The sequence below is a fragment of the Juglans regia genome, chromosome 16 (genome assembly GCF_001411555.2).
Source record: "Juglans regia cultivar Chandler chromosome 16, Walnut 2.0, whole genome shotgun sequence".
Lineage (NCBI taxonomy): Eukaryota > Viridiplantae > Streptophyta > Magnoliopsida > Fagales > Juglandaceae > Juglans > Juglans regia.
The window spans coordinates 8,091,927-8,164,015 of NC_049916.1; the positions used below are offsets into that span (position 1 = coordinate 8,091,927).

Genomic DNA, 72,089 nt, shown 5'->3' on the forward strand with positions numbered 1-72,089 from the left:
TATAGGGTTATGATGCTTTAGGTTAGTGGCAGCCTGCAGGCACATATCTTGGTCAGACCAGTGTGTTGACTTTAGCTTCTCTATTCTAACAGGAATTAAAGGTTTCAGATATGATGCTAGGCTTCCAGTTGATCTGTTTTCTTTGTGCACCTGTTTTGTAGTAACTACGTTAAAATAGAAGACCTACATCTCCTTTTGTAACCTTGTAACATTATGACTTGTAAACTTTTTTGTGAGTTTGATATAATTCCAAAAAAGTATTTTAGGAACAATTTTTAGCTCTGTGTATTGTGGAAAATGAAACATCTGCGGTTGGTTCTAAGGATTGTACATGCTGCATCACCTAATCAAAGTTGTATTATCTTTTGCTTGCTTATTGATAAAGAGTTTTTTTGTACTTAGACGATCCACAGAGATATCTCTGGTTATTCGCCAGACCATGGAAGCTTGCATAATGACACATTTGATGCCTCGGTCTCAGGTTATATTACAACATCGTAAAACCTTTACTACATAAGTGTGGGTTGCTTAGTTCTTTTTCTGAAGCCATGTTTACTTATCTTGCAGATAGATATTTTTGTCCAAGTTCTCCAAGCTGATGGAGGTAGGTTGAGACTCAATTGAATCAATGCACAATTATTACTCTTGGATGGGCATCAATTCGTTTAAAATAATTTCATGGGTTGATGCTCCCTTCTCCCACAATGTTTGTGTGATAGTAGATTGGGGATTTTGTACGAGTGGCTGATTATTATTATTATTATTATTTTAGGCAACAGAGGGTCATAGGATTATTATGTATGCATGCAGAATTTGGCTCACATTTTTGTTGTAAGATGTGTGCTTATATGTTTTTCATGTTGTTGTTCTTAACCAATGTTTGGTTAGGGGTGAATCAGTGATGCTGCCATTCAGTTGGAACCATGTAGACACTTAATGTACATAAAAAGGAAATAATATAAGGACTTGCATTAAGTATTTGACAGTTGTAGAACCTGTGAATGGAAAATACTAGTTGAATACATAATCAAATCAAACTAGCATGTTATATTGAGTTCTGTTCTTGAATTGGGAATTCATTTTCTGCAGGGACTAGATCTGCATGTATCAATGCTGCAACTTTGGCCCTTGCAGATGCTGGGATTCCTTTGCGGGATCTTGTTACTTCATGTAGTGCTGGGTACCTTAACAGCACTCCTCTGCTTGGTAAATTTACATCCCTTTTAATTTATTTTTCTGGTTTGTTGTCACATCTTCATTTTAGCTTGTCCAAATGAATTCATGTTTAGAAAATTGTTATGTGAACAGATTTGAACTACGTAGAAGATAGTGCTGGAGGTCCTGATGTCACTGTAGGGTTTCTACCTAAGTTGGACAAAGTGACTCTTCTTCAGGTTATATTTGAACATCTGTTCTTGTTTATTATTCTCTATATCTCTTATAGGTTTAGAATAGACTCACTTATAAAGAAATCAACTCTCTCCCCCCCCCCCCAAAAAAATAAAATAAAATAAACTTCAATTATTTGCCTGCAATATGATTCCTACCCATCATTAGATCAACTGCTTTTGGCCAAGGTTCATGCAAATATATTTTCACATGGCCAGTTGGCCTTACTGGAATTTGTAATATCCTGAGTTGGATAATATTTCTTGATGGATTCTTCTCTGATCCATATAGTCAACCTGAATATTGAGGATTAGGATTAGGCTTTAGGTTTTTCGATTACTTGTATTATTGAATATCTGATACCTTTGATGATTCTGAATGCTTTTACAATTTTCGCATTGTATTAGATTCTAAGGTTCAATTGATATTGTGCATTTTCCATAAATAATTTTTTTATTGATTTTTCAGCATAAAAAACTTATTTGTGGAGCACTCATTTGTTATATTTTCTGAAGCAGATGGATTCTAAGTTATCAATAGACCTTTTTGAAAATGTCATGCAACTTGCAATTGAAGGCTGCAAAGCAGTAGCAAATTACATTCGGGAAGTAAGAACATTTTACTTCTAGCCTAGGATAATGCTGGCCTTTTCATTTTTAGATTTAGTTCTATTTTATCGGGTGGCCTCTGTTTATAAAAGATGCTCAATGACATCTCCACATAAGGCGCTTGCGTCATTTGTTCTACAAGTACAACTGATAAAAAAAAAATGTTCTATAAGTACAATCGTGACGTGTTTGTTGAAATATTCTGTTTGGTTGGCAGATACTGCTAGAGAATACCAAGCAACTAGAGTATCGCCGGGGTTTATAGTTTACAAGCATGGTATGAAACTTAAAATCCTTCCTTTATTAGACATAATACATGATTAGGCCTTGCTGGTCCTAAAAATCAAACTGCAGGCGTCTCTTCTCTGACCTCTCGTTCCTTGGAAGCTGCAGCTTGGCCTGATCAGTGTTGAACTCTTTTTGAACTCTTATAACTGGCACCTGTTTATGGTTGGGATTGTGGTAAAGTATGTTTACCTCAGCTCTTGGAAATACATTTTTGTGGGTTATATCTTAAGCTTGTTCTAATGATGCCTTCTTGCTTGTATTTGAAACCATAAACTGAATTTTGAGTCGGAGAGAATTTTGATCAAGAGAGCCATGGAGTTTTATGTTTCATTCTTTTCCTCGTCTTTTCCCCTAGTCATTCCTTATCACGTTCTTCCACTGAATGGTGGTGGCACCTGAACGTAATCGCCTTCAATCGATAAAGTTACCGGAGTAAACACGAATAGAATAGTACAATGCGAACAAGAACTTGTTAAGAGCTTTGTGATCAATGTAATGCAACATTCTATTTCAGTAAATTATATACCAAGAGTTCTGGATAGAGTTGACATAGAAAATATGGAAACCTAGAGATACGACACTTGGAACATTTCGAACTCTGCCTTTCTCTTTAAGAGCCCCTCTAATTTATTATGAAAAATTCAGGCAACATTTTACATCGATGATAAAAGAAGAAAATATTTGACTCCTTAATCCCCATTTCTACATTTTGAGGCGGCATTATGACCCGAGAAATTTCTATTTGTCTTTTTTATCATTATTCTCTCGACATTCTTTAAGAGAAATGATATTTGTAGTTGTGAGTGTGCAAGTGCCGTGTAGTCATTTTGAAAAAAGTAAATAAATATGAGATCTACATAAAAATAAATTAATTTTTTAATAGTAGATCTCACTCTTTTTTAAAGCGATTACACAACATTTACGTATTCTACGACTGTATGTAACATTATTCTTTTTTAATGTGGTACAAAATGATCTGCAATTAAGTGAAACATAAGAAATGGTTTTTACTTGTTTAATATTAGTCATGAGATGATAAAAAGATATTATTAAAAGGATTAATGCTACTCTAAATATAAATTACATCTGTTTCATCTCTTTTCTTTTAACCCAAACTTCACCTCACCCTTTACTCTTCTCTTTCTCCCAACAGCCGTCTGTTCTTTTCTTTTTCCTTCTCTTTTTTTTTTTCTTTTTTATTTCTTTTTGTGAAAAAAACGTGAAGAAGATTGTTCTCCTCCAAGCCTCTTCCTTTTATTTGTAATTTTGATCTCTTGCCCAAGTTTTTATCTTAAATGCGTGATTGTGTGAGAGAGACTGTTAAATTTTTTCTGTTGGGATATAAAGCAAATTTTCATGTGGATATTGCGTTTTAGTATGTCATGTTTCGATGGAATTGAGCCAATGGTTATATAAATTCATTTTTCTATTTATTCTCATTTTCATTGCAATATATATATAAATTAAGAAAAAAAGTATCGAGTTCCGGAAAGAATGTTTATAGTGAAAATTATATAAATTCATTACTTTAGAAATCTGGTCTCTCTCTTTTTTTTTTCTTTTTTTTTTGTGTTTTATTTGATTGTGCGTGAAAAAAGTGGATAGAATGGTGATCTTTAGAGGTATTAACTTAGCCAAAAGAAGTAATTAAGTTGAAGTTATGGTACTTCTATTACAACGAAGCTAGTTCATCACTAATGATACTTCAACACTTGCCGCTAAATAATTGCTGCTAATGTGAAAACTAAAATCATTCATTGCGACTTAAATTGTAACATTTGTGACGGATTATTTGTGACGAAAATGACTATTTATGACGAAAATAATCTCATTTTGACAGGAAATAGCTAGCACAAATAAAAAAAATTCTTGTTGTGAGCTAGCTCGAGCCCTAAACTACTTCTCCAAACTGATTTACTGTGCGTCTCATTTTGTCCCGATTGACCATGTGTTCTTATTCCCTTCTCATGTATCTATATAAGAGTCTCTTTTCCTCTTAAGAAAGAAAACCCCACGGATCTCCTCTTGAGAACTGGAGACCAAAAACCGCGGATCCACTTCTCTTCTTGATCGAGGACATGAAGGAGAGGAGACCTTCGGGTAGAGGTGGAACCACTCCCAGAATTTTCATCAAAAAATTCTTTATAGTATCTATATGAGAAGAATTTACAATAACTTGTTGAAATTTCCATTTAGTCAATTGCAAGGAAATGTCTACTAATGGGTTGTTTATTGTTTATTTTATGTTTTTGCTTTGTGAAGTTCCTCTAATGTATTTCATATAAATATATATATATATATATATATATATATTCGTGTGTGTGTGTGTATGAATAAATGAGGTTCCTTTTCCTTCTAATCATTATATTTTCTAGCTTTCCACGAAACTGGCAGCAATGGCGTTGATTGTGGCTTCGTTTGGCATTATAGAATGATATTTGTTCTTGATTCTGATTTTTTCTTTGTTAATTTCTTACTGTTGTTCATACCATTTTTTATTTCATTGGAGGTGGTTTCAGGGTTTCTCTATATGTGCATGTGTTTGAATATCTAGTTTTGTGTTTCTGGCTTTTTGAATTTAGGTCATTGTGGGTTTGATATTTTTTTTTATTTATTTGTGTTTATTTAGTAAATTTAGCCATTGCTCATTTACCACTTATTACCTATGTTTGTTTAGTAACTTTTTTTTTTTCTCCTTTAACTAAAGCTTGCTATTTCCTTTTACTTTGTGTTATTGTCAATTTGCTAATATTGCCAAGTCAAAGGAAATCTCTTTTTAAATTTGATTAAAGAGATATGTTTTATCCAAAAGAAAAAATCAAAATAAACTCACAAACTAATATGCATTGAGGTAGTTATTGAGATTGTAAAACTTTTTTTAAGAAAAAATCTTCTCATCAACCGATTCAAATATTCTACACCATACACCTACTAGGCAAACCGGATTCACAAAGGCAAAATAAAAACACTCAAACCGGCCCCAGACATCCTCTCCTCATTTCGTTTGTCCTCTGCTCATGACCTCTCTTGCTCTCTCTAAATCCACGAATAGCAAAACCTCTCTTCAGCCCGGAGAGCTCCACTGTCTCCTCACTCCTCTCTGCTCATGCTTCATTTCCGCGTGCCCGAAGTCCTCATGGTGCTTCTCTCTCACTTCCTCCTATGTTCCTCTCTCTCCCTCTTTACTCTTCTCTCTCGTCTCTTTGTGGTAGCTGAAGCCTACTTGTTCACTGTCGAATTTTGACTACAAAAGCACCAAGGCTTCCAAACTCCTAACTAAACCCACAGTATTTTCACCATGCCGGCGTGAAGATCCATATATTTAAACTCAAACCAAGAACATTGTCAAGACCCTAATAGCTTCAGGATTTTCAAGGGCAAAAGAAGCCAAAAAGAACAAGAGATAGATGCATTATTAGGAACTAGATGGGATAGTCTATTACTACAAGACAATGCCTAAAATCACAAAGTATCGTTTTTTTCACTTTCTCATTCCTAAAAAGTGCTCGCTTAGACTTGAATATCCAAAAGAGTAAAATCTGATAGAATGGTCTCAAAGGAACATGTTGATGCTAGAAAAATTGCACAACAGGCCGGAAGGAAAGAAAAAGTCATTCTCGGCCCACTGGTCAACTTCGGCCTTGATTGGTGTTGTTTGAAACTCTAGACAGTGTTCCGGTGAGGCTGTACGATGGCAATGCATATGTCCATGGTGGTAAATGGAAAACAAGTGTAGAGAAAATAAGAAAAAGGGACACATAAATTTACTTGGTTCGGCATATTGCCTACGTCCACGAGTGTTTGAGGAGGGAAAATCTACTATAATATACTTATTTACAGCCTTTTGTGGCCTCTCATTTCTCACTGTACAAAGGAAGCTAGAGCTCTTCCTTATGGAGAAGATGTCTTCCTCGAGCGATTGAAAAGGAAGAAGATATGATATTTCCCTTGGTCATCTGACCCTTTCCTTTTATCTAAATCTCCATTGTGCGTGCCTGTCTATCAGTGGAGGTGACTGGTCTCTTTGCATGTTTGCCAGTGTAGGTCAGGTCTGACCCTTGGCGTGTCCGAGCATCCCTTCCATTTCCCACTTCCCTCTAACACCCTTATCTGCATCTATGGTCACTCTTGTCTCGTACTCTTTTCCTCTCCATTTTGTCCTCTAGTGTGGCTTAGTGGGTTGGGTCTATCCTTCAGCAGGTTGGATATTTTATCCTCCAAAGAACAAATTTGGCAACACAAAAATCTGCATTTCAGTAAGAAAAAAGAATGAAGGGCTCAGCAGAACGCATGTTTCAACAAAACACACACACACACACACACATTAGGGTGGTGTGTGGTGTAGAATGAACAGTGGTTGATTATTAGTAGGACATTTTTTGAAAGAAAAATGAATAAATCTAATATATTACATCAAGCCACATCAGTTTATCAATTTATTTTTATGAAATCCATTTGTGGATCTAGCATCGATTAATGAATAAATGATATTTGTATGGTGATGGATCAATATTATCCATGACATTCTTCTAATACAAAGGAAACTATTTGCCTTTTTTGTTCGTGAAAATGCATATATATATATATATATATATATATACACACACCAAACGGGGTAGAAGTCGGAGAAACAAATAAGTAGATAAGATAGAGAACAAATGACTGGAGTTGAAGTGGGGATCAGATAACTGGGGTGATAGCGCGTGTAAATTAGCAAAGGGAATGAAAGCAAAACTAGATAACTAGAATTAATAAATATTAAAAGCAGTACCAGATAACTAGAATCAGATGGAGATAATAAGTATAAAGAGAATATGAATGTAAGTAAAAATAGTCGTTTATTCAAACTAAACTTACAAAATGTATCAGGAAGTTGGATAAGGAATATGTGGTATCAAAGAAAGATGGGAGAAAAAGGTGTTCTTCTTCTGAAGCTAGGTTCTCCTTTTATAGATCAAGGAGGCGCCTTTACAATTATTTCAACAGTAGTGAATAGTAAATACAAGTACAATGGAAAGTAGTAAACAGTAAATTTATTTATTTTTTACTATTCATTTGACCATGGGAAAGTTACTAAAAAATAAGAATCCAATCAGAAGGAATCTCTGTTTTTGGAGGAATTATCAGCTAGAATCAAAAGGTCATTATCAGGAGTCTTCAGCAATTTTGTTGGCTTGTACCAACGTCAATAGTTTCATCATTTCTGGATCAATCATTGGATTGGGGTGGTTTTTGGATCATGTCCAAATATGTTATCATAAGGGTCAGTATTATCAACAGAGGCTTCAGATGATGCCTTAAACTCATCATGAGAATTATCATTGTTGTCCTGGAGGGACTTCTTTAATAAATGAATCAAATATTTTTTTCTTTAGTCCTTGGAGAACACTCTTCTTCTTGGACTTAGAAGATTTATTTGATTTATCAAATGTAGTGGAGGAAATAGCAGGTTTAGCAATCTGTTTAGCAGAGGTAGTGGCCTGAGTAATTGGGTATTTAAGCATGGTTAATTATTTAACAGCAAAAAAATTCCTCAATGCTTTTGAGATTAGGAGTAGTTTGAGGAAAATCTCTGGCGACATTATCAATGACGTCTTGTGTGTGGGGATATCTATCTCACTATTTGACGAACCAATAACGGACCAATATATCTCCATTCCATTCATAACTTCATTTTAAGATCCAATAAACCTTGTATTTCTTGCAAAAATGGAGGAAGTAGGGAAATTTCTGATTATAACGATCTATTTTGAAAACAGTGACAAAACACTTAATTGCTTTCTGAAGGTTATTAGGAAAGACTTAAGGAATAGGGCCAAATTGGTGCCACCATCTCAAGAACCAAATAGAGAAATCAGTTTTGAGTTTCTTGTCAAAATTAAGAAACCAATAATGTGTCATCTCTAAGGTCTGGAACAATATAAATTTGAACCAGGTATCGATGTAGTCAAAGTAACAGTAAACAATATCCGAATGGGAGAGATTTTTTGAAGTATAGGGATGAGTTCCCCATTTTTCTTCAGTAACAATATTCAATATGTAGGCACTGTGATAGATTAATTTGGTTTTATCAATCTTATCATAATTGAGTTTCATAATAAGGGATTTTGCTCAGGATAGGATAGCAGAGTAGTATTGCAAGTTTTTTGCAGTATTCTCGAGAATCAAGTGAAAACTTGGGGGAAATAACTAAAAGTAGTTTTAAAAGGATCTGTATATATAGACCTATTCCATTCTACGTAAACTAGATTCTGGACAAAAGGCTTTTTGATATAATCGGTTTATGAAGCAGGAAAATATTGGGTGGAGGTATTGGGCTTAGCATATGGATCAAGGGTGTTCTAAGAGCAATAGAAAGTGAAGCAAGTTTAATAGTAGGGAAAAAACCAAGAGTAGTAAACCTATTAGCAAATCAAAGGGCATAGAAGACTCATTTTTAATAAGCTTTATGTCAGGAATTGGGGGAGGAGTGTCAATCTTCTTCCCCTTGTCTTTTTTCTTGCTCATGATTGCTACAGGAATTTACGAGTAAGAAAATCAAGAATAGAATTTTGAGATCCTTTAATATATTCAATATCAAAATTAAATACACTTAAAATAATTTTCCATCTGGAAAAATATGCTTATAAGTGATGTTTTCAACATCGTTTTAACATATTTAGCAAAAGCACTTTTACAATCAAGGTAGAATTCAATCAAGGCAGAACTCATCCCATAAAAGCACTTTTACAATCAATACGTAATAATAATTTTTTATTTAACAAATCACTTTGAAATTTAGAGATACAAAGTACTATAGATAAAATTTATTTCTTAATAGTACTATAATTAAGATGTGCATTATTCCATATTCCAGAATGGAAACGATTAATTTGTTCGAGTAAATCTGGTGAAATAGTTTATTTCAGAATGCCACCATAACCAATATCCAATGCATCCATTTTAACAATTTTAAAAGAAGCAGAAGTATGAATACCAAGACACGAAAGAGTTTTAACATGTATCTTGATCTATTTAATAAGATTAGTATGAATTTTAGTCCATGGACAAAGGTTGGAATGTGGTCGGTCAAAGAGTGGATAACATTGTTTTCTCATACCCTTATAGGATTCTGCAACATATTTGAGAGAACCAAAAAATCTTTGTAACTAGGTTTTATAAAAAATGAAATCAGGGAATTTGTCAGCAAATTCAATAGCACGGCTAATAGGTCGAATTTTGCTTTCAAAATTATCATAACCAATAAATCTAATTTTGGTTTGGAACAATTTGATTTTCGTAGCAGAGGCAACAATACCATTGTCTAATGATATCTATAAATAAATTGAAATGTTTCTACTATTCATCAATAGACTTTGAGTAAATAAGGACATCATCAATGTAAACAATAGTGAAATGGGTGAATGAATTGAAAATATCATTCATAATATTTTGGAATTCACTATGGACATTTTTTAGTCAAAACAGCATTACATTCTACTCATAATGTCCAAATGGGGTAGTAAAGGTAGTTTTATAACTATCTGACTCACTAATCTGGATTTACCAAAATCCTGATTTCAAATCAACTTGGAGAATACTATTGCTTTATTAAGCCTATGAATCAAATTATTCTTATTGGGATAGGGTACTTAATCCACTCTAAAATTTTGTTCAAAAGTTTGTAATTAATAACTAGGCGAGGTGTCTCTCTCAATTTATGTATTTTTCTGAACATAAAATGCAGTACAAGATCAGGAAGATTTACTATGCCTAATAATATTCTTAGCAAGCAAATCCTATATTTCAGATTTGCATAATTCTAAGGCCTCATCATTCATTTGAATAGGTCGAGTTTTGGTTGGAATATTTTCTCAAAACAATCTTTAATATAAGGTAAAGTGACAACATCTTTCTTCTTATGCTAGAAAGCATTAGAAAGATTAGAACAAACATCATCAATCAGTTTTTTGTTAAAAACACTTATCTTTGACTGTAATAATTTACCAGACAATTGTTTAGCAATCCTTTTATATTTGATTTCTTGTTATAAGAAATTCAAATATTATTTTTAGCAAAGATTAAAGATTTCAATATTTTATCAATATCAATATCAAATTTTGAACTTTACTTTCTGACCCAATACCATCATTTTCTGAAAAAAATGGATATAAAGAAGAAATAAAAGAAATTCCTAATATGACTTTGTCAGTCATACTTGGTCTTCATCTGAGATCCAGTAGCCGAGAATAATCTTTCAATAGATTTTTCATAATATTTACTAGGTATTACTCCTTGGATGTAATTCATATCTGATCCATAATCAATCATAATAAATTCATATTCATGACAAACAATAATAATAACTTTAGAAAACCACTTAGGAGGAATAGTGTGATAGATCAAATAAATTTGATTACTGTTAGAAGGAGAAATTTTTTCATCATTTGACTTAAATCAGAATTATTTATTTGCTCATCATTATCAGAAGGAATATCTTTATCAAATTGTTTATCAATTTTTAAACACAATAGATCTTGTTTAAAAGAATCATTTTCATATTTGAGATTGTTAATCTCAGTTTTAAGTTCAACAATTTCTTTTTAATAAAAACAACTTCACATTATAAATCAATACTAGAAATTTCTTTGGACTTTTTCTTTCCAAATCTTCCCAAAGTTTCTTGAAAACTAATTTTTGATTTAGAAGTTTCAGGTTCTTGGCGAACCATCATCTTCTTGAGCTTATCAAGATATTCCCTTTGAGTTTAGGATTAGTAATTTGACTAATCAAAGTTAATAAAAGATTTTCTTGTTCTTCAGCTTTGATTAAGACATTGATTTTTTTATCCAAACGTTTGCAACAAGAATCATTACAATCAAGCTTAATAATGGGACAATCAGATGATTCAATTTCTGAGCGATACTCAGACTCACTTGAACTGAATTCATTAATGTCGGATGATGCATAAGATTTTGTTTCTAAGAGTCGAAACAATTCATCTTAATCATTATCATTGATGTTTAACTGATTAAGCTTATTTTTAAATTTATTGGACATTTTGGTACATGTCCAAACTTGCCACAATTAAAACATTTTCCTTTTAAAGGATTTTGAAAACTCTTTCTTATTAAAAGGTTTTTTCTTGTAAAAATTATAAGGTTTTTTGTAAAAATCATCACGGTTACTACTTTTTTTCTTGGCATGAGGTTTAGCAAATTTATCAAAGTATTTGTGCTTCTGTCTAGATGGAGTAACAGGAGGAAGGCCAAATTGTTCATAGAAATATTCCATTTCATATTTGACTTTCTTACTATTCTTCATTTATTGATGAAGAAATTTTTTTATCATTACTGATAATATTACCATAAGTGTAATTATTATAATTAAGGAGTCATGAGATATCAGTAAGTTCATCCTTAACTTTATGAGCCAATAAATGAGGTAATTCATCAATATTTTTCTTTCTAGTAAGACTTATGACTATCGTCCCTAAGCATAACTCTAGAGATAAAAACATCTTGATACCATCTATAACCAAACATTTGATGGCATCTCAAATTATTTAAATAATTGCTAATATGATTAGTAATTTTTGAGGGAGTTCCAATAAAATATTTAAGAATAATATAAATCAAAGTATTAACATCATCAAAGATGCCTCTTCTTATGGTTGTGTGAAAAATAGGTAAACCTTTATCATCATGCTTAGCAGCATTTTGAAGGGTTTCCTTTGCTTCATTTGGTAGATGTTTATCCCACCAATGTCGAAGCATACCGGAAAATCCTGTAGTTAATAAATCAATTGTCTCAGTTTGACTAAGACTATTGTTATTAACATAAGTATTTGCAACCATGGACATTTTATTCATGGTATTGAAAATTTCTTATTCAGATAATCCATCAATATTGCATTCATAAAGTTTATTAGAAGAAACAGAAAACTGTGTTTGGAAAAATCTTTCTTCAAACTGTAAATCCAGTGGAATCGATCTAGGATACCAATTTTTTGTTCGACTCATTGGATTGGCCTTTTTGAAGAAAATCTTTTAACTCTAAGTTTCTCCAAATCAATATCTTGAAAATTCTTTTCAAGTAAAATAAGATTTTTATCAGAAAAATTAGTATCAGAAAAATTAGTATCAGATGATTCTTTTATAGAAAACTATAAATAACTTCATTGCCATTTCTATTTAAAGTACTGGTAGATGGTTGTTCTTTCTTTAAATCGGCAATCATTTGATTAATTTTATCAAGAGTGTTGGCATTTTGGTCTTGAGACCTTGCCTATTCTCTAGTAAAATAATCAAATGCTTTCAATTTTGTGAGTCAAAATAGAAACAAGATTTTTGACCTTTTCTTCAATACGGTCCAATTGTTGAACTATGATATGAAGAATTTGATTAACAAAATTGTTTTGTTCAATAATATTTTTTGTTTCAGTGAAAGTGGTAGCGTTGGCGTTGAGATAAGTATTGGGAACTTTAAAGGGAGAAGTATTTATTTATGCTCCCTTAGAGAAATAATAATTGTCTCTAAAGGAGGGTGACTAGATTTAACCATAGTCTTTCCTTCTTCATTGACGAAATTGATTTTAACAACATTTAAACTAAGCTTAGAAACATAATAATTTTCGAGAAAATCAGAGAAAAGTATATAATTCTGTTGGGCATTCATTTTTTCTTTCCATTTCCTTTTAACACGTAATTTTTCAAAATAACAAAAAAAAGTAGCATTATAAGATTTTCTCTTATCAATATTATTAGCAAAACTATATTCATTATATATATAAAGCAATTAAATCAATTTTAAAAGCTCTATTAATCACAGTAAGCTGTCTGTGATGAATAAGAGCAACCATATTTGAAGTTGTTGGGGATAAAGATGAAGCATCTTCTTCTTCTTTATCAGATTCTTCCTTTATGGCTTTACCTTTAGATATGTTAGTATCTTTAGTAGTGCAATAAGCAGAAGTAAATCCTTAGTAGTGCAATAAGCAGAAGTAACTTGAGAGGCGGTAGAAATGCCTTTCAGTTTTAAATCAGATTTAGCACTTTTTATTGAATCTTTCAAAAAATTTCTGAGATTTTGGTCTCTTCTTTCCGGGTTATCAGAAATAGATCCGGCAAAAGAACTTCTGGTTCAAGCAAAAGAATTTCTCCTTTTGTTGTTTGCTAAAGGTTGATCAAAACTAATTTTAGCAATACCGTTCAAATATTGCTGAATATAATCAAAGTTAGGTTCATCAGAAATAACCTTGGTAGGAGGAACTTTATATTCCAAAGTCCATTCATCAGGAAGAGTATTATCTTTCCACTAAATCGTTTTTGGAATTTGAATATTCACATCAGGAGTAGAATTCTGAATTAACAAAGTTTTATTTCCTAAAATTTTTAAAATAGCTTTAGGATTTAAATTAGTTTTTAATGTACGATAATAAATATGGCAGATTATGGCAAGAGGTTTGCTACCTTCTTTCATATCATACACAGATGTCAAAATATTTAAAGTCAAAGTTTTAAGAATGTTAGGATCATCCAAAGCAAGAGTTAAATCAGGAAAACAATCAAAGTGGACAAGACCACTATAAAGAGAAGATTGAATCATACAAAGTATGCTGGTTTCAAAATTCTTGAGCCTAACATCACGCAAACAAAGAAGTACCAAAGCACTAATGTCTTTCCTTGTTAGAGGTTTAACCGCAACTTGAACAGAACCAATAGGCATTACACCATTAATTGGAGTTAGCCTTGATAGAGAACAAATAAAGAAAGAGACTAGATGATTGGAGTTGAAGTAGGGACCAGATAACTAGAGTGAACCAGATAACTGAAGTGATAGTGCATGTAAATTAACAAAGGAAATGAAAGCATGACTAGATAATTGGAATTAATAAAATAATAAAAGCAATATCAGATAACTAGAATCAAATGGAGATAATAAGTATAAAGAGAAGATGAATGTAAGTAGAAATAGTCATTTATTCAAAATATCTTACAAAATGTATCAGGAAGTTGGATAAGGAATAAATCGTATCAAAGAGAGATGGGAGAAAAAGAAGGTGTTCTTCTTCTGAAACTAGGTTCTCCTTTTATAGATAAAGAATGTGTCTTTACAATTATTTCAACATTAGTGAATAGTAAATACAGTACAATGGACAGTAGTTAACAGTAAATTTGGCTTTTTTTAACTATTCATTTGACCATGGGAAAGTTACTAGAAATTAAGAATCCACTAAGAAGGAATCTTTGCTTTTGCAGGAATTTTCAACTGGAATCAAGGGGTCATTATCAGGAGTCTTCAACAATTTTGTTGGCTTGTACCAATGTCAATAATTTTATCATTTCTGGATCAATCATTGGATAGCCTTGGGGTGGTTTTCGGATTATGTCCAAATATGTTATCATAAGGGTTAGTATTATCAACAGAGGCTTCAAATGATGCCTTAGACTCATCATCAGAATTTTCACTGTCGTCTTGAAGGGACTTCTTCAATAAATAAATCAAACATTTTTTATTGAGTCCCTGGAGAACATACTTCTTCTTGGACTTAGAAGATTTATTTGATTTATCAGATGTAGTGGAGGAAGTAGCATGCTTAGAAATCTGTTTAGCAGAGGTAGTAGCCTGAGTAATTGGGTATTCAGTCAAGGTTAATTGTTTAACAGCAGGAAATTTCTCAATACTTTTAAGATCAGGAATAGTTTGAGAAAAACTCTGGCGACATTATCAATGACATCCTATGTGTGGGGATATCTGTCCCACCAATAATGGATCAATATATCTCTATTCCATTCATAACTCCATTTTTAATTTTTTAGATTCGAGGAACCTTGTATTTCTTGCAAAAATGGAGGTAGTAGGGGAATTTTTTATTATAACGATCTATTTTGAAAGCAGTAGCAAAACACTTAATGGTCTTTTGAAGGTTATTAGGAAAGACTTCAAGAATATATGACTTTTTGGTTGATAATTGTTTTAGATTGGAATTCATACTGTCTTCTTCTGGTTCATATTATAACTAATTTGGTTGCAATTGTTTCAAAAAAATTCTTAAATTTATCTTCCAACTCATACATGATTTTGTTGCGACTGCTAATCTGCTACATAACTTGATCAATCCAAGGTTGCTTGGTGCTTCGTTGGGATATTCTGCATGTTATGATTTTTCAATTAATTTGTCTACTTTTGGATCCAAGTGTAGTTAACTATAATTACTTTGTAAGCTTGCTAGTTAAAATTAAAAAATGCCCCTCAGCACAAAGGCTGTTTTGTGACATAATTTGAGAGTCCATGTATATATATTCTTGATTTTCTCACAGTTACGGCAAATCAAAGTGCTCCGTTGTTAAACTAAGAAGATAATGATTGATCTTGTTGAGGAATGACAAATTCCTTATCTTGGTTTTTGTCCATTTGCAAAATGTCACCTTTATTTTTTCAACACGTAATAAATAATATATTGGCATATTGTTATTCTAATGTCACCTTTATTCATAATCCAAGGTTGCTTGGCAATTAATTTGTCCAATCAAGTTGGAAAAAGCCCTATTCTGACAATTTTTAGACTATTTGCTTTTAGGCTATTTGCAGTGCAAAAAATAGCCATGTATGTTGCACTGACAAAAGCTTTATCTAAAATTATTATCTTAGTAGTGCGAAACAGCCACTTATAGGAGATGTTGAAACCAGAATGAATTTATTTCACACTTTATTTTGTAAAGGAAAATACTCTAACTATAAAAAAATTACATAAAAATAATCTCTCAAACTGATATGACTTGACGTGATTCGCCGAATTATAAAATTATTTTTATTGTAAAGTAAATCTAACAGATCACATGAAACTACGTCCATTTGTGAGATTGTATTTATGTAATTTTTTTGTTGTAGATATAGCAGTACTATTTTGCAAATGATCTTTTGATCTTCAATTTCATTTGCAGCTACCACCAACCATAAAATTGCAAATCCTTGAGATCCCTTGCTACAGAGAGAGGTCACTTGCTAATTCTCTCAGGTTTGTTACATCTTTCAGGTTGAAGGAGGATTGTAGAAGGTTGGAGGGAGAGAATTGTTGCTAGAGCAAAAATTCGGACAACTTTCGACTTTTTTTTATGTCAAACCCTCTCCAAGACAGAACCCTTCGGATCCACACCTATAGAATAAACCCCGGTCCTTTTTATCATTCAAACCTTCTGCTCATATCTCTCTAGCCTCCACACAGCTTTGTTAAATGAGGTTGAGCAAGTCCTGAGATCATTCTAGTGCAAGGGTAGCTCTCTAAACCACATCGAGGTAAGAGGTTACGTGGGTAATAGTTTGTTTGAAACATTGGAACCAAGCAGCTTCGATAAAAGGAATCTTTGTGATGAAGAGGAAACTTTATTTGGTATAACTGGTTTAGAGCTACTTGATTAGGAATAGAAGCATCTGGGAGATTAATTACCTCAAGGATTGTTCTTGGGCATAGAGGAAAGTTCTCAAGCTTAGTACCCATGACAACTTTGTAATGACGAGGAGCACTCTATTTTGAAAGTTGTTAGGTTGTGCAAAGGAGCTTGTTTAACCAGCCTACAAACTTAAACAAGCTTAGGGCTGAGCAATGGGGGCCGTATCCCGGCCTACCCGGCAACATCCACCTTCTCACAAGGGTAAAGGACAATTTTTACCCATTACCCATAGGGGAGCTGCGAGCAGAGAGCAAGTTCAGGGTATGGAGATTTCTTTAATAGAATTTCTAAAGCAAAATAAACAGATTACATTATTTTTCCACTCTGTAGAGGAATATAGTTCGATGGGGGAAATTAAATTTGTGTGCAGCTTTGTCTTCATGGGAAGACCAGACTAAATTTATAAGGCATACAGATGTATACGTGCAATGATTTCCCCAAGAACTATTTAATACATTTCAAAAGTAAACTACCTAGTTCGTGTCTTGACAAACTTGCCCCTAGACATCTTCTTCTCCATCTTTTCTCTCTTCTTGCGAGACTTTTCATCCTCCGCATCTCCCTATTTCACAAACAAGCATATAGCAAATGGTATTGGGCACATAGATGCTATCCATAGCTTTAAAATAAGGAAACAAAGTCTGGGAAAGACAGGATACCTCTGAACCTTGCGGCAAAAATCCCCTAATGAAACCAAAGGACTTATATGCTCCAAATGCCGGTATCTGGAAAGCAACAAAAAACAAATTGTTACAACACCAACCAACTTTTTGTGTCCTAAACAAGATATTCAGAAGATAGTTGTATTACATATAAAGCATTTTCTACTTCTAAAGAAATAAAAATTAAAAAAAAATTCTCCAGTCTGTAAAAAATCTTCTACATGTATTGAAGTCTTACAAATATCCAGAACATAGTTACTTCCCTTTAGCCAGAAGAGCCTCAATACTGTCAAGAGTCTATATTTGATCAAAATACCATATCAAACATGAAAGCCAGGCAGAACAATTCAAATATTAAGTCTTGAACCTAGGAATTTGCACTGCACGTTTCATTAGATCATCTAAACCATTGGGGAAAACCTCTCAAAATGGGGAAGAAAATGTGGATCAGTAAAAGCCCAAGCCACCTCATGTCTAGTAACAACCACTGCATCGACTTTATCAAATTATTGGAACTATCAATTCTAGGATTAGATGCTTAAGGTCGTATCTTCTACAAACAGGGTGAACATAGATTGTTCGTCAGAGACATCCATACAGATGTATAAATGTAACATACAGATCCTAAATTAGAACATAAAATAATTTTTGGTTTATTTATTTATTTTAAATATTATAATAAACCGCTGCGCAATGCCTTAAACTTCCATCATTCTCTCTCCCCTCTTGGGTGACCCTTCAGCAGCTTAGCGTTACAACAGTCAGTAACCGACTCCAATTGAGCACGTTGAACACCCTTTCTCCATTTTTAAATCTCCTCTCCCTCTCAATTTCTCTAAAACCGTGGCATTCTATCCTCACAGCAAGCCACCGTTGTTCACCATCCCAGTAGCCACCTCCACTTCCCTCACACCCAGACCACCACAAACCACTCTAGTACCTCCCAAGTAAGCCAGCAAAAACCGAGACACCCACTGCCTTCAATCACCTTATTCAACCCCAAAATTTACCAGATCAGCCACCATCGCACCGCCAAGGTAAGCTTTTCTCACCAGATTTCCCTTTCTCCTCCGTTGCTTTCTCTCTATATAGCAAGTTTGTGCCCACCGACAACAGCCACAGGGAGAGTCGGAAAACCACCAGGACAGCCAGAAACAGCCAGCTGAACACCTCCCATCATCCTGGTTGTTTCTGGCTGTCCTATTCATCCACCAGAGACTCCTTTTGTGTTTCTGGCTGAATAGCTGCTCCGTCGCATCCTTCCTCTCTCATTGAGTCTCTGTCACACGGTTCCTTCTCTCTGAGGTGAACTCCTGCTTCTTTCACAAGTTTTTAGCCCTTTTCCGTAAAGCACGTACAGACCTAAAAGTTTATCACAAAAATGCCATTTAACCACCCTACCATAAAGCATAATACACGTACAGCTACTCAAGGTGTTAATTACAGTAATGCCAACAAAGTCATGTCAATATGCACCTTGGGCTTGTTTTTACCTTCGGTTTGTCTTATTTTGGGCCTGTTTATGTGGATGACACTTAGTTTCAGTAACTTATATTTTCTTATGGAGTATAAATTATATTATTAGACTACAGTAATAAATCACAAGAATTTGATTTTTAAATATGATCAACTCTCACTATTGAACCAAATCTCCACTGCTTATTTTTGACAGACTTGGATAAAATCTAATTATTCTACTGAAGTATAATTTAAAAATGAAGGCATGTTATGAGTATTTATATAATATTAGTATTTATTAGTTTTGTATAAAACTGAATAATTATTAAATTATTTTCTATAGTGTATTTAATTAAATAAAATATCATGACACGCTATAGGCAATATTTAGAAAATTTAGTGACGTACAGTACTTCATATAGGCGTCGGCTACAAGGTGAGATTTCGAATTCTACGCTACGGTAAGGAGCTTGATCATAAAAAATAGGATTAGCACAAATTAATTAGTTTAGATAGATTAATTATTAAAGTCAGTTCTTTGGATGCTAATTTTCATGTACCACGCATGACATGAAATATGTAAGTATGCCATTCATCATAAAACATTCACGTTCACTTCCAGTTTTGTTATTATAGCCGGTTATGTTATTATGTATATCATACATCTCATGTTGCAGAAGACATGTAAGCTTTCATATGATAAAGTGTAAGATAAAGATTAAGATTAATAAGATGATCATAGAAATGCATGATACCACTGCAGTCATGGGTGGATGTGCAAGCCACGTACCTAAGCGTGGTCCACCACAAAATGTTATGATATGTTCATTTTTCACTAAACATAATGTTTGTCCAGTCAATATAAGATAAAAGAAGATGACACATTTGAGTCATACATGTCATAAGCATAATGTTTGAATAATCAAGATTTTCATTCTCTCAAGCAAGCAAAATTTTATGAAGAACCTTGTCTACTTTATGAGGGGTTTCTTACTAAGGCTTTGACTCATTTTAGTTTTCTTTAATGTTTTTAACCACCCAGGTGAGGAAGACAATGAGGATGAGCAAGTGGGCTAGGTTTGGATGGAATAGTCTAATGAAATTTAGTCCCAGACATCTTAGTTTAGTTTTACATTATGACAACAACTTTTCCAATCTAATTTGTTTGAAAAGTTTGATTATGTTTTTATGAAAGGCATGGTTTTCTTAATAATTACTTTCATGAAATAAATAATTATTTTATTAATTGTGTAATCTCTTACCTGACTTTATTTACGTAAGTACATGACATTCTTAACACTCCCTTCCCTTAGGCTAGAAATATCACGTACTTACGTAAATAAAGTCAAGCAAGAGATGCATAATTAATAAAACCATTGTTAATCTCATAAAAGAGTTACTAAAATAAATCGTGTCTTAAATAAAAACATAATCGAAGTTTTCCCACCAACTAAATTGGGAAAATGATTTTCATAATGTAAAATCAACTAAAACGCCTGGAACTAAATTAATCAGACTGCTCCATCAAAGCCTAACCAACCTACTCGTCCTAATTTTCGTCCTCACCAAGGTAGTTAGAAACATAAAACAAAACTAAAATGAGTCGAAAAAGCAGTAAAAAAAACCCACCATAAAGTAGACATAGTAAACATTGGGTTTTTCATAAAAAAATTCCATGCTTAAGAGAATTAAAATCCTGAATATTTATACATATGCTTATGGCATGCATGACTTTAGACTATCTTCTTCTTCTTTTATCTTGACTTATTTGACTGACCAATACACCTTAACCATGTGTGCAAGGTTGTATACCGGTTCCACATCCTGTGGCCACAAGGAAACCCGCCAATCGTATCATAACATACTTTGGTGGACACCCCATTCTTAGGCTTGTGGCTTGCACATCCACCCATAATTGCATTGGTACCATGCATTTCTATGGCCATCTTATTAATCTTGATCTTTATCATTTTATCATATGAAAGTTTACGTGTCTTCTGCGACATGAGATGTATGATATACATAATACCATAACTAGCTATAATAACAAAAATGGAATTAAACATCATCTTGTTTTATTCTATTTAATTAAATACATACCATGGAAAATAATTTCATAATTATTCCATTTTATACAAAATTAATAAAAATTAATATTATTTAAATCTCAACATATCTTCATTTTCAAATTATAACTTAGTAGAATAATAAAGTGTTCAAAATAAAAAAATATAAACTCTTATGATTTACTACTATAATCTAGTTGTAAAAATTAATACTTAATAATATAGATTAACCCCATAAGTGCTATATATATAAATTCTGAGACTTAAAACAAAGCCCACAACAAAGTAAGCCCAACGTAAAATCAAGCCCAATGTAAAGCAAGTCCAAATTAATACCAATCGAATATAAAAACCAGCACAAAATAAAAGGGAACTTTGGTGCCGTTAGACCAAGAAAGTAAACGGAAAATAAAAGGGGAGAGAAGCGACCGTGGGCTTACCGGAGAGGAGCAAGGTGACGGGAGGTGTTCGATGGCAATTTCTATGGCTGTCCGAGAACTTCCAACTCCCCTTGTGGTGGTCGATGGTAGAACACAACATACCACACCCACAAATTAATTGGTCAAAAGTTACAGGGAGAGAAAACGACGAAAGAGATACATGGGGTTGATGCCCTCATGGAGAAACAGGAAACTTACCGGTCAGTGTCTTCTGGTGTCCTTGATGGTTTCCAGCAAGATGGGTGGTTCCTAGGGGCTGAATGGTGAGTTGGGTGTCTCGGTCTATACTAGCTTGTTTCGCCAGTGGTGATTCGAGTTGACCTGGGTGTGAGCTAAGAATGCTACGGAATTGTGGCTTGCTGTGACAAGAAGGTTGCTGCGGTTTTGAGAAGATTGCAGAAGGAGAGAGAGAATTAAAGATGCTCGGCGTGTTTTAATTCCGTCAATTACGGACTGTGTAACATTCACCAGTTGAGAGGTCATCCAAGAGGAGATCGAGGGCAGCAGAGGCTTAAACACATTTAACTACACTTATAAAATTGATAATAATAATAAAATCTCAAATGTCGCAGTGTTACAATACATGCAATGATGCCCAAGGTCAGGGTCATCAAGCTGTAATCTATTCCATCAATTAAATTGAGTTCAACATTAAACAGAAAGATACAATGGCCCCCATTAACCACACAAACCAGTTGCTAATATATGACAGCTGCCAAATAGTTATCAGCAACAAAGAAACTTGTTTGAAAACAAAGAAATTCCTGTTTCATGCCAAAGATCCAATTATATAAGTGGCCGATAATTTCCTAGTACTAGGCCACTTTTGCATTTGTTTTATGACTCATTTGACTCCTCACCTCTTCTTCCACCCCCGAAAAAGTGATATTACATGGGTTAATTAAGTGCCCGTTTAGATAGTGAGATGATTTGAGATGGTTGGTGAATAGTAGTGAGATTATTAGATGAAATTAGATGAGATGAAATGAAATTCAGCTCTGTATCCAAACAGGCCCTAAGTTTGACCTTGAGGACCCACAAATTATGTCATTCAGAGATACAGAGTGACTGCACCATGATATCATTGCTATTTTGTTATAAAAGAAAATCATAGCTCCTTCACCAAGAAAATTCAGAATCAGACCCAGAATGGAGCTTCTCCATTCCTAAAACATAAGCATGGGCATGTGCGAATGCAAGCTGATTACAAGAAAAGAAATGTGAGACTGCATGCTTAGAGAAAAATTAAATAGACAGATCTTACCACCAAGTAAGTGTACCAAAATTTTTCAGAGATGATAGACATCACTTGTACGAAGCTTGTAATGTAAATTACATCATGTAAATAGCTGCAAGACATGACCAACTATAAGTCAAAATTTCCATTCCTAAATTTCATGTCGAAATTTTCATTCTTAATTGGTATTTAAAAAACATGTATAGGAAGGGGGAGGTAGAAGAAAAAAAATATAGCACGTCTTATTGAGCCTAATTACGAACGATTTATTATGTCAATGTAATAGCATTTGACCACCTAATATGCAAAACATGACTTGAAACTAATTTAAAAAATCAATCCTCTCATATCAAATAACCAGCACGAGCTTCAGGCCAAAGTCTAAGGATGAAGAATAAACCACAAACGGTTCGAAGAAGCTAAGATATAGATAACGGATACATTTAAAACACAACATAACACGGATACACCAACACCAAAGACAATTCTTGAAAAGGTAGGATAGGGAATGGCAGGGATATTTTCACAAACATCAATTCTTCAACTTTGTGTCAATTTTGTTGTTATATAATGTGTATGGATATCTTTCCTCTCTACCGTAAACTTGGAAGGTTTATGGTCTAACACTCAAGGCTGGTCTAATTGTATCAAGGAGAAGTATCATATGAACGTATCTGGTTTGAGAAGTGTCATCTGATCATATCAGCCTCGGATACAAACATATAAAAGTTACACTAATAATATCAATTAATTATCTGAGATGCCAGTCAATGCAGTGTCTCTCCTGCAAAAAGTCATCAACGAGCAGCTAGCATCAAATCTTTGTCTGCTCAGATCTATGTTGTTACCATTGCACATGGCTTCTACCAGATATCTGATATCATAATATCAATGCCATCTTGAGCCACACAGCATGATATAGGTGCCTCAGCAACTAATAATTCTCTCATGTTAGTTTTAATTTTGTAAACAGGGTGACATCTATATTATCTTTGAGGAAAGATAACTTCTTGCAGATTCAATGCAAGCATGCATAGGTATGTAATAAAGAAGAAGAACAAACATAAGGAGGCATACCCACAAACTCCACCAGTATTCATATCAAAACCACCATCGAAAAGCTCCCCATCATCAGCATAAGCGGGCTGAGCCATTCTGGCTAGTTGTTGGTAGGGAAACAGATAAGCCACAGACGTGAGAATCAGACCAATCCAATGCTTCCAGGTGAAACTTGAATGGAAAACCACCATCCTCACCAGCACATAGATAACCTACACATAGATCAGAACAAACCCACGAAAACCAACATAAGCAAATAGCTACTAGGAAAATAAGAAAACAAAGCAGAGCAATTGATCGAGAAAGAAAAATACATTGCAGGCAATGATGATGCGGCGGAGGTTCGCCATGTGGCGAGCGTTCTCTTCCTTGCGTTTCTTCGCACCTTGATTTGCCATTTCACGCTCCCCTGTCTTTGATACTGTAACCCTAGAAATAGCAAAGAGGCCCAGATGGTGATTTCAAGAGGAGGAAGAGCCTCTTGAGAGCTCAAATCTAAACCTTCTTTTTCAAATTAAACTATCCATATATACTAGTTTTGCATATAACACGTGATACCGGGTTACAGAATACACAGAGAGAGAGAGAGAGAGAGAGAGAGAGGAAATCGGTTTACCTTGAAGTCGTGGACTGTGGGTGGGTGGAAGCCTTGAAGCGGAGTAAGCTGCTGCAGAGCTGTGTGCGTCTGGACGCTGGAAGCGCCGGAGTGAGGCAGAGTAGCTGAGGTCTGATCGGCTGTGTAAGAGTGGGCGAGTGGCTACGGGCACCGGCAGCAAAATTTAGGGTTGGGGTGATTGAAGAGCGTAGACGGAGGAGACGAGAGCATAAGGTATTTTTGCAAGGAAGTTCTAGTTTGTTTTCGCAATTTCAGCTCATTTTATTTAATTATTATAATTTTTTAAATTTTTATATAAAATAAAATAAAAATAATTCTACATATAATCGTAAAGTACATAAATAATATTAAAAAATAATAAATCTACTATTAAAAAATTAAATTTTTACATATAAATCTTATATTTTATTTATTTTTTTAAGCGATTGCACGGCGGTACGGTTACAATATTTTTTCTCATATATTAAACAATTTAATTTTTTCAAATCTTAAAATAAAAATAATATTAAAAAAATATATTTTAATAATATTTTATTTAATTTTTAAGTTAAATTTAAAATTATTTCATCTCATCTACAAAAATAAACGAAGTTGAGTCTGAGTGGGCGAGGGGCTAAGGGCATCGACAGCAAAATTTAGGATTAGGGTGATTGAAGAGCAGAGGAGACGAAAGTATAAGATACTTTTGCAAGTAAAATTAGCAAAGACCGAGACCTAGTATGGTACTCAACGAAGTTATATATTTGTCAAAGTTTAATTAAATTGTATAAAAATTTATTGTAGTATACTCAACAAAACTATAGTATTTTTAATTTTAATTATTTTCACTGGCAAAATTTGTTGTGTCCAAATTACTCGTCAAATATTATTTTGGCATAAAAAAATTTATCTCTCAAAAGCATTATTTTGCTGTAGTGTTTCAAGTTCTAGTTATATAATATTATGATTAATTAATGTCAATTTTGTTTTAAAAATCTAATATCAACGTTAGAAAATTAATTTGTACTTTTATAATAATGAATAAATATTCAAATTACAATTAAAATTAAAATAAATAAAAATGTCAAAATTAATATTTTAAATAATAGTGATAAATTTGGAAAGTCTGTTATTTGGTGTTGTTGAAAAATAGGTAGCTAAATTTATAAAAGTGAATTCTCTAGCCAAATTTTGACCAAACTTTGTTGAATTCACTACTAATATTATGAAATAGAGATGTTCATCTCGAGTAAAATTTTCGAATGCTCAAGTGTTGTGTAATTTTCTTTCGAAAAAAAAAGTAAGGTTGATTACTAAAAAAATTAATTTTTTTATCATATTAGTCTCATATTTATTTACTCAATTTTTTATTATGATATTGACAATCGTAGAATGTGTAAGAGTTGCGTAATCATTTTAAAAATGTGAGTAAATATAATACTCACATGATAAAAAATTAATTTTTTAATAGTAAACCTTATTTTTATTCAAAATGATTGCACGATATTTGTACACTCCACAACTGTATGCAACATTACTCTCTTATCTAATCATTATCTAATCATTATCTAATTATTATAATTTTTTCAAACTTTCAAACAAAACATAAAAATAATTCAACTTTTAAATTCTAAAACAAAAATAATATTAAAAAGCTTATATTTAACAATATTTTAATTTTATAATATTTTATTTAACTTTTTCTATCTCATTTGTCAAAACTCTATCAAACATTTTAATTCAAACTATTTTATCTCATCTTGTCTCATATCAACTCAAATATCTTACCATTATTCATAAATTTTGTCAATTTATCTTATCTCAACTCACTATCTAAACTAAACTCATGAATTTTGCTACAAATATAGGTTATTACACCATTGGACTACATTATAATTTAAAAAAAAAATCAAAATATTAATATATTTTTACATCAATTAGAAAGTTTCTACAACATGGTCTGGGTGTATAAAAGACAAAAATTTTAAATAAATTTTTTCTTCACATTTAATGATACGATACAATTTTTTAAATGATGTACATTTAAGGAATATATATAAGAAATCATTGAAATAATTATTTGAAATCTAATGCATCATTATTTTAATTTAATATAATAACAATATTGAGAATAAAATTTAGCATTACAAGAAGCTATTGGATAGGTCACAGTAGGACTGAGCACCAACCAAGTCCAAGTCAGAGTCAGAGCTGGAGGGCCCAACCTCTGACTCCGAGATATACATCTTTCGCTCCGACTTTGATTTTGACCTGTCGGAGCGAAGTTGGATTTTGGACTTCTTTTTTTTTTCTATCTTTTTTAACTTTATATTTAACCCACTTTTTTTTTATAAAAAAAAAAAATTGTGTGGCCTTTCAAATTTTATTTTTTTCAAAAATTACAATCTAAACTAAATAATTCACTTTTGATTATAACAAAAAATACAACTAAATAAAAACAAGTAAGATACTAACATACTTCCAAAAATTAAAAATAAAGTCATATTGTCCACACCCACCATCCATTATCCACATCCAAAATCATCAACACCCATCATAATAATATTTACTTACCACTTATTACAAAAAATATTTTCTAAGTTCTCATTCAGACAACAAAAGAAATCTAACATTTTTTAAGTACCAACCAAATTAAATGTTCTCAACAACAACAAATTACAAACTTCCATATGCACCAAAATAGATTAAATTATATACTTTCAAATTACAAACTTCTAAATACCCAATAAATTAACCAAAATAAATTAAATGTTACAAATTTCTAAATGTTTCAACTTCTAAGTTGTGCCTAAAAAAAATATAAAAAGATTAATAAGGAAAACAGTCCCAACTTTAATTTATAATTAAAATTTAATCATTCAAAACAATTCCAACCTTTTGTCCGAACACTTCAGGAGTACTTAATTATATATATGTATATAAGGAACTAAATTTTTTATATAAAAGTAAATGTACAAATTAGTGGAAGTGCAGCTATCATCAAATGTTTGAATTATAGTGTACAAATGTGCGCTACACATTTGCCTAGTTGACCAATTTTGTCATGTTTCAAATTTTTAACTATAAACGGATATAATTTTATCTATATTTTTAGAACTTTTTTTCAATTTAGAACACATATACATATGATCTACATAATTTTTATAATTATAATACAACGACTTACAAGAATCAAGTCACAACTGTATACAGATATTTTTAAAATATATATTACAAAAGCGACAAATTTTAAAAGAGATATTTAAAACATTCAATTTGCTGTCTCACGAACGACATTAACAAATAGTTACATTCAATTTGTTTTGATGCAAATTTATAATCATATTATTAAATTTGTTTAATAATAAGGGATTTTCTTTACTAATATATTAATTGATATTTATTAATTGACATGAGGTGTCAAAAATAATTTCTTTATTATTAAATTATATTAAATAACCTTACATCAAACATATTAAGTGATTTTTTTCGATAAATGTCTTCTTTTTCTTCTTTCAATTAAATAGTATATCAATTTCTCTTTGAGGTTTTTCATTTAAATTTTTAAAATTTTTTTTATAGGAAAATTTACATAAGAGTTAATAATTATGATATTTGAAAAATTTAAGTGTTTCACCAAATCTCGTTTTTGATATTGTATGAATTTAACAGTAAAATATAAGAATTAAATAACAATGTATCAAACATACAAATATACATGCATATATACAGGAATATAAACATAGATGATATAGTAAATATTTATATTTAAAGCAAGAAAATGAAAATTTTATTTAAAAAAAAAAAGTCTCTAAACGGGACATTAAATTAACTAATCTAAATATGCCATATGAATAAACAAAATAAATATTACAAAAAAGTAAAATAAAAAATATACTTCAAGTAAAAGCGATAAAAAACACCAGAAAGTATAGGAGAAATAAATGAACAGTAAAAATAATGCAGATGAACAGGTAGTGAAATGTTGTCGACCAAAATTCTCAGTGATGAAATATAATTTTTGAATGATCAAAGAGGTGCTAGAGGTAGCGGCAAAATAACGTAATAGTATATTTTGAACTATGGCCGTAGGTCTCAAAATGTCAAATTTTGAATGGGAACAATCTAAGACTTGGGATGGCTAGGGAAGCGCTTAAAGGTGTTGGTGAAACAAATGGTAGTGGTTGGCCGCGGGTGGTGACGGTTGGAGGCCAAAATATCCAAATTGGAAAATGAGCTAGAGGGTCTTCAACAATGGTGGATTGGAGCTGAGGTTCGCTGGTTTAGGTGGTTGGAGAGCCGATGGTGGTATGATGAAGAGATGGTGGCCAACGGCGACGTTGGAAGTTAAAAGGGTCGCGGCTTGGATTCCCTCATGGCGGTTAACGGCGGCACGATAGGAGCTGAGATTGGAAGGGGAGGGATGCCGAACGGAGGGGAAGAGAATGGGCGGGGTGGTGTTGGCCACGCTGGCGTGCGGCGGTGCACTGGAGGGGACGAAGAAACGGACGGGCTACGACTTGGATTCGCTCGTGGCAGTTAATGGCGGCACGAGAGGGGCTGAAATTGGAAGGGAAGGAATGCCGGCCGAAGGGGAAGAAAATGAGAGGGGCGGTGCCTGCCACGACGGCGTTCAGCGGCGCACTGCTGGAGATGAAGAAACGGGCGGGGGAGAGGGGAGGAGGGGCTCGCGCATGGGAGAAACCAGGGGTAAAATGGGAAGAAGACCAAGGGCAAAATCAAAATTTGGGAATAGAAGCAGGGGTAATATGAGAAAAAAAAGTGTTAGACAAAAAACTGTTCATCCAACATTCGCACTTTATATATAAGTAGATATATATATATGTATATATATATATATATATTGCCCTACCTAGCTAGCTATAGGCTAGACCAAAAGATGAACAAAAACAGATAAATGTAAACGCCGAATCCAACACAAGCATGAGTTGGTACTAGAATCCAACACAAGCAACAGTTGCACATTTGGAACAAGGGACGTGCTACGTCCACTGCTCCCAGTGCTACCATTAGGCAAATTGTGTTTTTTTTTTCTCTTTTTCTTTTTTTACATGTATTTTTTAACACTTTTAAAATATTTTTTTAAAAAATAAAAAAATCATAATATTATTAAAAAACACTTCCTTAATCACTAAGTAAAAAAAAATTAAAATAAAAAATCACAGCAGTAGAATAGAGCTGTGGAAAAGAGTGGTAAGAATAGCATTTTCCTTGGAACAACAATACAAACAGAAAGAGAGAAATACAATAATACAAAAAAACAGTTGCTTATTGGATTCTTTAAGTGACAATCTGACCTACAATGTATGTATAGTGAGATATGTGTGTGTGTGTGTGTGTGTGTGTGTGTGTGTGTGTTGATGTCGTGTTTCGCAGTTCGAACAACTTCGCACGATGGGTCGATCTATTCCTATGAATGTCAGGGAAATGAGGGCTCGAGGTGGTGAGAAACACCTTCAATGCCTAAGACATCTTGGGTTCTCGGTTTGTAATTTAAATGAGCTTCAAATGAAACTATCAAGAGAGTTTTTTGTCCCAGCGAGGGGTATATATATATATATATATATATATATATATATACACACCTTACCAGAGTGATCCTTGGCAAGCTGATCATGGTCATGTTGCTCCAAACTTAGGTCGTGCCACCTTCCCAAGTTCTGCCATGCAACAAGTCGTCCATGCCCGATTGCAGCAACTTGCTGACAATCCAGGGTACACATCGTGGCGTGCTCGCCCCCGACCTTCATTAAATGGGTGTGGTCTCGACATGGCGCACCCACCTTCCAGGTCTATCCAGGCATCGGTGTTCAGGGACCAGGGTTATCCCTGACATTGAAACAGGCATTGAAAAAACCACAGTAGAAACATATTGCAAAGAAGCATCTACAAATTACTTTACAAGCCAAAACGCATCTACATGCAGACACACATGCACACACATAGTGGTTGAGGATGCGATTGAATCAGGGAGTGGGTGTGAGAGTGAGTGAGTGATTGAGGCCGAGAGTGAGAGAGTGGGTGACAACATCTGGACTCTGCACGGCAGGGGAACAGGTCGAGAGGCGAGAGACGGCTAGAGGCTAGGGTTTTTGAGGGAAAATTATGAGGGTGAGGTCGCTCCCTGGAGGGGGGCGGGAATCAGATGACATTTGGTCAAAACGACGCCATTTTCCTTGACAAAATGACGCCGTTTTGGTTGAATTTGGGCTGGGTTTCGCTTTTTGGGTTGGCTTGCTTCCATTTTTTACGCTTTTAAGCTTCTAAACCCAATTGTTTCCTTATGTTTTGGGCTTTTTTTTCCCTAAATCCTAAACTAAACCCTATTTTATAAAACGTTAAATTTAATTATAATTTTAATCTTTGTTTTAGGTTTTTAACCCTAAGTTTTTTTTATTTATAGTTTTTATAATTGTTAGTATTAATTATTATTATTAATTATATGTTATCACTTATCATAGATTGATATAATACTTTTAGCATTTTATCATATTATAGTGTCTAATTATATGTTATCAACTTATCATTCAATTTATGATTTTTATAATTTTTTCCATCACTCAATTTAATTGTTAGTATTGACTAATGAAAATTATTATTTAAACTGACTTGTACTATATTGACTAAAATTTAAGTATAATTATTATACTAGTGTTATTATACATTGGTATTACATGTAGACTATAAGTCTATAATGTTATTAAGATAATATATACTATAAGTCTATAATGTTAATATACATTGTTATAAATACACTTGTACTATAGGTTTTAAATTAAATTGTTAGTATTTACACTTGTACTATAGTATTGATTATTGACAGTTACATATTATTATACTATAGTATTATATGTTATTAACTCATTATACTTCTACTATAACTAGTGTCTAACTTATTCCTATTAATAGCTAAAGTATATAATAACTAGTATTATATATTAGTATAATAGTATTACTTTTTATTATAAATTTATAGATTAGTGTTTATACATTAGTATTAAATGTTATTATACATTAGTATTACAAAAGGATACGTTAAATAGGAAACAAAAAGATTATTTAATTAGTATAATAAAAGATTGTTATTATACATTAGTATTACAATTTGTCTTTATACATTAGTATTAAAAGCTATTACATTAGTTTATTATACATTAGTATATGTTTACATATGTCATGCACTATTATTAGTCAATTGACTCAATTTAGTCTATTTATATTATAGTATAAGTATCTTATTTAGGGACAGTAATTACCTCATATTATTATTGAATTTAACTAACTACATAAGTTATAGTTATATAAAATATAAAGTTATAGTAACATGTAATGATAATGTATAATAGCTAAAATATAATAACTAGTATTATATATTAGTATAATAGTATTACATGTCATTATAAATGTATAGATTAGTGTTTGGACATTAGTATTAAATGTTACTATAAATTAGTTAATATATATTAGTATTACAATTAGTCTTTATACATTAGTATTACAAGTTATTACATTAGTTTATTATACTTTAGTAGATGTTTACATATGTCATACACTATTATTAATCAATTTCATCTACTTATATTATACTATAAGTATATTATTTAGGAACAATAATTAGCTCATACTAGTATTGAATTTAAATAACTATATAAGTTATAGTTCTATAAAATATATATGATGAATGTATAGAAAAATACATATATTTTTTTATAACATATGCACAACATTGGAGGCAGAGCAGGAGGGCAAAATCGGAGTCGTAGTTGGAGTGGAGTCGTAGTCGATCCGACTCCACCTCCAACTTCGACTCTGACTTGTTGGAGTCGGAGCAGAGTCGGGGTCGGAGTTAGATTTTTGAATTTTTGCTCAGTCCTAGGTCACAGCTAAACCGAAAAATCAGCTGAATCGAGATTCTTAAAACATAGCCAAACATATCCAAGTTGAGCCGAAACAAGAAAAAATGGGAATGTTTTGTACATATTATAGTGTTTCAACAACAACTTTTTTTTTTTTCAAATTTCAATACCAACTCTGATAAGGTGGGTGGAATATGTTAATTGTAAAAGAGTTATAAAGGCCTGAATGGCTAGATTGGGTGATAAGGATATGGGGTTTGTGATAGAAAAAATATCAAATTGTAGTGCAAAGTTAGAGGTTTGGAACATGAAGGTCTTTGGATAAATCAGTAAGACCATTCAACAAAGCAGAAGGAAGATCCAACAACTTCAAGCATTTGACTCTAATTGTACTAGAATTGAAGAACATTAGGAAGCTCAGATAAACTTACAAATTTGGGTAGAAAGAGAAGAAATGTGGCGACAACGATCTAAAGCACTATGGCTTCAAGAAGGAGATCAACATATAAAAATTTTCCATAACAAAGCATCCAAGAGGAAGAGGAAAAACCATATTAGAGGAGTGAGAGATAGTGCAGGTGTATGGCAGGAGGAGGAATATGAGAGAGATGAGGTGATACTAAATTTTTTCCAATAGCTTTTTACTGCATCAAATCTAAGGGGGAATTTGGATATGCTCAATGGACTAGTTGAAAGAGTTAATGTAGAAATGAACAAAGACCTAACTCAGGCCTATTCTGAAGAGGAACTATGCAGTGCCCTAAACTAGATGAATTCGACAAAAGCTCTTGGTTCAAATGTTATGGTACCCATCTTCTATAAAAAAAAAATATTAGAACACTGTGGGAAGGATGTTACTGCAGCAGTGTTGGAGGCTTTAAACAGCGGTGAGTTTTCAAGTTCTAATCATACCTTTATAACTTTGATTCCTAAGAAGAAGAAACCGGAGATGGTTGCTTACTATAGACCAATAAGCCTCTGCAATGTGTTTTGCAAATTGATATCAAATATTATTGCGAATAGGCTTATGGTTGTCCTCCCTCATGTAACATTTTGGTCCCAAATTGCTTTCATTCTAGGTAGACTCATCATAGACAATGTCTTAGTTGCTTATGAGATTCTACATTTTCTTAGACAAAAAAGAAGAGGCAAAGATGGCTATATGTCCCTATAACTAGATATGAGTAAAGCATACGACATATTAGAATCGGAATTTCTAGAAGGCATTATGCTTAAGTTGAGTTTTTATGGAAAACGGGTGGATTTGATTATGATTTGTGTTAAAACAGTTTTCTTCTCCATTTTGATCAATGGCAAGCCTAGAGGTCCTATAAAATCATCTAGAGGTTTAAGACAAGAGTAGTGCTACAGCCACAAAAGGACTATACAAAAGTAATCTCATAAATTGACGTGACTTCATGTGATCCGTTAGCTCTGCTTTACAATAAAAGTAAATTTATAATCTGACAAACCATATCAAACCACATCAATTTGTGAGATTACTTTTGTGTAATCACTTTGTGGCTAGAGTATTTCTCTTAAGACAAAGAAACCCCTTGTCTCCTTATCTCTTTCTACCATGTACTGAAAGACTCTGTTACATTAGGTAGAAATTCCAAAATAGATTCAAGGGATTAAAATTTGTAAAGGGGCTCTAAGAATCAATCATCTGCTATTTGCAAATGATTGTCATTTATTCCGCAAAGCTGATATGCAAGAAACTCAGTAGCTACACAAGCTTTTGGAACAGTATGAGAAAGATTCAGGTTAGAAAATCAATAAAAACAAAATTGCTATGGTTTTCAGCAATAATGTATGCCCAGTAAAGCATAAGGAAATAATGGCTTTCTGAGGTGTCCAGAGTCATCAACAGTATGATAAATACTTGGGCCTACCCCTTATGATTGGTCGAGCAAGAAATAAAGTCGTCTCTGATATTAAACACAGTATGGCAAAAATTACAAGGTTGGAAAGAGAGGCTTCTATCGCAAGGAGGTAGGGAGGTTCTTATCAAGGCTGCAGCTTTTTTGATCTCCACTTATTCTATGAGCTGCTTCAAGCTACCTGTAAGTCTTTGCACTGAGTTAGAAAGTTTGATGGCAAGGTTTTGGCAGGGTTAAAGACAAAATGAGAACAAGATCCATTGTGTGAGTTGGGACAATATGTGTGTTGCTAAAGGAGGAGGAGTAGGGCTGTAAATGAACCAGTCTGTTCGATAGCTCCTTCGGTACTCGCTCAGTTAAACTCGAATCGAACTCGACTCGTGAAAAAAAAATCTCGCTCATGAAAGCAGATACCCGCTCGATTTGTAAATGACACATACCCGACAAAACATGACTCGACTCGGCTAAGGCTCGTTAAGGCCCGCTCGTTTATACTCAAGTTGACTTGTTAGCTCAACTGGATTAAAACTCATTCATATATTGATAAATATATATACACCTATGTATATATACATACATATATGTATTAGCAAATAATATAAGCATACCACTTTTATAATTTAATATATAATATGTGATCTAATTACTTATGTCTATATAGTGAATATACTTTATAGGTATACTTTATAATTTGTATATAATTAGTCGATAAAATCTAGTAATTTCATATACTAATATGTGAGAACCATATATGAAATAGAAATATGCTATCATATTAAGTGTATATATTAATAATATATACACGCATATAATATATTTTTATTTTGGATAAATATCAACTAGTTAGATATTAATTATTTATAATTTTTTTAAAATTTTATAATTCAATAGAGGTTCTATTTGTTAGTTGTATAAATTCAATATCAAATTTTTTATTTTATTTATTTATTAATTATTAAATCTTATTCAAAAAATAAAAAAATAAACAATTCAAACTCGAGCTCGAGCTCGAGTTGAGAGTTAAGCTTATCGAGTCGAGCTTGAACACAAAATAAAAAAAAAAATCTCGAGCTCGAGCTCGAGTATTTTGAATCGAGCCGAGTTCGGCAAGCCAAAGCTCAACTTGACTCGGCTCGATTACAGCCCTAAAGAGGAGGGATGTGCTTCAAAGAACTGAGAACTTTTAATGTGACTCTGCTAGCCAAATAAGGGTGGGGAATAATGAATGAAGAGTCATCTTTGCTGCACAACATTTTCCAAGCCAAATATTTTCCACATACCAACTTTATGGACTCCAAACTAGGTGTTTAAACTCCTTATGCATGGAAAAGTATTGGGAGGCAAAGAAAGGCCTTTCTCATGGATGTATATGGATAGTGGGAAATGAAAAATCAATAAATCTATGGAATGACTACTGGATTCCAGGAGAAAGGAATCTAATTCATCATTGGAGAGGGGCATACCATCTAAACCGAGAAAAGAGAGTGGCAAGTCTCATTGATGAGGATACTCGAGGGTGTGATTTTGAAAAACTCAGAAGCTTTCTTCCACCAAGTGTCGTTACTAAAGTCCTAAAAACCATTCTTATACCTAGAGAGAGAAAAGATAAAATGATTTGGGAACCTGACAAGGATGACAAGTTTTCTGAGAAGACTGCCTATAGACTATTATGAAAGATTGGTAAAGGCAATAAGAAAGGTGAAAGCTCAAATGCAGCACAACAAAAATATATTTGGAAAGAGTTATGGAAGATTGGTAAAGAGTTAAAGTGTTTTCTGGACAGCTTGCGAAAATGGTTTACCTACAAAGCATAACTTAAGAAGAAAGAATATTCTTAATGAGGAGTGAGGACTGCTGTGTTTCTTGTGGATAGGAAAATGAGGACCTTGCAGTTCTTGATTGTCCAACTCTGAAGGCGATATGGGATAAACATATTCCTTTCCTCAAACACTTCAACAATCACAATGATTTTGCTTATATGGCAAAGCAAGTTAGAGATAAGGGCAGTAGAGAGGACCTGGAAAATTCTTTTCTGATTTCTTGGGGATTGTGGTACAAAAGAAACCAAATAATTTTTTAGAATAAAACCCTATCAATAGAGCAGGTTGTGGTCTATGATTTATCTTTGATGAAAAATCACAAGGAAGTCATTGGAATAAACAAGCGGAAGAATAAACAACAGTTATGTTGGGTCCATCCTCCACAGGGTATTTGAAAACTCAATGTTGATGGAGCTACTTTTTATGACCATTATAGAGCAGGGGTGGGAGTAATTTCAAGAGACCACAAAGGGGATGTTATCATGGAAGCAAGCAAAAAGAAAAATGAAGCTAATGATCCTACTGAAATTTAATTATTGGCTATGTTTAGATGCTTGCAACTGTGTGTCCACCAAGGTATACAAGTGCTTATTCTGGAAAGTGATTATCTGCTTATGGTAGAGGAACTTAGAGCTGAAGGAGAACCCATGTCCCTATTGGGGAACCTCATTACCGATATAAGGGAGTGGAAGAAGACTTTCAAAAGCTGCAAAATAGAACACATTGGGCGTATAGGGAATGAAACTGCTCATAGGCTTGCTAAATATGTTTGGCATGTAGATGATCTTTGTGTTTGGTGGGAATCCATCCCAGCTAATATTTCACAAGTAATTGGGATTGATAAACATTTGTAAGGTTTTAATTGAATGAAGATGCTTTGCTATAAAAAAAAATACCAACTCTGATCATTCATGTTGATACGGAACGGTGCTAAAATCATTAAGGCTAGGGGTGATATTCGGTCGGTCCGGACCGGAAAAACTGACCGGACCGACCAATTCAGTCCGGACCGGACCGGATTGAGAATGGTACCGGTCGGTCTTGGTCCGAATTTTATAGGACCGACTTTATTCTGTCCGGTCCACAGTCTATGGATTTTTCGGACCGGACCAGACCAAATGAAAATTGAAAAAAAAAATATATTAATTATATAATTCTCATTTAACCTATCACTAACTCACCATTAAATAATTATTAACTAATAGTCTAATACTAATATTTATAATTTTATACTAATACTAATATTTATAATTTTATACTAATATTAATATTTATACTAATAGTCTAGACTTTACTTCTAGTCTTCTATACTCTAATATGGTATATAAAAAAAAAAATACTAATAGTCTAATATAGAGTAAGAGTCTACGACTATAGTTATAGTTATACTAATATTATAATATAGTTATAACTTATACTAATCATGGATTCATGATTCATAATAACTAATCACTATAAGCCTATAGTATTAATGTATTATTATATAATATCTAATATTAGTATCACTATATTTTTATAATATAAATATTATCATATAGTTATAACTTGTACTAATTACTAAATCACTATAACTAATATTAGTATATTACTATTTACTAATAGCCTAATACTAATAATATTATATAGTTATAACTTATACTAATCATGGACTCATGATTCATAATAACTAATCACTATAAGTCTATAGTATTAATGTATTATTTTATAATATATAGTATTAGTATCACTATATCATTATAATATATATTACTATTACTATTAGTAATTTAGTATTGGTATAGTCAATAGTTATTTAGTATAATATAAGTATTATATAATATATTATACTAAGTAGTAAGTACCAACTATATAACTATTATAAGTTATAATAACTTTACTCATATAAGAGTTATAGTATAATAGTATTAATAATTTAATAGCATATTATAAAAGTTATAGTATTATAGCATAATATTTGTATAATAGTATAGTATTAATATCACTATAAGTTATAAGTTATAACTATATATACCTAATTATAATGATATACATAATAGAATGATTTATTAATCACATTACAAATTTACATATACAAAATGTAAAAACTTAAAAGTTTAATAGATGGAAGAATTGATTATTATTATTATTATAATAATATAGCAATTAACATTTAACATCATAAATATAATTATTATTAATTATTTTTTAAAGAGTTAATTAAATAATCCACATTAAGTAGTTTATTGAATTTTAATTTTACTAATTTAAATTAATTTATGTGCTAAAAAGATAAAAGAATCACAAATTTATCAAAATGGCACCCAAGCGGCGCCGTTTGGGTACAAAATGGCACCCAAGCGGTGCCGTTTTAGTCACTATAGGCGAAAACAATAACTGGGTTGCGCAAAACGGCGTCGTTTCGCGCAACCCAGTTATTTTTCTTCAACATAACTTCAACCCAGTTATTTGGATCCCAAACGGCGCCGTTTCAGGGAATATAACCTGACTAATGCCGGCTGCGTGCATTTCGTCTTCCCCAAAAATCATCTCCAATTTCTTTTTCCCCAATTCCCCTCCCACAGCCTAGCTCCCGCAAACCCTAAGCGCCCTCCCGCGGCCCCGCCGTCCCGCCAACCATAAGTGCCGTGAATCGCGATCCACCCTCCATCTCAGCACTGCAGCAGGCCCCGATTGATAGTTGGTACTCTCTCTCTCTCTCTCTCTCTCTCTCTATCTCTCCCAGAACAGGTTTTTATTTCCTTGTGAAATTTGTGATAAAAATGGTTTTGTTTTGCTTTAGCCTCTAGGGAACATCTGCTTGGTTACTTGGTAGAAATAGAATGGTAGTTGATGCTCTAGGGAACATCTGTTACATTGTGAATCTGTGATAAATTTTTTTGCCATCAGTGCATCACATGCATATATGCAATCACTCCTTATAAAAATAAAAATAAATAAATTACTCTTACAAACTTTACAAACTTTAAGATTATAAATTTATACGTGTCCTGTAATTAACAAAAAAAAAAGATAGATTATTACACTAAGAATAGGGAAAAAAATAGGAATTATTTTTTATAGTTTTTTTATCCAAATACTTATTATAATTAGAAGAAGAATATATACAATAAGTCTGTTGGTAGCCTGTACTTAAAAGAACTTGGAAGAGACTGTAATTGTGGCCTCTTTCTGTAATTAAAATATGTGAGGATATGGTATCCGTATCATCGTATCATGCATGCATGTTCACGATTTTATAAGCAGTTATCATGTTGATAATTAATGGTTCAACTATATGGTTTAATAAGTTAGGACAATGAGCTATAACAGTGCAAGTACTAGGCAAGTAAGTTTGTAACATTCATGAGTAATGATTGAAAAATAGGAAAAATGATAGACAAAATATAAAGTTATTTACTTCATTTACTTCAAGATCAACTCAACGGGGTAATTTCTTATATTTAGAAGTGTCATTTTATTGCTTTATAGTTTATATATAGGAATTGTCAAATAATTTTTTGGCATATAGGAATTGCTTTAAAGTGTCATTTTATTGGTTGAAACTTGAAACTGTCCATTGTTTATTGAACCTCCTTAACTATTAATATTTTTTTTCTAATTATTTTGTCATTTTGTCCTTTTTATAGATGGAGTCTTCTACAAATAATGTGCAAGAGTCAACACCAAACATGCATCCACCCCCATGCCCACACCCACCCCCATCCAATGTAAGTGATCAATCAGTTGGTGGGTCACAAAGAGGTAGAGTTAGGTCTTTTGTTTGGGATCACTGTACAAAAATACCAAAAGGTGATCCAAGTAAATCTAGGGCTGCATGTAATTATTGTGGTGCTTCGTATGCATGTGATACGAAGACCAATGGTACGAAAAACATGAAGTATCACATTGAGCATCAATGTAAGAAATGTCCGTTTAAGAAGACGGATAAATCCCAAACCACTCTAGGTTGGAAGGTGGAGGGAGGAAGTGGTAGTGGTAGTGGGGGACTTGTGTCTATTGCATTTAGTGTTGAGGCTTGCCGACAAGCCTTAGTATAGATGATTATTCTTGATGAGTTGCCCTTTAGGCATGCTGAAGGGGAGAGTTTCAGGAAGTTTATGCTTGTGGTTTGCCCTAAGTGGGTAGGGATTCCATCTCGTATGACGGTTGCCAAGGATTGTTTTAATTTGTTTTTGAAGGAAAAACAAAAGTTGAGAGATGCTCTTCGAGGGCAGCGAGTTTCCCTCACTACGGATACATGGACATCCGTGCAAAACCTAAACTATATGTGTCTCACAGCACATTTTATTGATGATGACTGGAAGTTACACAAGAGGATTCTTTCCTTTTGTTTGGTTGAAAATCACAAGGGTGATACTCTTGATAAAGGCATAGAGATGTGCTTGTATGATTGGGGGCGACAAAAAATACTTGCACTCACACTTGATAATGCAAGTTCTAATAATGGTATTGTTTCTTATTTGAAAAAAAAAAACAAAGTATAGGAGAGATACGATCTTGGAACATGAATTCTTGCATGTTCGATGTTGTGCCCACATTTTGAACTTAATCGTTCGTGAGGGGTTAAAAGAGTATGATGAGTCTATTGCGAAAGTGAGAGGTGTTGTGAAGTATGTTAAATCCTCCCCTCAAAAGTGGAGTACATTTAAGAAATGTGTGGAGTTGGAAGATATTCAATCTAAGGACCTAGTTTGCCTAGATGTACCGACTAGGTGGAATTCCACCTATCTTATGTTGGAGAGGGCTTCAAAATTTAAAAGGGCTTTTGATCGGTTGGAAGAGGAAGATCCGTACTTCCTTAGTAGTATTGGAGATGACGATGTCGATGATGAAAATGTGGACCATGTGGTGAATACGAGAAAGTCAAAGAAGTTAGGGTCTCCCAATGCATCCGATTGGGCGAAGGTACAGTTGTTTGTGAGGTTTCTTCAATTATTCCATGATGCAACTTTAAAATTCTCTAGGGGTGAATATGTAACTTGTAATATTTTTTTCCCGGAGTTGGTTATTATTAAAGATGCCATTAACATGGAGTGTGAAGAACGAAACCCCGTGGTGGGATTAATGGCCACAAATATGAAGAGAAAGTTTGACAAGTATTGGGAGAACTTGGAAAATCAGAATATGTTGCTATATGTTGGTGTTATTCTTGATCCTCGTTACAAGATGCGATATCTTGACTTTGGATTGGGAAAAATGTATGCACATGATCATACAAAAAAAATTGATTTCAGTTGGAAGGTGAAAAATGTATTTATCCGCATGTATGAGGCATACAAGGAAAATGAAGAAGGGCATTCTCCTCAGCGCACAAGTTTCCAAAATGAAGATGTAGCTCCTTCAACTGACAAGGCGGTGAGTAGAAAGACAAATTTGATGGCCGAATTTAAGCAACAGTTGCAGTCTGAAGACAGTTTGGAAAGTAAGTCAGAGGTTGATAGATATCTAGCTGAAAAATGTGAGGATGAAGATGATAGTTTTGACCTTCTAATTTGGTAGAAGGTGAATTGCTAGATATCGCGTACTTTCAAAGATTGCACGCGATGTACTTGCAATACTGATATCTACTATGGCCTCTGAATCTACATTTAGCACTGCGGGTTGTGTACTTGACCCTTTTCGAAGTAGTTTAAATCCAATGAGTGTTGAGGGTCTCATATGTGCACAAAACGGGTTTCGTTCTTCTTCTAGTCCAATAAGCCTTAGGACTTTAATGGATGAAGTGGAGGAATTTGAGAAGTAGCTGGATATGGGTATGTAATAAAATTACCTTTGATATCTTTTGTGATTTATTTTGTTTTATCTTCTATGTTATCATTGTTATGTAACTTTATTTGACTTGTTTTGTTTAAAATTTTTATGGATAGAACTTGTTGGGGACTTGAACTTTGCTGATTCTGTGGAGGCGTCAAATTCAATGCCTATTGGCCCTAGTCCTACACCCAATGTTGATTAAAGACTAAAGATGTGAGAAGATTATTGGTAAGCTAGGCTCTTAAATTATTTCCTGATCTTCATGTGGTATTTTATCAGATTTTAGCTACTTTAAATTGTCTACACGGTCAACTATTTACAACTAAATTTATAAAGTCATAACTATCGAAACTTGTTCTATCATGTTCTTCCTTTAGATGGATTCATGGAAGTATGCTTTTGTGGATATCTCAACTTCATTATAATAAGTTATAACCTTATTAATTTTCTTCATTAATGGATATCTCAACTTCATGGCCTCTATCTTTTTAGGATCTACATGACTGGTTAGTTTTTAACATATATTAGTTTCATGGGAAATGATATATATACTTACGATTGTTTTATCGATAAAAAATTAAAAAAATACTTACGATTGTTTTATAATTATTTTATAATTTCATATTAAATGAAGGGTAATTTTATAAAATTAAAATTTATTATAATGAAGTGACATGCAGCTTCCATTTATTGGCTGATTAAGATTGTAACATGCAGCTTCCATATAATCTTAAAGCATCTCTTTTGGCCTTGCACCCTAGTGAGCGGAATACATATGCTGAACTTGAAGCTGCATACAAATGTCTTGAGGAAAGCTATTGTACTATCAGGAATATATTATCCTTTATGGCCTATGGGCAATCTGTTGGCAGTGGGCTAGTGGCCTTGTAAATTACCCATTATATGTTAAGTACTTAAGTTGTTAAGTTTTGGATTATAATTTGTAATTTGTAATAACTTTTGGATTTTTTTTTTTTTTGAGTTTTTTGAGTTTTTTTATATAGATTAGTTTTTTTTATCATTGTATTTTTCAAGATCATGCTTTTTTTAGTAGTTTTAGCTAAAAAAAATGTACAAAATTTGAAATGGGCTGAAAAAAATTGAAATTGGGCAAAAAAAAAAATCAGATTTAGATGGGCAGAATGACCCATTTTAGGCATGTCCAAACCGACTGGACCGACTCTAGACCGGACCGGACCGAAATGGACTAGACCGGACCAATTCTATATGTGACTCGGTCCGGTCTAGGGTGGACAATTCTAGGACCGAATAGGTCCGGTCCTGTCCATAAAATGGCCCAAGACCGGACCGAACTCACCCCTAATTAAGGCCCCGCTAGGATGTTGAGATGACATGAGAAATCTTTCATCTTATCTCAATATCCAAATATCATTCAAATATAAGCACTTTTTAATTTCAAAATCTCATTATTTTTATCTAATCATTACAATTTCACAATCTTCCAAATGAAATACAAAAAATAATTCAACTTTTACAAATATAAAAAAATTATATTCTAACAATATTTTAACTTTATAATATTTCTATTCAATTTTTTATCTCTCTTTTTCTAAAATCTCATAGAATATCTTAACTCAAATTATTTTACTATTATTTATAAATTTTTTATCTCATCGCATCTCAACATCCAAACGAGGTAAGAAGTAGAGCATATTGGAGGAGATAGAACCATAGAAGAAAAGTAAATTTTCTAGGATTAAGGTTGAGAGCTGGAACTCCTCCCTCACGCGCCTCACAAGCTTTCACACAAAACTCTCCTAAAGCTAGGCTTCCCAAGCCCATCCTATGTGCTTGCTAGTCGTTTTTCTCTCTATATTTTTATCCGAAACACCTCGTCCCCGCCCTTTTCGGCTAACTTGTGGTTACACGCATCGCCCCATTTTCCATAACCAAATCCTACATTCTAATTCCCTACTTTTCTTTTCTTTTCTTTTCTTTTTTTTTTTTTTAGGGTAATTCCCTACTTTACTTTATATAAGCAACCAAGCTCAAATTGTTCACGAGTGGCTCTGTTTATTTGCAGCCCTAATGTTTATATAAGCAAGCAGATGAACTCAAGTTGCAAACATTTGAGAGAGAGAGTGAATAATATTGATATGGCTATTTTTAGGGTTTATAAATGTCTCTGTTTAGATTATTAGAAAAAATAAACTATAAAATTCACATAAAAGAGGTTCTAACTCGAGCAAAGACAAGTAAGACGATGCCTAAGAAAAAAAGGACAAATAAAGTGGGATTTAGACTATGCATAACATTATGGGTGATAATATATGATACGACTCATGAATTTGCTACGAATATGACACCAAATAAGCAGCTTTGAGTTTAATATAAATGAGCTGGGTCAAATCAAGTTGACTCGATAAGACATGATTAATATACGGGTTAATTGTGGGTCAATCCGTATAATCTGAATAAATTATATTTTTAAATTTATAAATATTTAGTCATATATGTAGGGCTGTAATCAAGTCGAGCCAAGCCGAGCCAGTATTTGGCTTGCCGAGCTCGGCTCAACTCAAAATACTCGAGATCGAAATTTTTTTTTATTTTTTGTTCGAGCTCGACTCAATAAGCTAAACTTTCAACTCGAGTTCATCCCACAAACGAGTTCGAGTCTAGCTGAGCTCGAGCTCGAATTGTTTATTTTTTAATTTTTTGAATAAGATTTAATAATTAATAAATTAAAAAAATAAAAAATCTAATATTGAATTTATACAACTAGCAAGTTATACATCTATTGAATTATAAAATTTTATAAATTTTATAAATAATTAATTTCAAAGTAGTTGATATTTATCCAAAATAATAATATATTATATGCCTACATATATTATTAATACATACACTTAATATTATAACATATATCTATTTCATATATGGTTCCCACATACTAGTATATGAAATTATTAAATTTTATCGACTAATTGTTATACAAATTATAAAATAGACTAATGAAATATATTCACTATATAGACATAAGTAATTAGATTACATATTATATATTTAATTATAAAAGTGGTATGCTTTTATTGTTAGTTAATACATATGTATATGTATATGTATTTATCAATATATGAACGAGTTTTAATCGAGTCGAGCTAACGAGTCGGCTCGAGTATAAACGAGCGGGCCTTAACGAGCCCTAATCGAGTCGAGTCGAATTTTGTCGGGTATTTGTCATTTACAATTTGAGCGGGTACCTATTTGCTTTCACGAACGAACTTTTTTTTTTTTACGAGTCGAGTTTGATTCGAGTTTAACCGAGTGAGTACCGAGCAGACTATCGAACAGACTTGTTCATTTACAGCCCTACATATATGTATTTTTTGGATGTTGGGAATATGTGATATTAATATTAGTATTTGATACATTATATCTCACATTATTAAACTTTTTTTGTTTATATGTAACTTTAGTTTATGAAAATATTAGTTTTCATATATATTATTGGTTTGGATATTGATAATAAAATTTGTTATCATGAATCTAGTTGTAATTGTGAATTATTTATATAGTTATCCTTGTATTATATATACTTTTTTTTTTTTTGAAGAGAAAAATCTAGTCACATTCCATTATCATAAAGATGAAATACAAGGAGGGGATTCCTCCAACGTTACAATTACATCTGAAATGGAAAAAGCATCTTTTGCCAACAAGTGAGCCATTTTGTTACCATTTCTCCTAACATGAGAAACTTCCCACTTGGCAAAGTTTTTTAGTAGAAATCTTGCCTCATTCACATACATACTTGCACTGTTCCATGGCTCAGAATTTTCCTTAATAGCAGTAATCACTTGCAAGGAGTCTCCCTCAACAATGATCTACCTAAGCCCCAATTCAATCCCAAACTTGATTGCTTGTAAAGCTCCAAAAAGTTGTTTTCTAAGCCTCATGGTTGCCAAAATCTGACCATCACTATCCCTAACACAGATACCAACTCCAATCAAACCTTTGATCTTGTCAATAGCCACATCCCAATTGATTTTAAAACAATCTATTCCAGGTGGAGACCAAAAATCAGCCGATGTACATTCTGACTTGATTCGACTGTATTCCTTCATTGCCTCTTCCTTTAGCATATCTAAGGTATGATTAGCTTCCTTGACCAGGGAGTTTGGGTGAGAGAATTCATTATGAAAGATAAATTTGTTCCTCCTCCACCAAATCTTCTTAGCTACTACTACAAATTCTTGCACAATATTCTCTTCCATTAAGACTGTTAAAGCTTCTACAAATTGCAACATAGATGTATGTGGCATGAAGCATTTTTGTAACCTCTTAGAACACTGACTCCACACATCCCTTACAGACTCACACCTCCATAAAGCATGAATAATAGTTTCCTTTTCCATACTACATATCGGGCATAAAGGATTATCCACCACCCTCTTTTTGAACAAATTGAGTTGAGTAGGAAGAGATTCGAGGCAGGCCCTCCACATAAAAACTTTGTCCCTTGGAGTAACTTTAAATTGCCATATCTTCTGCTAGATCCTCTTGTATTTGTTGATGCACGAAGCTTGTCCATCAGTTGCCAAACTCTTTTGCAGGTGATATGCATTCTTGACAGAGAAGCATCCTGATTTGGAGCCCTTCCAAATTAACTTGTCTATACTATTCAGAGAGCTAATAGGAGTTCTTAGGATGGTTTCAGCTTCCTCTTCCACAAATATTTCTTTAATCAGATCCCTCCTCCACTGCTTTGATATAGGCTCGATCAGATCTGCTACTGTTGCCTTGCTATATAATACCTTGACTGGACTAAAAACTTTCAAATGTTTAGATTGATTTAGCCATTTGTCTGTCCATATCTTGATATCCCTTCCAGTCCCAACTCTCAAAAAGGAACCTTCTGCAATAAGTGGTCTAGCTGCAAGAAAACTCCTCCAAATATATGATGGCTTAGAACCCAGTTTAGCAGCTTGAAATTCTGTAGCACTAAAATACTTGGCATTCAATACCTTAGCTGATAGTGAATCTGGTTGCTGAATAATCCTCCAACATTGTTTTGCAAGCATGGCTTTGTTAAAACATTCAAGGTCCCTAAACCCCATTCCCCCTTCAGATTTGGCTTTACCCATCATATTCCATGAAACCCAGTGGATTTTGTGTTCCTTTTGCTGCTGCCCCCACCAAAAATTTTGTATGACACTATTGATTGCTTTCAGCAAGGAGTGTGGCAGTTTAAAAACACTCATAGTGTAAGTTGGCAGAGCTTGCACAACAGCTTTAATATAAATCTCCTTTCTTGCTTGAGATAAGGTTTTTACTTTGTATGTGCTTAGCCTCAATCTGATTTTGTCTCGAATACCCTTGAAAGCTTGGTGTCTAGCTCTACCTATCACTGAAGGCAAACCAAGGTACCTCTCATAAGTCATTGCAGCCTTGATCCTAGCAATGGAAAGTATGTAATCCTGAGTTACTTTTAAGGTGTTCTTGCTAAAAATAATAGAGGTTTTATCAAGATTAAGGCGCTAGCCAGAAGCCTCCTCATAGATTCTAAGTAAACCAAACGACCTCCCCCATTCCATTGCATTTGCTTTACAAAAAAGAATACTATCATCTGCAAAGAAAAGATGAGAGATCCTAAACTGACCCCTAGCCACAGGCACCCCATGTATCAAACCACTTTCCTCAGCTTTCTCAATCAAATTACTAAGAGCCTCTGCACAAAGAATAAATAGATAGGGCGAAAGGGGATCACCTTGGCGTATGCCTCGAGTTGGTTGAAAAGCCTCTTGAGGTTCTCCATTGATCAAGATTGAATATGAAACTGTTTCAATGCACTTCATCACCATATCAATCTATTGAGAACTGAAACCCAATCTGTTTAACACTGCTCTAAGAAAACCCCACTCCACTCTATCATAAGCCTTGCTTATATCAAGTTTTAGTGCCATATAGCCTTCTTTACCTGTCATCTTACACTTCATAGTATGCATTGCCTCAAAAGCCACAATTACATTATCAGCTATTAGCCTTCTAGGTACAAAAGCTGATTGGGTAGGACTTACAATTGATGACAAAATATTTTTTAAGTCTATTGGCAATAGCTTTAGAGATGATCTTGCACAAAACATTACAAAGTGAGATGGGCCTAAATTCTGACACTTTAGTATGAGAATTTTTCTTTGGAATGAGAGTGATATAAGTATTGTTGATCTCAGCTAGGTTCCCATTAGAATTAAGAACAAAAAGAGCTGCATCACTAACCTGTACTCCTACTGTTTTCCATTGCTTTTGAAAGAAAAAAGCAGGAAACCATATGGACTTGGTGAGCTAAGGCCATTCATATGGAAAAGAGCATCCTCCACTTCGTTAGGTGTGTATGGTTTGGTAAGCATTGTGTTCATTTCATCTGAAACTTGAGGCTCCATTTCAGCAAGGCACTCTTCAGTCATCCTGGGTCCAGAACATGTATAAAGCTCCTTGAAGAATTTTTGAAAAAGGTCCTTGATTCCCTCTTTAGACACCACTTCCTTGCCATGGTCATCCATCAGCACTTTGATTGTGTTAGTCTTCCTCCTTTGAGATGCACACTAGTGAAAGTACTTCGTATTTCTATCCCTCACATTTAACCACCTTTGGTTAGCTCTTTGCTTCCATTTCAGGTGTTCTTCTTCAAGTGAACTATCAATCTCTTTTTGGAGTAGCTTAATACTCTCATTTAAATGGCCTGGATTCATCTCTTGTAAAATGGAAAGTTGTGACAACTTTGCCTTCACCTCTTTTTTAGAATTGCCAATATTGTTTTTGCACCATGTCTTCAACTTTTCTTTGCAACTCTTAAGGCCATTAGTAAGAAAACTTAGCTTATTCTCTGCCAGCCTAGGGAGCCTCCATTCATCTTCCACTATATTGTTGCATTCCTCCCTTTGAGACAACATGCCTCAAATTTGAAAGGTTTGTCTAATCTGCCCAGCTCTGAGAGATTTTTGTCCAGGGTAACAAAAATAGGACAATGATCAGAACTTAGAGCTGGCAAAGTAAAAACTCGAGAGCCAGGAAAGTAATCAGACCAAATAAAGTTACTAAATGCACGGTCAAGCCTCTCCTTTATGTAAGCATCACCATGCCTACCATTTGACCATGTGAACTTATTACCAAAAAACCCCATATCACTAAGACCACAGATCTCCACAGATTCTCGAAAGGATTCCATCTGCATATATGGTCTAAGAGCACCCCCACATTTCTCACCATTATTAAGAATTTCATTAAAGTCCCTACACATAGCCACCCCTTTGACACCTCAGGTTTTAAGATCTTTAGCAGCTGCCAACTGCTCTGTCTCTTTGCAATTTTTGGAGATCCGTAGAACCCTGTTAAAAACCACTCCTCTTCTACTTTTGCCCCCTTAATCACTAATGATATATGATGCTGAGTGTATGAGTGAACCTCAGCTTTATACTCATTAGTCCAGAGGAGAGCTAAGCCTCCACTAAGACCCTTACAATCTATCACAAAACTGTTCTCAAACTTTAGTTTCCTTTTAATGAGTTCCACCTTATTCCTCTTGCATTTTGTTTCCATTAGAAAAACAAAAGATGGGAGCTTATTTTGCACCATAAGATGCAAATCATTAACTGTCTGAGGGTTTCCAAGCCCTCAGCAGTTCCAGCTTAAGCAACTCATTGAGGCTGGTGGGGCTGGAAGTCAGCCACCACCTTCTCAGTTGGGTTTGAGTCCATTATCTCCATATCATTAGTTTTTGATCTTTTTGCCTTAAAAAGTTATGTTTTCTCACTAGGTGAACTGCCACCTCTCTTTTTGTTTGTAATATGCCCTGCACTTCTCCCCGTCTTTTCCATTTGGCCCTTTTCTTTGAATCTTCAAGAATTTGTACCTGTTCTGAGATGAATTGGTCTATAAAGTGGACCTTATCCATCAAAACAGTCTTAGAAACTAGTTCCTTTGCTGGTTCTCGATTTGGCTCTTTTGTCTGGACATGATCTGCTCTATGTGACAATTGGCCCGATCCTCCTACTGAAAAATACTAACTGGAAACTTCTTGTTAGGATTGAAAAACCCACCCTATACAGACTCCCCTTCTTGTGCTCCAGAATCCCCTTCTTTCTGCAAAACTTCCATACCATTGTCTCTTTTCAAATCTACCTCTCCTTCCTTGACTATATTCTGAAAATCCTCCTGACAATCTTCTTTATCTTTTTTAAACTCATCTTTAGACTCATTACCCTTTCTTCATATGTAGTGTTCATCACCATCCTGCTGATTTTGATTTAGGACATATCTCTTCTGATTAAAATTGTCTTCTCTTGCTGCTGTTGCTCTCAACCAGGCTCCATATTGGTTCTGACTTGAGCCATTTGAATCTTGTGGGCAGATTTTACCAACATGCTTAATCACTCCACATCTGAGGCAGAAAATGGGGAGCCTCTCATATTTAAAAGTAACCCATGTCTTTCTTCCATCAATAGTTAAAAACATGCCCCTCATTAAGACTTTTGTTATATCAACTTCAACTCTTATTCTCAAAAACTTACCCCACCCTATACCTCTCGTATCTGTCTGAACTTTTATCACCCTTCCCACATTACCTCCAACCTGGTTACCAACCTTTAGTGTCATACTTGCAAGTGGCATGTTGTGCACTTGGAGCCAAAACTCCTCCCGGTTGAAATGAACTTCATTGATAGACATGTGGCCTTCAAAAGCTTGTAAACACAGTAACCACCTATCAAAGGACCATGGCCTACCTTTCATCACATGTTGCCTGTCTTCATCTTTATTGAACTCAATAAGAAATTTATTGGTTCCTACCTCTGAGTATTGTATCCAACCTTCATTCCTCCATACTTTAGTCATTGTGTTCTTAAAGGCTTCCTTATTGATAGGTTTATTGGTAATAATCATAGCCAAAAGACAGAATTTCCCATGCTTCACCGCATTATCCATTGTATTATGTGAAAGAATCATCTCCTTCCTTTCCTGCTCAGTAAGGGAAAACCCTTTCCATTTCCTTACCAAATCTTCCCCCATGATACTCTATTCAAACCAACCAACACTGGTCCAAGGGAATTTCCTCTCTGCAGAAGAGACAATAACCTCACCCCCTAAGGAGAGGAGGAGCCGCCAAACCCTAATCCCGAGAGAGAATGAATAATCTAAATAATTTCTATGGATTAACAAACTCGACTCGAATCCCAAATTTTAACGGTCCGGATCGTTAAGGCCTTAACAAACTCGACTCGACTCGAATCTAACCCATTCTCTCTCTAAATAATTTCTATGGATTAACCGAGCGGGCCTTAACAAATATATTAAATGGGTTAAAATATAAATATAAGAGTTGGCTTAACTCATTTATATGAAGCAGGTTGGCACGAGTTAAATGGGTTGTGTCCAAGTTAATCCAATAAAAGTAAATCATGAAATGGGTTTAATGGATCGTGTCATCTAATCCGTTAATTAAATGGGTCAGATTCGAATTTTAGGGTCTGACATGTTTAAACAAACGGGTCAGGTTCGGGTTTAATTAAATGGGCCTGGTCGGGATTGGATCTTATATTGTAAATTTTAATATAACATTTGATTATGATATAACATAAATTAATCTTACAATCTTTCATATAACATATAAATTTTAATTTTATAATGTAAAATTAATATAACATAAAATGAGGGATATGTGTCAATCACTTGCTAAAGTTTTGTTGTAGTATGATTTTATTTCACCGTAAAATTGGAAAATTGTACAAGACCGAAATCGAAAAAACTGGAAGTTCTTGTTTCTGGCGGTGAATTGGTTTGGTATCAATTCTTAAATTTTTAAAATTGTTGTATACCGGTTCGGTTCTAAAAATGTCCAAAATCGAACTGAATTGAACTGGTTACACCCCTATACTCACTCACGCCCTTAGGCAAGAGTGCTCGCTCCATGCTCGCTTGCAGTCGAGCACCGTGGGGTGCAGAAGATCTTTTCCGAGCCAAGTGCTTGCCACATAGGCAAGCATCGTGATAAGCAAAACTGCTTGGCCACTTGCAAGCACCCCTAAAACCTAAAAGTCCTTGCACCTAGGCGAGATCCTCGGAGAGCAAAATGCTCAACCTAGGTGGATGCCGCATAGGCCAAAAGTACTATCCACTCAAGCAAGTAATGTGAAGGAACATGAAGCTTGATATGTTTAAATCGTAGGAAGAATCAATAAATAAACTCCAACATCTGATCTACTGAGGATATCTTGTGCACAGGATCCTTTGGGAGTTAGAGATGATGAACAAACCTTGTGCATGCCATCCTGTCCTGCGAGCGGATGACTCCATGTTCAACGCTTTTTTGCAATAACTAGGGGATGGATCTAGCCTATGGGCCCAAGACTGAAGGGCTCACAGTCCAAGAGCCCATATAACCCATGGCCTTAACCGTGTGATATGATAATGCCGATAGATTAGGGTGGTTATCTCGTCCACTTATTAAGGGATAATTGATGCTCATCTATATCCTCATCATCTCTATAAATTACATCTAAAGGTAACATATAAGACACTTCTTTACTTATATACTCTTATTGAGATTACATCTCTCTAACTTGGGCATCGAAGTTACTTGGGCATCAGAGTTCCTCTGGGCATCCAGTGCCACCCTCTCATCTGTTGCAGGCCATCCGAGTAATTGGTGGTGTGAAACACGTCCTTTACATGGAATGGATGTTAAGGTCCCTTGGTAAGGAGCCCACGACTAGGGGACTGATTCAGCCTATGGGCTCATAGCCCAAGAGCCCATGAAATCCATGGCCTTAACCATGTGATATGATAACGTCGATAGATCAGAGTGGTTATCTCGTCGACCTATTAAGGGCTAATTGATGCTCATCTATGTTCTCATCACCAATAAGGGTTATCTCGTCTAGTTGGTGGTGTGAAATACGTCCTTCACAGTGGCGCCGTCTGTGGAATCTTTACTGACTCTAGCATGATTTTCACACGCCAACTACTACGTGATCTCAGGCAACCTACAATCAAGAGATGAATTTGGTGGAGGTTGAAGTAAGGTTGGCAGAAGCTAAGGAGAAGTTGAGAAAGGCTATGACGATAGTTAAGCAGATACAGAAGGAGAATGAAGAGTTAAAGCATCAGAATGCCGCCACACCACCTGTCCAGAATGGGCAAGTGGAAGGAGATGCACACAATACAAGAGGCATGAATAGTGAAGAACAAGAAAAAAAGAGGTAATGTTAGGAACTGCATAGCCTTGTTGAAAAATATGAGGAGATCGCAAGAAGGATGGAGGGTCCTTTTCCATGGAACAACTGCTTACCTGGACTGACCTTCCTTACAACGAGGAAGTACTGGCAGTAGCCCTCCCACCCAAGTTTAAGGTTCCTCAGATCGACATGTATAACGGGTCGTGGGACCCTATAGATCACTTGGAGAACTTCAAAGCGCACATGACTCTTCACGGCTTTCCCAAAGAGGTGGCTTGTCAGGCTTTCCCATTAACGTTGAAAGGAATAGCACGGGGATGGTTCAAGACTTTGCATCCAGGATCCCTTAGCAGTTTCGAGAAATTAGCTAGGTAGTTTCTAACGTAGTTCATGGCAAGTAGGAGACGCTGAAGACCAGTTGCCTATCTGCTCACCATCAAACAAAGAGAAGAAGAGAGCCTAAAAGCATATCTAACTTGCTTTAATAGGGAGAAGTTGACTACCGATGATCAGGACAAAAAGATCACACTAGCCGCCCTCCTGGGGGGCATATGGCCTCGAAGCTCATTCATGGCTGAGCTGGCCGGAGGATCCCCTTCACCTTGGGGGAGTTCATGGATAGAGTAGACAACTTCATTAATGTTGAGGACACGTTGCAAGCTCTTTTGGAGCCCAGAAAATAGGAAGCAAAGTTGGAGACTAGGAACTTAGACGATGCAAAAGACAAAAAGACCAGACAAGGTTATCAAGATGGGAAGCGTGAAAGATACTCCAATCAACGAGAGCAGGGTCACTGTCTTATCAACAACAATCTAAGTGTACAAGAAAATGACCAGGCGTCAAGGAAGGAAGCACGCCCACCTGCGAGAGGGTAACGCTACTGCAAGTACCAGTAGTCAAACATTGATTCAACTGAAGACTGTCCGATGTTGAAAAAAAGGTTGCCAGCCTGGCAAGAAGCGGGAGCTCGAATGAATGTTGGTCGGGTATCTCAAACCTTTCAAAGAAGAAGGTCATGAGAGTGAACCTAGACGAACCAGAAGCTCCAAAAGACAAAGACAGGAGCAAAGACACAACACCCCTCGACAGCCACGTGATCGAGACCAAGCTCCTTTTGGGGAGATCTGCACAATAGCAGAGGGTTCGCCGGCGAGGGTGTAACGACATCCAACAGAAAGGGTCACACCCGCAAAGTAAGGTATCATGAGATATATATGGCAGACAAGCCTCCCAAACACCCCAGGTTAAATACCACCCCCACCATCTTGTTCGGAGATGAAGATTCCCAAGGGGTCCTATAACCCCACGACGACGCCTTGGTCGTCGCCCTCCTAGTAGCCAATTACACGACTAGGCGGGTTCTAGTTGACAACGAGAGCTTAGCCGACATCTTATTCTGGGATGCTTTCATCAAAATGGGCATTAGCCCTGATAGGCTATGCCCTTCGTCATCTCCCCTAAAAGGGTTATCAGGAGAAGCTGTCCAACCCATGGGTGCCATCGCGTTGCTAGTCACAGTCGACCAAGGTGCCCACACTATTACAACAATGACGGATTTTCTGGTGGTCAAAGCTCATTTGTCTCCTCTACCTACCACTTGAAGATGAAATCCCCGACAGAAATTGGCATTGGCGAGGTTCGTTGAGAGCAAATCCTTGCTCAGGAATGTTATGTTTAAGAGCTAAAGGCGGGGGCACCTAGCGTGTGTGTCGCAGATAGACTGGACAGGAGGCCACCTCTCCCGTCCTTGGTAGAACTCGGCTAGGACATAGAATCGAGATATGAGAACAACTTGATGCAGGCCGAAGCATATGAACCACTAGAAATAGTAGCCTTACATCCAAAATGCCTAAACACCACGACAAGGGTCGGGTCGAGGCTCCAGCCAGAATACAGAGAGGCATTGAAACAATTGCTAATTGAACATTGAGATGTGTTCGCCTAGAGCCATGAAGATATGCCAGGGATCGACAACACTGTCATAGAGCACAAGTTGTACATCAACCTGGAGGCCAAAAAGGTGCGCCAAAAGAGAAGGTCTTTCAGCACAGAAGTGCACGGCCGTAGCTGAGGAGGTAGACCGTCTCTTGGCAGCGGGATTTATAAAGGAAATGTACTACCCAGAATGGCTCTCCAATGTAGTACTAGTTAAGAAAGCTAACAGGAAGTAGAGAATGCGTGTAGACTTCACTGACCTTAACAAAGCCTACCCCAAAGATAGTTTTCCACTGCCACAAATCAATATCATTGTAGACGCCATGACAGGACACAAAGTTTTGAGCTTCATGGATGCATATTTGGGGTACAATCAAATTCGAATGAATAAGGCTGATGAGGAAAAAATGGCATTCGTCACCGATAGAGGCCTTTATTGTTACCGAGTGATGCCCTTTGGGTTGGAGAATACTGGGGTGACCTATCAAAGGCTGGTCAATTGGATGTTCAAGCACCAAATTGGGAAGACTATAGAGGTGTACGTTGACAACTTACTAGTGAGGAGCAAGAAACCTGCCCAGCACCTAGTAGACCTTAGAGAATCCATTGCAGTGCTACGCAAATAGAAGATGAAGTTGAACTCGACTAAGTGTGCCTTCGGGGTCAACTTGGGAAAGCTTTTGGGCTTTATTGTCTCAGAGAGAGGTATTGAGGTGAACACCGAAAAGATCGACACCATCTTAAATATGGCACCGCCAAAAAGTATTAACGACGCACAACAACTAGCAGGGAGGGTAGTCGCCTTGAATAGATTCGTATCAAGGTCTACAAACAAGTGTCTTTCTTTTTTTTGGGTCTTGAGAAAGGCACACCCATGGAATGAGGAATGCGACAGAGCCTTCCAAGAGCTAAAACAATATCTGACCAACCCGCCTATATTGAAACAGCCCAATTAAGGGAGCATTTTATATGTGTACCTGGTGATTTCCCCCCATCCCGTCTCAGGGTCTTAATCAAAGAAGAAGAAGCAACACATGCACTCGTATATTACACGATTTATTCGCTAAAAGGCGTCGAGAGCAGGTACCTGCGCATGGAAATGTTGGCATTTGCACTGGTGACATCCGCCAGGAGGTTATGACCATAATTTCAGGCCCACCCAATAAAAATACTGATAGAGCACACCCTCGGTAGAATACTATAGAAGCCAGATATTTCAAGAAGATTGGTCGCATGGTCGATGGAGCTAAGCGAGTTTGATATCGACTATATGCCCAGAAGTGTAGTGGAGGGGCAAGCCTTAGCAGACTTTGTTACCGAATTCACCAATTTTCCAGCAGATATCGAGATGGCGCATACCAGCCGACCCTGGGTAGTGTTTGTTGAAGGATCCACTTGCCATAAGGGAAGAGGTTTAGGGATCTACATCGTTGGCAAGTCAGGACGAGAGTACTATTATATGGCCACACTTACTTTCAAGACTACCAATAATGAAGTCGAGTATGAGGCCTTAATAGCAAGACTTGCAATTGCGAACACTTTAGGCACCAACGAGATTGAAGCCAAAGTTGACTCTCAAATAGTGGTAAATCAAGTAATTGAGGCTTATGCCATGAAAAGGGAAAGACTGAAAAAGTACCTAAATCGGGTGCTAGAAATATGCAACCAACTCACTTATTTTAGTCTTGAGCAAGTACCAAGGGCAGAAAACACAATAGCGGATAGGCTAGCCAAATTCCCCTCTACAAGAGATGACACAAACCTGCCTTGGGAAGCAGAAAGGAGGGTGATAGAGATTCCAGTAATTGGAGCACAAGTGAGCCACAGTGCACCATCGGGGCCAGAGTGGGCCAAAGAAATATCGTAATACCTAGGTATCAGCAAACTTCTGGAGGGGAAAGAGGCAGAAAGGAAAGTTATAAGGAATGCGGCATTGTTTGTTAAAGTTGATGGAATCCTGTACAAGAAGGGTTTCATCGCACCCTTGCTAAGGTGAATCTCGCTCAAGGAAGCACATTGTGTCTTAGCATAAATATATGAGGGCGTCTACGGCAACCATTTTGGCGGAAAGGCTTTTGCAAGGAAAGCCTCCAGGGCGGGCTACTATTGGCCCAACTCTTTAACGGACACCAAACAGTTTGTAAAAAAGTGCACTCGGTGCCAGGTTTACGCTCCCATTCCACACTGTCCACCTGGGAAACTGCTCTTCATTACTCCCCCATGGCCAATTGCCTAATGGGGGTTGATTTGGTCTGTCCCTTTCCTCCAAGAAAGGCGGGGTAAAACACATAGTCGTCGCAGTAAACTACTTCACTAAATGGGTGGACACAGAGCCCTTCGCAACCATAATTGCAAAGACCATCACCAGATTTTTGTGGAAGAGCATCGTGTGTAGGTTTGGCATTCCCAACAGTATAGTCTCCAACAATAGGAAGCAGTTCGACTCGGAGCATTAAAAAGAATGGTGCCGAGAGTTGGGCATCCAAGTAAATTATTTGTCACCAAGACACCCACAAGCCAACAGACAAGCAAAGTCAACAAACAAGTCCCTCCTTGGGATCTTAAAGAAGAAGCTTGATGTCAGGAAGGGAGAATGGGCGGAGGAGCTCCTAGGAGTCCTATGGGCTATAGGAAAATTGTGAAGACCCCAACAGGCGAGACGCCATTCACCCTAGCCTTTGGGAGCGAAGCAGTCGCTCCCGTAGAAGTCAGCCTACCCACATACAGGACTTGTAACACCCGGGTCTAGCCCGAGTCTGCTTTTTAAATATTTTTGGGCTTATGCGTATGAAAAATTCAATTGAGTGTTCTAGTATTTTTTGGAATAGACTACCGACCTAAAATATTTGTTTTGGTGGATTATGATTTTTCTTTAGGTTTGATAATTAGGTTAAAAATCTTTTTTATAGGCCGAGAAAACTTTTGGAGACCATAATTCAGGGAAAAAGCCTATTTTTATTAATTTTATATACTACCCAAAATATGGACCCAAATATTTGAAATGGGCTCTACCGATCACCCAAGGGCCATGCCCTTTTGTTGTAAACTAGGAGACCCAATGGTAGTTTGTTTTTAAAAACTCCCCACCTTTGCACGTCTCATTCCGTTAGTCATAACATGCATGTCTCTACCTGTATTTATCCACTTCCATTCACATGCACGTCTTCCCTATCTAGGGTTTTCTTTTGGTTCTCAATCACCTATTTATATAGATATGCTCATCCCCTACATGAAAAGAAAACTCCAAGCCACAAAGCTTCAGTGAAGCACCTCTTCCATAAACTGCAACCACCCACACACACGGCAACACCACCACAAGTCTCTGTCGTGGAAGTTGCATGTTCTCTTCATCCACGCCGCAATGAACCAGCACCTCCCTCCCCTACGGGTATCCAGCAACAAAGAGAGTAATCACTCGGTGTAACCCCTATTTTCCAAACCCAAAAATAGAGCACTGGCTCTCCAATCTTGAACCACTGACGAGCCACCTAGCTGCGCCCAAGCCCACTTTAACTCAGTCGGAAACCGACAAGTGGAGCCACCGTTGCTCATCATGGAAGCTTTGTTTCTACACACCGAAACAGGGGAAGTATTCCCCACTGTGAGACACATCGCCAGCCCCACCCCGACACCTGTATAAAAAGCGCCACCAGGTCTGCTCCGGCCAACCCTCCACAGCTCGTTCATGCTCCTCCCCTCATTCCCTCTCAGTAAGCCCACGTTGAACTCCCGCCACTGTCTCTCTATGTCTCCATGCTCTCTCTCTCTCTCTCACTCATCACTCTCTCACTCCCATAGTGCGTTGCCACATCTCTCAGCTATGCTGGCATCGATAGTCACCCAGCCCGCCGCCACACGTAACCCTCTCGGTAAGGATTTTTCGTACTCTACCTCCCTGCCTAGTGAGTTTGTTTCAAAAGGGGAAGCATGAATTTAATTCTCCAGTAAAGCATATTAGTATTTACGTAGGGTGGTATTTCATTGGTACCCTTAATTTTTAAAGTGAGCTTGGAATCACAATGGTCTTTTCTGGGTATTGGGCCATGCATATCGAAATGGGCCATGGCTTGTAGATAGGTTTTATGGGTTATGCTCCATTATGGGCTGCACAGGTTTATGGGCCACGACTCGATACCATGAGTTTATAGTGTATACTCGGGGTCGAGATCACGTGTTTGCGTGGACAATATTATAAAACAAATTTATAGTGTAATATGATCATAGTTTTTAATCATGTATTTGTTTGGAAAAAACTATTTGAAAATCAAAATATTTTAGGGAGACTCGATATTTTAGGGTTTTGAGGATTGTTAAACATTAAGGAAAAATATAGAATTTTATATCTCAGGTGTTAATTACGAAGTATGTGTTCAATCGGAAATTTATGCTGGTTCCATGATTATTTTATAAGTGACGATTAATATTTGCTCAGCACTGTTATAGAAAAATTCAGAAAAATAAAAAAGTTCAGGTAAGCGGAGTTCCTATGCTAGATTTTGCATAAAAATAAAATGAACTGAGGTTGATTTTATGAAAAATATGCATGATATGTTTTGAAAAGAAATGTGGAAATGACCTCAGTTATTTGTTCTGTATTACTCATGAAATCTCTATAAAAGAGGAAAGTACTTATGTCATGATTAGTGTAGACATGAGCAAATTTTTTGCATTATGTTTCTGAACTATGGAAAAAGAGCGAAGACGAAATTTATGAAAATTGTGCATGTGATGCAAAGATGTTTTGAATCTGTTTTTGAATATGTGAAATGATCTGAATTTGTTTCAGTACTCTGTTGTGATGTGATGTGACATCTGAAAACCTTTGATATGACTTTCTAATTTTGTATCGGATTCTGTTTCTGGTCATGATCCAATGATTATGATTCTGTTTTGCTCTGATATATGGCCCTGTCACGGGTGACAATAGTCCCCTCTGACCCTGTCACAGGACATAATAGTGACCTCTAGCCCTATCACGAGATATAATAGTGACCTCTAGCCCACCACGAGATATAATAGTGGTCTGTATTTTGAGTGCATTCACTTTGGTATCATGGTGATTTATCTTCTGCTTGGCTTTCTGGAAAATGCACAACCCTACAATGGGGGTTAAGCATGGTCTCTGTTATGATATGATGCTCCAATATGATATATTATGATATGATGATGATGTTCAGTCATGTTATGCCAAATGACATTTTTGAATATGATAATTTTGAACTGTCGCTCTAATAACATGTTTTTGGATCTGCATTTCTGAAACTAAAATGTTTTATTCTGCATCATAAACTCTGTGAAAATACTTATGTTTACATACTATAATATATTCTCTGCTTACTAAATTGTTGATAACTCACTCGTTATCTCCATAATATTTTTTAGATGATTTGAATATTTTAGCCGAGGATCAAGATTATGGAGTATGGATGAGATGTTTTAGGCATAGTGAATTAAGTATAGAAGGTTTATACGGGTATTGAGGAATTTTATTAAGTAATTTTGTCGTGTTCAGATGACTTGGTGTTTTGGGAGGTTGATTTTATTGAGGTAGTTGGTTTGAAACAATATTTTTTTTAATGGTATTGAGAATTTGAAGTCTATATATGTACTGTGATATATGATTTTAAGTGAAAGGAAGTAACTCTTCGACCCCTTCGGGATCGAAGCGTTACATGACCTACTTGAAGAAAAGAGGGATGAGGCGGAGATCCAAAACATCCTCAACAAAAGGAAAGTCGAGCGCTACTTCAATAGGCGAGTCAATGACTTGGTACTAAAGGAAACTGGAGTGACAACCCAAGATGAGGGGAAGCTTGGCCCGCGATGGGAAGGACCGTACATGGTCATCGCCATAAATAGATCAGGTTCTATTGGTGGAATGTCGAGCATCTAAAGAGGTTCTATCCTTAGATATTTTGCAAAATCTATGTTTTGTATAAAAGACAAGGCAATAAAGGCAAATGGCTTTTCGGTTTGTGCATTTCCCTATAGTTAGCCACTAGTGTTGAGTCAAAAGTCTTGCGGTGCAACCAACGAGAGTGGAGGTCACAAGACCCCACACTCCTACAGTTGGCCACCAATGTCGAGTCCAAAAACTCGCGGTGCAACCAACGAGTGTGGAGGTCACAAGAGTCCACAACCCCTACAGTTAGCCACCAGTGTCGAGTCCAAAGACTCGCAGTGCAACCAATGGGCGTGGAGGTCACAAGACCCCTACAGTTAGCCACCACTGTCGAGTCCAAAAACTCACGGTGCAACAAACAAGCGTGGACGTCACAAGACCCCACGATCCCTATAGTTAGCCACCACTGTCGAGTCCAAAGACTCGCAACGCAATCAACTAGTGTGGAGGTCACAAGACCCCACGACCCCTACAGTTAGCCACTAGTATTGAGTCCAAGGACTCGCGATGCAACCAATGGGCGTGGAGGTTTCAAGACCACACAACCCCTACAATTAGCCACTAGTGTTGAGTCCAAAGACTAGCGGTGCAACCAAAGGGCATGGAGGTCACAAGACCCCACGACCCCTACAGTTAGCCACCAATGTCGAGTCAAAAGACTCGCAGCACAACACATGGGTGTGGAGATCAAAAGACCCCGCGACCCTTTACTTGGCCACTAGTGTCGAGCCCAAACACTCGTGGTGCGACGATCACAATGCAACGAATAGGGATGGGGTCAAAAGACCCCATGACCTCTATAGAGTCCAAAAGACTTGCATAAAAAATGCATACAACAACATTGAATTTACAAAAAAGGGCCAAAGTAATCTACAAAAAGGCCAAACCGAGGGCCAATGTTATCTACAAAAAAGGCCCAACCGAGGGCCAACATTGCCAAGCAAACAAAACATAAGTAAAGTAAATAGAGGCTATTTCTGAGATGGTGAAGTCCCACTAGGCTTGGAGGAAGAGGGCGAGGCAGGAAAGGTGTCGGGTGTAGTGTTGCGCCCTAGGGCATCCACAAATTGGCACGATGTCGCGTCAGGTTTGAAGTCGTTCAGGTCTAGCCTCCCCAAGTTGACCAGAGGGTTTCCCAACAAATGGGCTCGTAAGCGAGCCATCTCAGCCCCATAGCCATACCCGAAGGCCCAGTCTTTAACAGCCCTGGCGACAGCCACCTAGAGATGCAAACGAACCAACTCACCATTGGCAGAAGCCAATTGGGACTCCAACTCTTGTATCTTTATCTTCTGTTCTTTGGTTGTGGAGTCCAAGCACATCATGGTTCTGTTTGTCCTGTCCAGTGCGGTGTTGGCATCCTCCTTATTCTTCTTATAGGCAGCGAACCTTGACTCCAACCTTCCATAGTTCCCTTGTGCCTCGGACGCTTGACGGCTGAATTGCCTACGCTCCTCTACCTGTGATGCTTTCACCTCTAACAACTCAAGGGCGAGTCTCTTGCACTTCTCCTTAGAGGAGGACAATGCTTGGGCAGACTCCCGGTAAAATTGCTCAGCCTCTGCCTACGACCGCTGAGAAAAGGCCAGCGCCTCACTTTGGTGGGATACTTGGGCCCTAGCAGATGCCCATTCTGAGTCCACCAGCTGCAAAGCAAAATTGTCACTAGGCTTAGAGGGATTGGGCATGAAGCAATTCACCTCGTAGCTCACACGACTCATCAAGGAAAGACTCAAGCTCGGCTTCTAAGGCACAAATGTGCCCATTAGATTGTTCCCAATAGCACTCCACCTCGGTCTTCTCGGCCAGGAGCCGAGTCATCTCCTTCTTGGCGAAGAACCCTAGAATTCGCCTCTCTCGCATCTCAACTTCCAAATGCATGCGATCATTCACAATCCAAGTTTCCAAGTCGTCCACCCCCTGCACAACACAAAGGTCAAATAAAATGGTCATTACAAGCAAGAACAACCAACAATCAAGTAAGAAGATCAGGCAGAAAGCAAGACAATACTAGGGACAAGAAATCCTTCAAGCGTTGTGACATCTCCACTACTGGCCTAGAGGGAGAAGGGGGACACCTGGGCGCCGCCGCCTGAGTTTCCCTCAATGAGGAATGCACTAAAGGCACAAGAGGGGTGGCTGGAACTCCTGGCTTAGACACAAGCGTATCTTGGCATTCACTTTGATCCCTTTCCTTATGGTCGCCAAGACTCCCACTACCAACTCTATCGGGACCAGCCCCATCTTTCTCTTCCCTCCCCTCTTCCAAGGATGACCCACCCCGCTCCGGGGGAGTTGAGGAGTCCCTATCACTAGCAAGGATGACCCACCCCCCTCCCGGGGAGTTGAGGAGTCCCTATCACTAGCAAAAGAAGAGGGGGATAGGGAGGAAATAGAGACCCTCTCTTGATCTGTTAGCGGGGTTTCACCCCCCGAGATGGTCGCGAGAAGGGAACTCGGCGTGGAATCTTGTCCACCACAGGTTTCGACGTCGTCGTCACCTTCGACGTTAGTCTGGGTGCCCTCAACGGCTTCAGGCACGACCATCCCAGAAACACCCATAGAAAAGGCATTATAAATGTTTGCAAAAAGCTCGCCGCCCCTAGGAATTGAAGTTGGAGAGAGAAGGGAAGAGAACACGAAAGGGGGAGTACCTATTAATCCAGACTCTTTAGAAGGCAAGTCAAAGTCGAAAGTCGTCACCAGGTCAACACGTGCTTGCCTTAGGAGTCCATTGAGGTCATCAAGACTTGGGGATGTTAGCGGTGACACGCTTATAGGAAAGGCTTCGGGCATCTCACTACCAACAACAAAGTTAAAACCAGAAGCTACGACCCCTTCTAATTCCACTTCCACCTCCACGACTGGCTCTGTAGTGTCACCCTCACCACCTTTGCTACGATGAGGGAATTTTTGGGGATGCTTAGAAGATGGAGAAGCACGCCTCTTCGCCGGAGGTGGCACGACCTTAAGTTTACTCCCCTTGACATGGGCGTGATCAAGCACCACAAGGAACTTGTCGATGTTGGCAGCGGTTAGGAGTTGCTTGCTCCCCAGGCCACCATCATTTTCTTTAGCCCAGTTGGGGACTATATCAGCACGAGAGCATTCTTTATCCGTTACCTCTAGCAAGAGAATCTTGTCTTCAGGGACTTTGCCTTAGTTTGTACGAACGGGAAAATCTTGAATGTGCCTTTCAGAGGTAGAAAACTCCCAACCTTCATCAGAAATGAAGAAATATTTTCTTTGCCATTGCTTGACATTAGACTGGCGGGGTTCAAATGCCGCCAAGTGCTATGAACGAACGCGAAATCTACAAATGTTACTTGGCAATCCCTTTACAGAATAAAAAGACAGGAACTCCTTGGCGGTCGAATTTGGATACATCTCCCCCAAGGGCTCCAAAGACATGCGGAAGACCACACATGAGCACTGAAGAACATGCCACGCGTGCGAATGAAGTTGAGTGGGTGCCAACCCTAGAAAGTCCAAGACATTGCGGACTGGGCGAATGAATGGGAATCGCAAGTTGTGCGCTAGGGCACAAACCGGGTGGGCAACAGATCCCGCATACCCTTCCTTATTGATGCATCCTCCCTCTGGAATAGAGAGCTCCACAGAAGTTGTGATGGGATAGGTGGACCTCAACTTCGTCAGGTCCCGCTCAGTAAGGGTGGAATGCTAAGTGAATCCTTCAAAGAATGAAGGGGCTCAATCATAGGAAGACTCCGCGACAGAGTGGGAGGAGGCCCTCGCTAGAGTCTGGGTCGAATGTTGGTTAGGAATACCTGAGGAGTCATGGTTAGCCATGAGATAGGATGTGAGTAATAAAAAAGGAGAAACTAGAAGGAAAATGAGAGAGAATGTGAGAAACAAGAAGAAATGTTGCACGGATGGGAATGAGGAAACAAATCAAGAAGATGAATGAGGGGAAAATATAATGATGAAGAGGTTCTTGGGAAACCAAACGGGTGATAGAGCCGATAGTTACGATTCTTTCGAATGTTAGAGAATACAACAGTTACGTGGGCCACGTTTTTGGGATACGGCGATAAGTTTGGACCCACACCTTAATTAACATGGATTCTCAACGGGGTAGAAGGAAAGGTCTTTTGAGTAGCCACCCACATGCCCCAAGCCAGCGGGGTAGGGTGCCTTCACATGAATTAAAAATTTTCTATGTGCTGGCACAAAAAAAATTAGCGGGGTAACTGGAAGGGATGTTAAGGTCCCTTGGTAAGGAGCCCACGACTAGGGACAGATTCAGCCTATAGGCCCAAGACTGAGGGGCTCACAGCCCATGGAACTCACGGTCCTAACTGTGTGATATGATAATGCCGATAGATCATGGTGGTTATCTCATGGTCCTAACCCATGGTCCACTTATTAAGGGATAATTGATGCCCATCTATGTTCTCATCACGTCTATAACTAACATCTAAAGGTAACATATAAGACACTTCTTTGCTTTTATGCTCTTATTGAGATTACATTTCTTTAACTTAGGCATCAGAGTTTCTCTTGGCACCTAGTGCCGCCCTCTCATCTGTTGCAGGTCATCCGAATAATTGGTAGTGTGAAACATGTCCTTTATAGGTGTGTATCTTTAAAAAAAAATGCCATATTTAAATGGGCTTCATGATCACTTACAAACCGGTAAGAATATTATTAGAAGTCATTGTGCTCACACTTTGACGATCGGCGCAAAGGACAAAAGTGCTTGCCATGCAAGCAAGCAACACCAAGGAGCATCAAGTTTGCCATCTTTGAATCGCAAGAAGTATCAATAAATAGAACTCCAACTTCTAATCTATGGGAGATCTTCTGCAAATAGTCCTTTACTCGCCTTGGGTGATTACCATAGACAACTAGCAGATGTATATCTTTTAAGATCTATGCTATCTTTCACCACCCAGGAGAGTAATAGTGCTTAGCACCCCGCCCTGCAGCACGAAGAGCCAATATGCTCGCCTTGGGCAATTACCATAGACAAGCACAAGGGGTCGCTCCCAGATGCTCCTAGGGGAGTAACGTTTCTCGCGAACTAAGCGAGCAAAAGTATTCCCCTCCTGCGAGCACCATAGAGTAATTATTGTGCTCGCCATCTTGGATACGGGGAATTGCGCATGTGCCTTGCATTTGCCGTACGTTCTCACTAGTAATGTACAAAATTGTCATCTTTTAGTACATTAATTTATTTATTTTTTCTAAGTTCAACTCGGATTTACATGTTATTAGAGATATTAAGATTTTGCTTTCTAAGTTCCTCTCTTAGTCTGTCTTACATGTCCATAGGGAAGTTAATGTAATTGCACATCACTTGGCAAAGTTTGCTCTTAGCTGCCAAGAGGATTGCATAATGATTGAGGACTGTCCCCCTTGTATCAAGCAACTACTTTGATGAATGAAATAGTTTATTTTCAAAAAAAAAAAAAAAAACTCGGATTTACATGTTTGTATGCTGTGAGTTTTCGTGAACTAGTGATGAAATCTTCATAAATAGTAATGGAAACTTTTTTCGATCGAAGAGGTTTCAATAATATTTTGTAAATTAGTGTAACACATTGAGAATAGCTTTGGATGTAAGAATTTTTTAAATGAGTTTTAATGAATAATTTAAAATTTATTTTTTAAATTAAAAACAAACGAAAAAGTTAAAAGCGGCGGTCAGAGATTTATTTATTTATTTACATTTTTGGTTTTGGTATAATTTTTTAAAATTTTTGTGTTTTGAAAATTTTAAAAAATATATATATATTTGGCCCCCTCAAACTTATTGATCTCAGATTTACTGTTCAAATATTTAATTTATTTATTTTAATAATAAAAAAATGAGTATTAATAAAATTATATATTTTTTAATAATTAAAAATATTAAAAAGAAATGTTAGCCGGCCACTAGCGCCGTCCAATTTTAAAGAGTTCTTACTTTGAGAATAGAGATTAGGAAAAAACTATTTTGATCACTAAATCTTACCGCTCTATTTGATTGTTTGGATTTTTTTTTTTTTTTTACTTAATGATTAATAAAGTTATTTTTAAATATATTGATATATTTTTTATTTTTAAAAATATTTAAAAATATTAAAAAAATATAAATAAAAAAATAAAAAAAATAAAATTACAAAAACAACAGCCCAATTCTAGAAACTATACAGGATGTCAAGGATGTCAAAAGTTCCCCTGAATTGTCAAACATCCCTACTGATATAACTCTGAAGTCTGAACGCTTCGTACATTCAGCTCTTTTGTGCATGAATGTGTTGAAATTGTGGTATTGGCAGGACTTACCCAAACGCCAACTACATCGAAAAGGACGATATTGAGAAATGATAGTTATAATTATGAGTATATAAATATTATATAATTATTTTTAAAAAAATAAATAAATATAAAATCGATGAAAAAAGTTAATTTTTTAAGAATATATTTTATTTTTTTTCAAAGTGACTATACGGTACTTACACATTCTATAACTATATGTAGCATTATTCGGATGATACTAGCCGGCCACAATGCCTACTTTGACTATCGAGAATATCTGAAATATTTTATTGATTATTTATTTATTTTTATTTAATATTTTATTTTTATTTATTTTTATTATTATTGACAAAATATCTAAAAATATTCCATTATTTAAATGCAATCGCATTTATCATTTATTGTTAGTATAAATATATTGTTTTATTGTTTTTAATATTTTTAATTATTAAAAAATGATAAAAATATACAATTTTATTAATAGATTTATTTAATAATTAAATAACCTTATTTTCGTGACTTATGACAAAATGTCTAGACAAGTGGATATGATTCGGAGACGTGGCTTCGTTTGTATTCGTAATCCATCTCAATCCACCTCAATTCATCTCATCTCATCATTACAACTTTCTCAAATTTTTACACAAAATATAATAAACAATTCAACTTTTTCAAATTTCAAAATGAGTTTTCTAAATTTCTACACAAAATATAATAAGTAATTCAATTTTTATTCTACTATTTACAAACTATCTCAACCCATCTCAATTTATCTCTGAATCCAAACTACTCCGTCTTAAGAACAATCATAGTCCACTTGCCATATTAGAAGAAGAGGCAGAAGCGTCTACGTGATTACAGCTCTGTTTATAGTCTACTACATCTGCTGCATTTCCTTTTATATTTCTTTCCTTTAGCTCTTTATTCTTTCCTTGTATAGAATATACATTTAGCTCTTTATTATTTCCTTGTACAGAGTATACGATTGTTTAGTCTCCTTTCCTTGTACAGAGTATACGATCATTACAGTTGTAATCATATATATAAATGAATACATGATCTAGTCTGAGTAACCTGACCAATACCTTTCTAAACAATTCTTTCTTGGTATCAGAGCTTCAATAGCTCACGCTCAATCAAGTTCCTGTTCTTTCTTTTCATCAATGGCTTTCGTTAAGTCTACTGCTCCCTTGATTTTTTCTCAACCGAATTTTTCTCAGTTGGTTTCGATAAAAATGGACGGTACCAATTATCTTAATTGGATCTCACAGCTGCTACCTGTTTTACGCAGCAATGATTTGCTCGGATTTGTGGATGGTTCCGAACCCTGTCCTGAGCAGTTTCTTTGTGACTCTGAGGGAAAGCTTACTAAGAACATTAATCCAGAATATGTCTTGTGGAACAAGAAGGACCAGTTTGTCCTAGGATGGCTGAATGCTACTCTAACAGATAAAGTCCTTCCTTCCGTCTTTGGCTTCACTTCTGCCCAACAAGTGTGGGACTCTCTAGCCAAGCGCTATGCCTCCCACTCCCTTGCTCATGTGCAGCGCCTTAAGCGCCAATTGCAAACGCTGCAGCAAGGAAACAAGACATGCACCGATTATTTAGCTACTGCCAAATCTCTTGCGGATCAACTTGCAGTTGTTGGTAAGCCAGAAAGGGAGAATGATCTTCTCTCTTATGTGTTGAGCGGTTTAAATTCAACCTATAGTCCTTTTGTCACATCGATCTCTTTTGCTTTAAGATATAGTCCAATAAGTTTTGATGACTTCCAATCTGAATTGTTGTCGTATGAGATAATGATTGACAATCAAGCTCATGTATCTTCCATGGAGCAACCGGCATTTGCCATGGTTGCTGGCAAAAATCCACGTGAGGGAGGAAAATGGCATAGCAAACGAAATTTCCCTCTGAAACATTCTCCTAGACAAGGTCCATCCATCTAAACCACAATTTTCAAAGTTCCATCCACAATCTGTCAAGGCACAAGGAGGGTCTTCGAATCCGGTAGCCAGTGGCATCAACAACTCTTATCCTCGCACTCCATGTCAGATTTGTGGAAAAACAAGCCATCAAGCCTTGGACTGCTATCATCGCATGGATTACAGTTATCAAGGACGCCACCCACCAACTCAACTTGCTGCAATGGTTGCTCAAAGCAACAATGTTCTTGAAGAGTCCAATGTGTGGTATGCTGATTCGGGGGCAAACCAACATATTACTAATGAAGTTGCAAATTTGTCTTTGCAGGAAACTTACACTGGTGAGGATTTGGTGGTTGTAGGTAACGGATCTGGTCTATCCATTTCAAATATTGGTTCCTTCTCGTTCCAAACTCTTCAGAAAAATTTATCCTTTCAAAATGTGTTACATTGTCCTAACGCTATGATCAATTTGCTCTCTATAAATAAATTCTGCGTGGATAACAATTTCTATTTTATTCTAACCAATACTCATATTATGTCAAGGACAAGACAACGGGAAAAACTCTGTTGGAGGGAACAAGTGAAGGTGGCCTCTATCCTATCATGTTGAATAAAAATTCTCTCAATAACTACCGTGGACATGTAGCTCTCTTTGGAATAAAAACCTCTCTTGATGTGTGGCATGCCCGACTTGGCCATCCTTCTTCACAAATGACCAAGCAAATCATCTCCTCATTCAAGCTTCCCGTTGCCAGCTCCCTCTCTCAAGAATTTATTTGTTCTTCTTGTCAATTAGGAAAAAGTAAACAATTACCATTTACTCAGTCCAATAGACTGTCTGTTAGTCCTCTAGATCTTATTCATTCCGATGTTTGGGTTTCCCCTATTTCTTCTTCAAGTGGTTGTCGATACTATGTTATTTTTATTGATGATTATTCACGTTTTACTTAGATGTATCCTATTTCCACCAAATCAGAAGTTTTTAGTTGCTTTGTCAAATTTAAACTATAAGTGGAAAATCTTTTCTCTTGTAAAGTTAAACAATTTCAGTCGGATAACGGTGGAAAATACACTTCAAATCAATTCATTTCCTTTCTCAATTCAAATTGTATTCTTCATCGACTCACTTGTCCATATACATCACAACAAAACGGGGTTTCCGAACGAAAACATCGCCATATTATGGAAATTGGATTATCCTTATTGGCTCAATCCAATCTTCCAAAACATTTTTGGGTTGATGCTTTTTCCAATGCAATATTTCTCATCAATCGTCTTCCAACTCCAGTTTTACATTCCGACTCCCCTTACAGTCTCCTCTTCAAAAGACCGCCTGATTACTCCCAACTCAAATCCTTTGGTTGTGCTTGTTATCCCCTCCTTAGACCCTATAATGCAAACAAGCTCGCCTTTCATAGTAAACAGTGCATCTTCATAGGCTACTCATCCAATCATAAAGGTTATCGTTGTCTTGATCCTATCTCAAAGAAGGTTTATTTATCACGACATGTAGTGTTTGACGAGAAATTTTTTCCAACCACGGATACATCCACTGTCACTTGTTCACTGGAAGATCGCTCACCCGTTGCAAGTCCAAGATTTCCTCCTCAAAATCCGGTTCTACACAGCTCCTCTGTTTTACATCAAAATCCGGTACCATCAACCCCTTCTTTTTCAGCAACTACTTCTCTCGTTAACCCCATTTCTTCCCCCATTATCCTCGGGCCTTCTTCATCTCCATCCACTGAATCCGCATCTTCTCAAGTTGGCAAGTTTGACCACAATCCTCCTATCGATTCACTCCCTTCTTCTCGTGAGCATGAGTTAGAAGATTATACCCACACTCATTTGGACAACTCTCTCACAGATTCTTCTCATCCTTCCACACTCATTCGGTCACCTCTCCTTAATTCCATTCCTTCATCCAACCAGATTGTGACAAGATCACAAACTGGTTCTTCACATCCCAAACAATTTCCAGATTTTGTTACCCATTACTCTACTCGCCATCCCATATCTACCTTGGCCATGATTCCTCTACCAACCGCACCACTGAATTTTTCACAAGCAATAGTTTCTATAGAGTGGAAAAAGGCAATGGATGAGGAATATGTTGCATTGCTTGCCAATCATACATGGACTCTTTGTCCTTGGCCTCTTGCTCATAATGTCATTGACACTAAGTGGGTCTATAAGACTAAACAAAATGCAGATGGTTCTCTTGATCATTGCAAAGCACGACTAGTGGCGAAGGGATTTAATCAAATTAGTGGCATTGATTTTTCTGAGACTTTAAGTCCAGTTATCAAATCTGCCACCATTCGAATTGTTTTGACCCTTGCCATACATTTTGGATGGGATATTAAGCAATTAGACGTGTCCAATGCCTTCCTCTACGGTATTCTTGATGAAGAAGTTTACATTTCTCAACCCAAAGGCTATGTTGATCCACAACACCCGGATTATGTTTGTAGACTTAACAAGGAACTTTATGGATTAAAACAGGCTCCTAGAGCTTGGTTTAATCGATTCTCTCAATGCCTTTTGGAGCTTGGTTTTTTGGGATCCTCCGCTGATCACTCTCTCTTTACTTACCATAAGTCTGATATGCATATTTTTATTTTGGTGTATGTGGATGATATTCACAGGATCACACAACTTGTTCATTACCTCATTGATTCAACAACTAAAGTCTAACTTTGCCGTGAAGGATTTGGGGTCCCTCCATTATTTTCTTGGAATTCAGGTCACACGTGACTCTCATAGCTTGCATCTTCGTCAATCAAAGTACATCCTGGATGTTCTACACCGTGCTCATATGGTTGGAGCCAAGCCTTATTCTGCACCATGTACTTCAGGTTCGAAGCTTGTTGCTTCTAGTGGTGATCCTCTTCCTCATGCAACTGAATATCGTCAAATTGTGGGGGCTCTCTAATATTGCACCCTTACACGCCCAGAGATTGCTTATTATGTCAACCAACTCTGTCAGCATCTTCATGCCCTTACTACTACACATTGGATTGCTGCCAAACGGGTTCTTCGATATCTTAAAGGTACGATTGATCATGGTCTTATTTTCACCAAAGGGAGTCTTCACTTACAAGCTTTTAGTGACTCCGATTGGGTGGGTGATCTGGATGACCGTCGTTCCACCACTGGTTTTGGCACTTTCTTAGGTCCTTGTTTAATTTCATGGTGTGCTAAAAAGCAATTGGTCGTTGCTCGCTCAAGTACTGAGGCCGAATATAGGGCCTTGGCAATGACTGTTGCTAAACTCTATTGGATTCGGATGATTCTCAAAGA

At 36.0% G+C, this 72,089-nt stretch overlaps 3 protein-coding genes across 7 annotated transcripts in view; 1 reads left to right on the forward strand and 2 right to left on the reverse strand.

Annotated features, from left to right (window-relative positions):
* The window catches only part of LOC108997590 (exosome complex component RRP41 homolog), a 3,808-nt gene extending 1,194 nt beyond the window's left edge, over nucleotides 1–2,614 (forward strand). The window contains exons 6-12 of the mRNA XM_018973938.2: nucleotides 403–481; nucleotides 568–604; nucleotides 1,090–1,206; nucleotides 1,309–1,394; nucleotides 1,908–1,997; nucleotides 2,215–2,274; nucleotides 2,352–2,614. Of these exons, the coding sequence (XP_018829483.1) occupies nucleotides 403–481; nucleotides 568–604; nucleotides 1,090–1,206; nucleotides 1,309–1,394; nucleotides 1,908–1,997; nucleotides 2,215–2,262 (457 nt within the window). The 3' untranslated portion in view covers nucleotides 2,263–2,274; nucleotides 2,352–2,614. The remainder of the gene's footprint in view (nucleotides 1–402; nucleotides 482–567; nucleotides 605–1,089; nucleotides 1,207–1,308; nucleotides 1,395–1,907; nucleotides 1,998–2,214; nucleotides 2,275–2,351) is intronic.
* A 14,348-nt stretch (nucleotides 2,615–16,962) lies between these two features.
* On the reverse strand, nucleotides 16,963–24,491 carry LOC108997633 (transmembrane protein 208 homolog). 5 transcript variants are annotated; one of them, XR_004798568.1, is made up of 8 exons: nucleotides 24,256–24,491; nucleotides 23,954–24,068; nucleotides 23,658–23,851; nucleotides 22,608–22,692; nucleotides 21,542–21,719; nucleotides 21,344–21,413; nucleotides 17,377–17,442; nucleotides 17,244–17,279 (listed from the first exon to the last, which is right to left on the reverse strand). XR_004798568.1 is itself a non-coding variant. In XM_035686598.1 (7 exons), exons 2-6 carry the CDS (start codon nucleotides 24,035–24,037, stop codon nucleotides 17,420–17,422), a joined length of 564 nt encoding a protein of 187 aa, XP_035542491.1. In that variant the 5' UTR covers nucleotides 24,038–24,068; nucleotides 24,256–24,491; the 3' UTR covers nucleotides 17,244–17,279; nucleotides 17,377–17,419. The 5 variants fall into 5 exon arrangements, 4 of the variants coding, with proteins under 4 accessions (XP_035542492.1, XP_018829533.1, XP_035542491.1 ...); XM_035686598.1 differs by lacking the exon at nucleotides 21,344–21,413; XM_018973986.2 differs by lacking the exons at nucleotides 17,244–17,279; nucleotides 17,377–17,442 and adding an exon at nucleotides 18,573–18,741.
* Nucleotides 24,492–49,797: 25,306 nt separating this feature from the next.
* LOC108997608 lies at nucleotides 49,798–50,595 on the reverse strand. Its single transcript, XM_018973956.1, has one exon. It carries the CDS (start codon nucleotides 50,593–50,595, stop codon nucleotides 49,798–49,800), a length of 798 nt encoding a protein of 265 aa, XP_018829501.1.
* Between the last annotated feature and the right edge of the window lie 21,494 nt (nucleotides 50,596–72,089).

Coding starts and splice junctions, on each gene's coding strand:
- LOC108997633 (XM_018973986.2), bottom strand. CDS start 24,037: ATGGCAAATCAAGGTGCGAAGAAACGCAAGGAAGAGAACGCTCGCCAC. Junction 22,693..23,657: donor AATACTGGTGGAGTTTGTGG/GTATGCCTCCTT, acceptor CATGTCTTGCAG/CTATTTACATGATGTAATTT. Junction 21,414..21,541: donor ACACCAGAAGACACTGACCG/GTAAGTTTCCTG, acceptor GACCACCACAAG/GGGAGTTGGAAGTTCTCGGA.
- LOC108997608 (XM_018973956.1), bottom strand. CDS start 50,595: ATGGGGGAAGATTTGGTAAGGAAATGGAAAGGGTTTTCCCTTACTGAG.